The sequence below is a fragment of the Parasteatoda tepidariorum genome, chromosome 9, assembly GCF_982258835.1.
Source record: "Parasteatoda tepidariorum strain Cologne lab strain chromosome 9, Ptep-v5.0, whole genome shotgun sequence".
NCBI lineage: Eukaryota > Metazoa > Arthropoda > Arachnida > Araneae > Theridiidae > Parasteatoda > Parasteatoda tepidariorum.
In genome coordinates this window covers 83,530,453-83,602,541 of record NC_141763.1, presented here as the reverse complement: position 1 = coordinate 83,602,541, position 72,089 = coordinate 83,530,453, and the positions used below count along the sequence as shown (strand labels likewise).

The window sequence follows — 72,089 nt, the reverse complement described above, 5'->3', positions numbered from 1 at the left end:
TTTCATTTTTTTATCATGGCTAAAATAAATTTTCATAAATTTAATACAGAAAATGAGATTTGTTAAATATTTAGTTAATTTTTTACTCATGAAAAATATATATATATATAATTTTTATTTTATTTGCATGTATAGAATTGGCCTTTTATGTATAATCTGCACTAAGGCTCTTTCTCATACTGTTTAGCAGTTTTGGAATTTTGACATTTTTTTCAAAAAAATTATTGAATATAGCTTTTTTTATTTTATTTATTTTTGTCATTTCTTAGATGACCCTTTGACTGTCCTTGGGCTGCAACCCGCAAACAGTTAGCCTATACTTATCCCCATGATTCATGCATAGAATAAAAAGGCATACCCCATTAATTTAACAGTACTTTTTATTATTTATTTTTAATTGTTTATTTGTAAAATCGCTGTTTGAACTCTAATGCACCATTGAAAAAGATTTTCCTTAGAGCATGAGTGGTGAGTTTTCATTGCTTATTACTAAGGAAAATAGTGAGGTTAACTGGTAATCAATAAATAATGTTTCAATTTTGATTTGCTACGTTTTATATATGGATTAATTGTATTTGAAGAGAAGTGTGCTTAGGATAAAGCTCAAACTGGACTGACTCTTTCTAGATGAAATTTCAGTTATAGTTTAATGACAGCATTACCAGAATCGACTACACTGTTCCAAACATCAATGATATTAAAGAAAGCTCATCAATATTTGCAACATGCCTGATAAACCTAGTATGAAACACAAGGATAAAAGCAGCAGAATTTTATTTATTTACTTTTTTTTTCCAGAGTGCCTTCGACATTCTAAATGCTCCTCAATATCGTTTGAACACTAAGTTGTTCTTTTTTTCGTAAAATCTATGCAACTTTTTACAATAGCTCATTCTAAAGAGCGGTCGAAAATATGAGCACAAATGCTATGGCAATTCGCATTTCCGTCGTATCTATGAAGTTAAATTCAAGAATTTAAAAATATTTTCACATTACAGTAAAATTTATTTGTCCAAAACTAATGTTGAAGTTCCTTTAAGAATTAAATATTATTTGTATTTTATTCATTAATGATTATAAAAAGAAGTGTATTTTAAAAGGTATGAAACATTTTATATCATTCTTAACATCATAATTTTTCAACATAATTTTGAAGAGACGTAGTAATTACAAGAAGTTAAAAAATGATATTTTTAAATTTTAGGTATTAGAAAAGCTATTTATCTTATTAAAATTTAAATTTGATTGTGAAAATTACCTAATTAATAATCACGTAAAATACTGTATATCATACAGGGGGTTCTGTAATTACATCTAACACGTTGTGAAATCTGCAAATTGATATTTCATAGAGGAGAAAAAATGACAACTTCATCGTATCAGTTAAATTAATTGGTAAATAGGCGGTATGAAAAATAGAAAACCAGTTTGAATGGCCGATGACACACGAACGTGTTAGTTTTAATCGCCTTTCTAAGTTTTGTTTTCTCTAGTAATCACAAGTTTTTAGTCAATCCCACCTTCATCAGTCGTGATTCATTAAATTTTGATTTTTTTTCCTTGCCTAAATATTAATTTATGACCCTTAATGTGTGTACTCGTTTTTTTACTTAAATTTCATCAAGGATTTTAAAAATATACATTAAGGTTGAACTTTATGAAATGTCCTGTTTAAGTTGAAACCTTTTATTGTTTTTAAATGAAATTATTACGACAACCAGTTTCGACAACAATGATTGTAATAGGATGATTTGAATGCAGTCATCCAACTCCATCCAAACTCAAATATGTTATGCAGTTTAAGTAATGATATTTAAGAGCTTTAAATCTGACTCTCTGAAAAAAAATCGGGATATTACTGAAAAATATTGTGATTGGAGCGCGTGGTTTTTATTTTATTTCATAATCGTTCAACAGCCGACCCAATTTTGGGTTTACTGTTACCAATGTTCAACAACGTCGCCTTGTAATTTTGTACCCAATCCAGAAGACAAGGGAACTCTTGGATCAAGTGTTGGGAAATTTTTTTTTATTGAAACTAACCCGCGTTTGCGTTACACGAAGAAAAAAACCACGAAATCCTATAATCCGTCTACCGTGGAGGATATTTTGCATCAGTACTGTAGTAGGTGCAAGCCGGGTGCGGAATTCGTATCGACCAGCCATTATTGGGATTCGAATCTGGTTCACCTCATTCGGAGGCGAATACTCTTTCCCTTGGTTCCATCTTCACTGAGTATTAACTCTACAGGATGTTCCAATTTTATTGATTGGTACCAATTTTATTGTTTTGTCTAAATTTAGTCATCTTCAAAATGTAAATAGCAATTCGATCGCAATTTAAGGAAATAAACGATTTTTTTCTCTTAATCCGCAATGATTAATGAGAAGCAACCATGAGGGTTGATCAGCAACGTAAACAAGGGGCGGAACTTTCCAGTTTTTAATTATAAAATAACAAAACTACGGAGTTGAACATTAGTGGTCGTAAACCCAAAAATTGGATCAGCTGTTCTACGACGGATATAAAATAAAATAAAATCTATCTATTATAGGCCTGGATAGTAGGGCACTGAACCCATGCCCAAGAGTTCGTGGGTTCATCCACAGCCGGCCGAAGACTGCCCGTGTAGTAAATGGTGACTGATGCAAGTTAAATCTATCGAGTTGCAAAGTCCTCCATGTTCCTATAACAAATCAAAACCTCTGAGGGTACTGAAACAAAAATTTCCTTGTCTTCTGAATTTGTTCAAAATTACAAGGTTACAGAGTTGAACATTAGGAGTCGTAAACCTAAAATTGGGTCGGCTGTTCAACGATGGTTATAAAACAAAATCTATATTTTAAATAAGGCGAGTGAAAAAGTCTTTCTCACAGTTCAAATAAGGGGAAAAATCAAAACTGTTACTCGAGTAACCAAAAGTAGATTACAAGACAGGATGTGAATATTAAAGTGCAAGAGCGTTTAGTTTAGAATAGTAAATTAAGAAAAAGACTTCGACAAAGGAATAACATAAAAAGATTAGTTGAAGCGCTTTATGTTACACACACACATATATATATAGGGAGGGGGGAGAGACTCCCCCCACTCTATAGGTACTGCCGCGGTCATAATTTTACTTCTTATAATCTTAGCTTAACTAAATTACGCCGAAGGAAAAAAATGTAGCTTTAACTTAAACTAAACTCAGTGGCGCGACAGCCCCTAGGGGGCCAAGGCCTACTGGGCCCATCTCAGTTTTCTTGACATTGGGCTCTGGGGGACAGGAGCAGATGTTCCAGTTAGGTGGTCAGCCGAACGCGGAACCCCAAGTGTTTAGTTCCCAAGCATGCTTGGTACTCATTTGTCTACCCACTTAAGGGATGAAAGGCTGAGTCAACCTTGCCCGGCCTGAGGATCGAACCCAGGACCGGTGGCACGGGAGCGCAAAGCACTACCACTCAGCCACCGGGCGTCTAGCTTTAACTTAAGATAATTTAAAATCTGTTCTCCTATTTATATCCAATTTTGTTAGAGGCTATGTGTCCTTTTCGCTCGCACTCACTTGTTTTTTCCTATATTTTAAAAACATGAATGTAATTATAAATGGATGCAGAATTTAACAGAGTATTTATAGTTTGTCTAAGCTAAGAACTCCCCCCGCCACATGGTCTGAGGCCGTCTGCTGCTATGGATACAAGAATAGCGTATTCCAGGGAAGGTAGCTAGCCGACCGGCCTGTGGAGGGGTTAGGGAACTGCATTTGCACCAGAAAGGTTCTGGGATCGAATCCCGGGTAAGGCATGGATGTTCTTTTCTTCTCTGTACTATCTGTCCTTACTGTGGGAGCAACGTAGGCTCACCTAATATGGTGCCCTTGTAAGAGAGGCCAACAAATCTGCCCTGTTAATGTCCGAATTGACGAACAATGTTAACACAGGAGGGCATTGGGGGGGAGGGAAGGTAGCTTCTCTTCACTCTAGGGCTAACACAATAGACTGGAAAAAAAGTCCTCTTACTCTCGCTGAATCTTAGCCAAAATCTGTCCTAAGCAATGACCCCACATCCCTTGAAATAGTTAGACCTCGTTATCATAGTCACCGCCAAGGGTCTTGACAAATGGCTAGGCGAGTTTTTACTTTAGACAAACTATACATTAACTAGTTCATTAAACATTTTTTTAGAAAAAATTGCACGTTGAGACATAAAGGTTTGCCACCCCTGGACTAAACCATCCGACAGAGAGCAATGAAATTTGGCATACTAATAGTTCGTCGCACGAAGGTTACTGTTCACATTAAAACATTATATTACAAACCGTTCGAGCGAAAAACGGATTGGAACTTTCTTGCGTCATGTCCACTTAATTACATGTCGGATAATCGAATAACAAGCTTACACGAATGGAACCAAATCATTTTGTATGCAACTAATGTTAAACTTCCCCGTTTAAACTGACATTCTTTGTTTTTTGTCCCCGCCTAATTGCATGAAGAAGGTACTGAAATGAAAAAAATTTGTTTATTTTGGAGAAATGCTTCACTAACTAAAATGAAATTTTCGTTTTTCAGTTAAGATAAGGATACAATAGGTGGTCACTTCAAGAGGGTCCTGTTCATTAGTTGGTCTAAACAGGTGTTTGGGGTAAAATTGAAAAAAAAAAATCTAATCTTGCTGCTAGTTATACATTGAAGTGAGCGACGAGTGTTTTACCCCTCTTTGAATTATAGTTTGTTTACGGTAAGAACTCCCCCCCGCCACTAAATCTGAGGCCGTCTGCTGCTAAGGAAACAAGAATAGCGAATTTCAGGGAGGGTAGCTTCTCTTTACTTTAGGGCAGTGTTTCCCAAACTTATGACTTTTGTGTACCCTTTCTAAATTTTTCGTAATGCTGTGTACCACTAATAAAAAAATGAGTGTATTTTTTACTATAAAAAAATTGCACAAAAGTTAAAAATCACTACTGGCTGTTGACACCACTAATTATTAACTGCAAACTCCGCAAAAAATAGCAAATAGAAAAATACGTAATCGTAAATTTTCATGGCTAGCTTTGTTTTTAAATAAGTTTGTTTGAAATTTTCGTTTATTGCAAGATATTTCGCATAAGGACGCGTACCCTCGCTAAACTGTTCCCGTACCCCTGGGGGTACGCGTACCACACTTTGGGAAACACTGCTTTAGGGCAATATGAAGAAAAATGATTCCCTTTCTCTCCCCCACCCGAGACAAAATATATTCTAAATAGTGACCCACACCCCTATTTGAAATAGTTATACCTTGTTACCATAGTCACCCCCACAGGTCCAGACGAATAGGGGAGTTCTTACTTTAGACAAATTGTACTTACTTACACATCATTTAGAATTTTAAAAAGGTACAGAGTGATTTGTTTTGTAGTCAAGATTTGTGGTCCCCTCCTGGTGCGCTATTAGCTTTCATAAGAAAAAATTTCAAAAACGTAACAAATCAGTATACAGTGTGTCTTTCTCTTAAGTAAGAATAATTATTGCTTAATCCAGAGAATAACTCTGAGAATGATTGCAAGTTCAGCGAGAAAAGGATGGATTTGAATTAATAGAGGGGGGGGGGCAATGAATCTGGGAAACGATATATTAAAAAAAATTCCAAACTAAAACAGCTCATTAATTTGGAAATTCTCAAGACGAGGTTAGAAAAAAAAATTTAAAATAAATAATCTGACTATACGTTTGAGAGGAATACGCAATTATTCATGAAAGTCTTAATAGAAACTGAAAGGGAAAATCTAATTTTGATAAATTGACGAATTAAACGGGTATAAAAATAGTCTTCAATTATAGATTTTTTCGGAAGGGATCAAATAATATTTTAGTACCTATATATTATACTATTCACTAATATTGATTTATTTTTATATAACTTTAAATGACATTTATATTTTATGATACTAACACAGATACTATTAATCAAAATTGTTTATTGATCATAAAACTAAGTTTATTTAATTAAAACACTATAATTTGCATTAAATACCATTAAAAATAAAATTTCGCAGAAATTTAGGATAGAATATTGCACTATCCTTTTAATCGAATAACCCGCTCAATTGCATAGATTTGGCTGGAACTGATGATATTCCTTTAAGCGGGGTTGACTGGTTAAACGTTAGCCGTTGTTTCCTCAAAAATCTTAAAGATAACATCATTGATACTTTATAGCTCTATTTAATAACAATAAAAAAGAGTTATTGCTTGTACTTTATTTAGTTTTTTTTTCTCGCTACGTCATAATTTCAATCAACAACAGTTCCGCAATTGACTGATTGTTGACACGTTCTCAGCAGATCACCGAAGTCGAGCATAACTGGCTGCTGTCAGCGTGCGGGTGAAAAACTACTTGGATCAATCTGTGAAGGGACCGAGGGTGTGAGGTATTGGTTCTCGTTAAAATGTTATACGTAAGTACTTGACTTCACGCGCATGTCGTCGGTCTATCGAAGAGAAGGGAGCCTCACCTCGGCAGAGTTCAAAATTGTGATGGCATGTCTTCAGATGATTGTCAGGAATGTTTACCAGACCGTTACCAATAGCCCATTGAGCAGCTTTAGTGCGACGTAAACAACAACAATGAAAAAAAAAATTTACGTGGTGGCACTATGTCACCAAATTATCTCTGAAGTTATCTGAAATCACGTATTTAATTTGTCACGTCTGTCAAAATGTGTTTCGGTATAAGTAAATAATTTAAAAACAGCGGTAATTAAAATTAAAAAAAAATTCTTTTGCAATGAAAGGCAAAATTAATGGGAAAGTGGTACTAATTTGCTTAGGAAAAACGTAGAAAATTACTTCAGTTTTATTAACAGCTGTCCCTCTTTTCTTTTTCTCTGGCCTTTTAATTCCTAGTAAGAATATATATATTTTTTTGGTATTCTCTCTTTAAAAATAAAAAGTCAAACAGCTGATAAAAAATATTTGTTAGATTACGGAATTATATATTTTACTGAAATATAAAATTCAAAATAATTAGTTTGGAAAAATCTTTTTTTGATTCATATTCAAAAATGTATTAATGATTTTGTAAATTAAAGAAGTTTCAATTATAAATAACTGTTTCGCTAAGATTTAAATTACTGCATATTAGTTAAATTGTTTGGAAGTGAACCGCGTTTGAAATATTTGACTTTTTATGCAGGAAAAGACACGGTGTTTCACGTTATATTTCATCTCACCAAATATTATTAAACTTCTAAATTTATTTCTCACCTATCCTGACATGAATAAATACAAAGAAATAATGAAAAAAAATATATTTAATGAAAATTCTGAGTCAAAGTGTTAATGCTGACGCTCAGTTCATTTAAGTAATGTAATAGATGCATATTGAAATACTAAAAAGTAAGCCATTATGTTACAAAAAGCAACATTTATGGAGTTCAGGTACTTATTCGTATAGATTAATCGTAAACAAGCGCCATACTATTATTGTCGCCAATGATGCTTAATTAATATGGGTAATTCCTATTATATAAATTAAAAAAATTACTTATTTACAAAAATTCCAAGTTAATGGTTAATTTCGATATTATGCCTAGTAATGTTGAATACAGTTAATCTCAATTTTAATGGGCTGAACAACAAAAAACAGGTTTTGTTATGTTTTTGCTTATTAATTTTGTCAGTATATACCGTTCAGTTTTGTCCACGATTTCATTGGGTTGTTCAGTACCGAGTTATTGTTTTTTTTGATTTTATTAATCCTGTTCGAAGAGTGGATATTTAGCTAGTTGAAAATAAAAAAAAGTTGAATTACAGTTCGTTAAAAATAAGTTAACTAACGCTTTTCGTTTCCCGAAACTCTTGTTTTTTTCTCAGGTCAAGAGCTAGCCCTTGTACAATACTTATCAATATTTTAGTCAAATAACTTCTAAACGTACTATTGGACGTATTTTCAAAATTTTAATTGAATATAGTAGCATTAAATTCTAACTTGAGATTCATTTAAACTGAAATAGTTGCAGTGTTATAGTAGTAGCACCTTGGATACATATGTACTATAAAATAGTATCTTTCTCTTGATAAAATAGTATCTTTCTCTTGTTAGTATCTTCAAGAAAGAATAAATAAATGAGATAAATTTTCTTTTGAATATATTTATTTTTAGTGGTAAGAGTACAGCATATGTAAAAAGTATAAAAAAGGAAGAAAAAAAAATTATTCAATTTGAAATTTCAATCTGAGAATTTGAAGCACATATATTTGTTTTTGTTCTTACACAATAGACAGAGTATGGTAGCTAGTTTGACTCTATGAAGGTGCTTGCAGATGCAATCATATAAGGTCTATGACCACTATCAGTGGCATCATCCTGAGAAAAAGAGCAGCTAAGTCTTTCTTTATAACTATTGCATAGCTGCCAACCTTATGAATCAAAAATGAGGAACACTATATGCGACAAAATTATACGCACTAATTACGAGAGTAAGATAAAAATTTAATTATTAAATCATAACATTAATAGACATACATTTAAATATGTAAATTAGTAAAACAAAACTATAAACACTATCTTTTGTGGGAAACTTATAATATTAATGTTTTATAATTAAGAATACCGGTATAATATATTAAAAACAAACATTACCTATTAATATATAATTATTTATCTCCAAATTATAAAACACTGGTAAATAATAATCTACATCATAAACAAATATTTCTGATGCAAGTGTTTAAATACTACAAAAAAAAAATTTCCAAAAATAATAATTTAGTGAAATAATCAGCAACAGACAGCTATTGGAATAATATTTTCCAATGAAAAGCTACTAAAAATTACTTTAGCACAATAATCACAGGATGCATGCTTGTGGCGATCAGAAAAAAGGATTGGTTTAAAATCAAAAATTTTATGAAAATTCAGAATTTTTATAAAAATATCAGATTGGATTTAAAAATTAGGAACAAATCCGAAAAATTCTGAACAGTTGGCAGCTATGCTATTGTCTGCTTAGTCATCTGTAAAATAAAAGCATTTTTCTAGATAAAAAAATAGAAATCATGTTACTTTAAAATTCTACAGTGGATCAGAATCCAATCAAAGACTTCAGTTATATTAATAACTGACAACCGTGCCGGAAAATAAAGAGCTTAATTATTTTTATGAATTAAAAAAAATATACAATTATATTTAATACATATAGCAAAATCAATGACTGAAATGTTATCTTGTTACGGTACAGAGATATTCTTCAAACTAAATGAGACTCTGCATAAACCATTGTAGAAAATCAAGTCCTGGTAAATATATCTCACAGAAAAGCTTTAAGCAGACAATGCTGTGAGACCATTCCCCGGGACAAACATGAATCATCAGCAGAATCCAGGCAAAAGCTAGAAGAGAACAAGTTGCTTCAAATTAATATTGTAATCAAGATACCTTGTTAAGATTTCAACCAATGGTTAAGTATATAGATAAAAGCACAACTCTTCAAATTGTGAATCTAATAAAGGATTGCATACATTAGTTTGAATCAATTTGAATTACAGAGTGAAAGAACTTATAGCACAGAAGTATAAGTTTTAAGCACAGATTAACAGAATTTTTTTTATTATTATTAAATCTGGCATATCCATCTTTTTCCACGCATATGGCATACTTGCGACACTTTCAGAGTGGTCTCACAACTCTTTTGGGAGGAAGCATCACTCAAACTCATACTCGGGGATTTGACACATCTGTCACTTTAAAATCAAGACATAAAAAAGGAGTGTAAATTATTGCAACATTAGCTTTGTTGCTCGATTTTTTCTTTTTGCAGATCCCCAATTTAGTCAGGTTACTTACATCTGAAAGAGAGGGAAAGTGTCTGATTAATATTATTTAATATTTCTATTGCAGCATCAATCAGGGTTTACATATAAAGACTAATGGCTTTAAGAACAAGACAATCACAGGACATTACATCACAGCATTTAATAGTTAGTCACAGCACAGATTTTATTATATTTTCTTTACACAACATAAATGACCCCACAGCCAATTGTTCAGTTGGTGTGTGCACTGTTGAGTCACCGTTTACCCTAGAGACAGCCACGTAGGCTTCTTAAAGGCACGAGTCCATGATGGATCATGGAATGTGCATGTTGTGTTATCCCCACGCTGACTTTTAATGATGAGCCAGTACATGTTGATGTGTTTGTCCATTGTTCAGGTTTGATTGCACTGTTCCCAGTTTTTTAGTATCTAATCATCTAAATTCTGTCGACATCACCAGTTCCTTAATGAATATTATTTTCTAAACCTTTTACAAGAATAAAAAATAAAATCATAAAATAATTTTCTAAACTTATTAGTATCTAGATCAAACATTAAATTAGTTTTTATTTAGAATGCAATAAATGCCACTGATAAAAACAAAAGTAATAAATATTTTTGAAATAATCAAAGTAAAAGAATATATATTATTAATAAAAGAGGAATATACTAACTGGTAGGGCACTGTCTTTTCCTTAACCACGGTGTGATTAAAGACAAATACTGATAAACATTAAAAGATCATTTAATTCATTCTGACTTTAATTATTTTATTAATACTGTAATAATTTATAAACAGTGCTGTACTAACAGTAAACAATCCATACTATAACAATACAGTTGGGGAAAAAAAACTCACAACGATCAAGGTATAATGCCACTGTTAAAAATATACAATTCTCCGAATAATCAAAACATTATAGTAATAAAAGAGAAAGATACTGAGACACTCATATTAGCTTCTGTTAAGTCTAGATCTCATTTAAGCTAACAAAGAATAGAATTAGATCAATCTCCGTGCAATCTAAAATTTTTTATAATCTCTTTTAGTGTTGAACATATACCCATTGCTATTTAGAAATAGCAATTGGCATTATTCATTAGCGTTATTAGCATTATTCATTTAGTATATTTTACCAAAGGCATTTAAAGTGGAAGAGTATTTATAATTCAGGTACAATAATCAGGTTCTCTAAACAATCTTCCCTCTGTCCTTTAAGGGTAGAACCAGAATCATTGAGAGAGAGAACTAGTCATAAAATATTCTATTGCATCTAAAAAATTTTCTGCATTGTGTAAAGTAGCACAGATAAGAATATTAGAAAAAAACACTCTCTACTGAATATTTTTCTTTACAGCATAGTACTAAATCTGTTCAAGTACTGTCAGGGATCTGTCCAGGCATTCTGTAAAAGGTCCGTATTTGTAAAATTGGAAAAAAATTACTTGTAATTTGTGAATATAAAATAAACGTTAAGTCACATTCTTTCAACCAGGGTCCTGCTTTTGTGAATTTGTGCAAATAGGGTCTGTTATTGCAAAAAAAAAAAAAAAAAAAAAAAACTTTTTCAAGGAGTTTTTAAATTGTAAAGACTTACAAGATTATGTCCAACACTGTAAAATTATAATTACAAGGTATTTTGCCTATACTGCTGAACGCAGAATATTCATTTCGAACGAATAAAGGAAGAAGTGTCTGCTGAAGACAAAATTTATTTAGATTACATCTGTCGTTCCCTCCCCCTCCCCGGGAAGGGCTTATTCGATTAACAAAACAATAATGAAGATAAACGAATTTGTGAAGGGTCTGAGTAAAGGATAAATTATTTTGTGAAATGTCCGTTTTTATGAAAAGATATTTTGTGAATAGTTCGTTAACGGACCCAAATCTCTTCTAAACAGATATCTGACTGTGACTACTCTTTCTTATTTGTATGGGATGAGTTCTGGTTATCTGGCTAAATGTCAAGACAAGATTACAATATTTTCATATAATTAGTATATAAAGTTGTGTATAAATACACTTCTTTTTTTAGCAACTTTGCTATGCATTCTTCAAAGATGTTTGCCAGTTGAATATGGCCCTGGCAGTTTAAATGTATGTGATCTTAACCAATACATTCATCCACAGATAAAGCTGATTCACAGAACATTAGCCCAAGTAAAATTCACCAAGTTTTAATTACTTCATTGAATCGCTTTATAGTGACATTTTCAAGATTAACAAAATGTTGATGCATACGCTGATCTTTCAGTAAGAGAAATTTCTAAACTCTTCGTTCGAGAAAAACAACTCAGAAATATTTCTGTATTGTGATCTGCCGTGCCAACTACAATCGCCAAGGTGCTAAACAGATTGTAAACTTGCAAATTTAATAACAAAAAAAAAAAAAAAAAACACATGTAGATAGTTGTCCGAGGGTGGTTACGAGTTATACCTTCTGAGTTCCCTTCTCTTTTTATTAGTTCCTGGCGGCTGGCTACCCAGGATTATTCTTCCACAGATAACCAAACAAAATCTCCCCAATAACCCCACAAATTTTATTAACCACACAAGCCAGTTTTTTAAAGTTGGGCATTGTACCCAATTGCACATCATTAGTTCCTTTATTTTTAAGAAAAGCAAAATAAATTATTATTATATAGCACAACCATAAGTAATATTAATAAAAAAATAAATAAGTATCTGAATTAGAATAGTTACACAAGATACTAACAATGCCAACAAATGGTTTAGATACATAATCATTAAATATGTAAATAAATTACATTTCAACTTACCAACATGAATTAAGACAAAAACACAATCGTCCCTTCACAACTGCACACTTAATTTGTCCACACCGATTCCAGGGTGTGCAAACATCGATATCCCATTTTCATTCAGCATTTAAGTAATTAGCCAAATACTTCTCCAAGGAATCACCTAGTAAAAAAGTATTTTATGAAGAGAAAGAAGAAATATGAAAAGTTTGCTTTACATTGTCCACGTAAACTGTCAAAAATCTTAGGGTAATGAAAAAAATACAATTATAGATATAGTTTGAGAAGTTAAATAATTGAAAAAATTCAATTTCATATTATTATCCAATAAAGATAACTTAAATTTAAGATAACTTGCTAATCTGAATTATGTTCTAATTTATTATAGTATTTGTATTATGTATTTTAAATAAAACAAATTATTGAGTACAAATTGTTTTGCACATAATTGTGATACACCTATAGAATAAAAATTTTTTTTGAAAGTATGCATGCTCATAATTTATTCAATAGTTAAGACAACCTAAAAGAATAATAATGAATGCAGTAACTGTGAATGAAAATGATAAATATTATCTAAATTTGTTCCATTTCTCTCAGAATTTTTTTTTAGATTAGTTTACAATAAAATTGAAACAAATTATTTTAGACATGATCAAAACCCTCTTCACTATTTTTAAGAAAATTCAATATTAATCTTTCTATATATAATAAATTTTAATTAGCAATATATTTCATAGAAAAAAAAGATACCTCTGTATAATAAACATAAATCAAGTAATTCAACTAAATGAAATTTCATTACTAAACTGCTTCACACAATTTCGGCAGATCAAACAAAGGATTTCTAAGGAAGCAGAGAAAAACTTTGATAAATGAATTTTTATAACGATTTTCTTAAAATACATACATTTTACAAACTATTTACTTTAAAATCTAACGCGTGGTATTCACAGATATTTAATAAAATTCATTAATCTTTTTAAAAATTTCATGCAATTTTTTTATATACTGCTATGAAACGTACACTAATATTATAAATCTTTAATTAATAAGAATTACCTGTAATTAAAACTTTCACGATGATAAAATATGAAATCCCGCGCAGCCAAATACAGAAAATGGCTTCCTCTAACAATAGCTTTTGTTTAAACAACGCCAATTGCTTTGGCGAAAAAGTTTGGTCACACAATCAATATATGGTTATAAGAAGATTGATGGATAAAAGCTAGCGTCAAGCTCACTCCGCCCAGTTACCAATTCCTAAATTGACCAAATATCACTAAAGCCATCTGGATATTTAGGCATCGCACTAAAAGCCATTCAAAATTAATTCGGCAAATAATTCAACACTCATATCCCGCAAAGTCATAATTTTATTTTAATAACAAGAATATTATAGGTATTCTTGATCTTGAGAACATTGTAGATATTTTTGTCGATCTTTTTTTTTCCAAGAAAATATACATTTCTTCGTTATTTCGCTTCATCACTCCAGCTCAAACTTTTCCACCATTTCCGCTCAATATTCCGTCACCGATAAAATTTCGTTGGCGATAAAATTGGTATAATTAATAATTTCAGTGGACAGCTGAAGTATTCTTGATCGCAACGCTTGAATACGCCATCTGGGGAGAAGACTGGTTCTATGTCTTTACTTTCCCCCCTTCTCTCTCCTCTTCTAAGTTGCAAGGAATGTGCAATGATATTTCCCCCATTCTTAATATTTTTTTTCGTCCCGCAGTGGACTGATCGTTAAGACACGGTTCTCATTAGATCACCGAAGTCAAGCATCACTGACTGCGGTCAGTGTGCGGGTGGGTGACCCACTTGGATGAGTCTGCGTAGGGACCGAGGGTGTGCGGTATTGGTCCTCGTTAAACTGTGCTACCGTAAAGTGCTCGACTTCGCTCGCAGGTCGTCGGGCTACCGAAGCGGGGGTGCCATCCCCTCCGCAGAGGATCAAAATTGTGATGGCATGTCTTCGGATCATCCTCCGGGATGTTTCCCAGACCGTCGCCAATAGCCCATTGTGCAGCTCTAGTGCGACGTAAATTAACAACAACTTAATATTTTTCCGATTTAACTGTCAAAAATATTTTCTAAAATTTTCACTGCACTTTCTTTTGGAGCTATGTTCAATGCGGTTCTCAGTACCATGTAGTTTCCTAACTTAAAAGTTTTTCATCTATTTGATAATCAAACTAATGTACTTCCTTCTCCTATGACTCTCCACACGCTACGGGAGAAAACATGTGAAGTGTTGTTATAGGTAGAGAGTTCTGCTGTACGCCACCTGTAGACCATTTCGATCGCCAATAGGGTTGGTAAGAGTCCGGCATTCGAGACAGCGCATTCTTATAGAATCGCAATAATTTAATTTACAAAAAATTAGAAGCTTACTACAACTCAACGAATATTTCACATTGTATTATCGTTTAAAGAAAGTAATAAGCTTACTGGGATTTGAAGTTTGATTGGCTCTTCAAAAACTTCCTCCGAAGTAAGTAGAAATTCATGCTTTTGAATACAACATACTTTTTGTATGATTTAAAACAAAACGACTATTCAAAATATACTTACTTATAAGATACCTTCATTTTGTATCAGCAACGAAAAAAAAAAAGTTACATTTTTAGCATTAAAACTGTGTGTAATTTTAACTAAGTGGATAATACGACAACCAATCATCGATCTCATATTTATTTGATCTGAGCTGGCTTTAGATTGCTGATCTTTCTCTAACCGCACCGGAAAAACTGAAGTAGCAGAATACATCCATAAGAATATTTACTTTATTTTATATTTCTCAGGTAAAGTAAAGTTTTAAGCATTACTATTATAATTGTATCTTATTAAACATACCGTAAATACAAGCATTTTTTCTATTTCTCGTGTTAAGTCAATAATGCGATCTTTACGAGGGTAAAGCAAATGGCTCTTTTTGTGCATTTTATATCAAGCCTTATATTTAATATATTATGCTTCTTCATTTAACAAGTACTAGTAAATTATGAATTAGTTACATATATCTAAAAAGGGGATCGAAATAAATCATCGTGGTGTTAATCTTGAAAACTAACAAAAAATAACAATTGTTATGGGTAGGACCTAAGAAGGCTCTAATAATGTAGTAAAATAAATAGTTGCAAGATCTCGTAAGGTCCTTTTTTATCGTTTATTTAGTAATTTTTTGCGATCAATATTTTGTAAACCCTGTTTTCAGCCTCTCAAAATGTGCTTAAATAGTATAATATTGTTGCTGCAATGATATAGAAAATTATAGCTTGAATTTTGCATTGAAATTATGCTTGTATATTAAATTAGAGATGATGTAGATTCGTGAAATGTTTTCAGTGCTTCTTTTTAACTGTATTCTGTAAATAAATTTTTAATGAAAATGTTACCTGATTTATTGAACTTAGTTATTCCCTTCATTGTTATTGATTGTGTGTTATAATTTCCAATATTGCCCTTAATAGTAAGTTATTTCTTTTGGACAAACAGAATGTGGATTTTCTAGCTAACCTTACTTTATTTTATTTATTATTATGTGACCTTGAATAAAAGCTTTAATAATTTTCAATATAGTTCTTGCGATAAATAAAAACTTGGAGCAAGATTTCTGTATCAATACGCAGGTCATAATAGTTAAGTTATGGTTATTTCAGGGTAGTGGCCCTTGTGAAACTAAAAAAATAGATGGTAGGTCGTATTTTGCGGCTTTCAGGAGAAATTTTGTCATCAGATTCACAGATAAGTCTCGATTAAGGGTGAGGGTAGTGATTTTGCTAGAATTTTAAAATTATTGGTCCCTAAGTCCCAGGCAGAGAAAGTTTTCGATGTGCAAGGTAGTTTTTACTGTCAGGTTAAAATTTCAAATCTTTGGTACTTTGTATTTTTATTTTATTTATAGGAAGCGAGTTAAAATAAAAAAAAATGTATCTTAAAACATTAAAATGTAAACAACAAAGTAATTAAAGATATTTGACAAACATGATTCAAGATTATTGATGAAATGTTATGTATTTTTACAGCTAGGTAACAAAACATGTGCATAATTAATCCTTTGATATTGCATGCCTTGATAAAATGACTAATTAAACGCCATTTTGTATGCAATTGTGGTATGCATTGATGGAAATTTTCATTTAAATCAAAGTTTTAAAATAGGATAAAGTAGCAGAGGTTCTTCAGTTTGTTAGCTCCTTTGTTACAAATATCTTGTTTTGATTGAATACAGTGGCGTAAACAACACCCCACAGTGCTGGGCAGAGCATGTGATTTAAAGGCGCATGCTAAGAAACAATATCACCATATGGATTATAATATTTTTTTTCATTTTGTAAATAATAGTAACCCTTTACTTTGTTAACTTTAAATAAAATATTGTAAAATAATTAGTTATTTTCTTGTATTATTACTATAAAATTCATTTCAATATGAAGTAAGTGATACAATGTTTTCAATTTAGTACCTTTTCGAAATTCCTTCTTTCCATTGCAATATTAATTCATTATTAATCGAAATTAAATTAATTTAGATTTAAAATAAATTAAATTTAAATATTTTTTGTTTCATGTTATAATTTTAAAATTTTGTTAAGTTAAGATACGGTGCATTTATAAACCTTGCAGGGAGGCACACCTAAGTCAATATATGCCACAGGGTGAATATTTCAAGATTATATACCACCTATATCAAAAGATATAGCTGCTGTAATATGTGAAACATTTTAGTATACTGTCGCAAATCAATACACTGTTATGTCTCACAACTTTTAATAATTTCTATTTGATTGTATATTAAAATAATTGCATACATTTTATTCATAATAGGAAAAAAGTAATTGTTAATTGTCTTTCAGGCCATAACATAAGGTAAAAAGTAAATTAACAAAGTTTTTACCACTCAAAACACAGTTTTTTTCTCCGTCATTTTGAAAACCCAACCCTAAACAACCCCAACCTTTTTTTTTTTTTACTAAAAATCAGTTTTTATTTGAAATAATATAAATAATTTAAAATATTCTAAATTTCCAATAATTATAAAATTCTTCGTGAATTATAAGATTTGTACTTTCAAATACTGCTTCAACAATATTTGGAAAAAAACGATTGATGTTAATATTTGAAATAAAAGTTTTTAATTATAACTAATTTAGCACTTACTGAAGAAAAAAATCAACAATGTAGTTTGATACTCAGAATTATTTCATTTTCTTTTGCTATTAATATACATCATTTTTTTAGTTTTACAGTTTGATTTCATTCTGCCTGCATAAATCTGATGTTCAATTACTTTAAAATCTGATCACCAAAGTTGTGTGGGTTGTTAATAATCAAGTGTGTAAAATGTGATTCTTCAAATTAATAATTTGAAGTTCATCAAATGAAATAAAATCTTGTTTGAACATCAATGAGTTTGGAAAATTTGGAACTACCAAAAAAATGATAGTCAAAACTTCTGAGATTCAATATGTAATAACCACTACTCGAGTGGGTCAAAAAACGATTATACAAATGCATAAATTAGGAATTAGCAGTATGTTATGCTACATTATTAGTTTAATTTACTACCAAAACTGTTATTGACAGTAAAAAAAATTGATAAAATGTAGTATTTATTAGAAAGTCAGTGAAAGTTGACAGTTACTCAATACCTTCAAAGTTTACTTCGCTCATGTTAAGTTTTATCAGTATGTTTAATACATTTACAGCCAATTACAGGTATTGATGCTGGCTGTATCTATCATTAAAAGTGGTAATTGATAAAGTCAAGTTTTCTTATTTACCAACCGTTTTAGTTTTTACGTATCACAATAAGTTTATATGAAATCTAATAAAAATATCCTATTTTCTGAAAAGATAATATAAATCTTACTACCACTTGATCTGTTTTATTGACACAAACTGTCGAGAATTTCGTCTCATATTAGTGTAGGATCATCAGCAAAAGTTAAATTTCACAAATTAAAAAAATAATTAAATTTTAAATAAAATTTATTTTAAAATACTTAAAGTTTCATGAATTACTTTTTGCTTCTTGCATAATATATTCTCAAATGGATGTTTAACGTAAAAATCATAAATTTGTATTTAAATTTTTTTTCTTCAGCTTTTTTTTTAAAACTGTGTGTTCTCATGTCTGTTTAAATCAACAATTATTATTTAAAAGATAAAGAATACTACTTGTGGTCAACTTTTCCCAGTTTCTTGAAAACCAGTGCATGTGATATGTTTACTTTTATTGTTTGATAATTCTTCTTTATTTGATTGGTAATCAAATTAAAAAATAGGAAAAAAAGAAGAAAAAAAACCGTGAGAGTCTTGTTTGTTTTTACTTTGGTAGCAAAGACTAACATAAAACTGTACTTTTTTTTTAGGAACCTAACATACTGTAATGGGCGAAGACAAAGGTAAATCTTTAGCATTTTATTTTATTGTAATTCTAATTTCATTTTGCTATTAACATAGCATATTAAATATGTTCCCTCATTTCAGATAAGGATTGGGACCGTGATAGGAGGCGTGGGGGTGATAGACGAAGATCTCGATCTGGCTCTCCCCGTGGTAGAGCTGCACGAAGAAGGTCAAGATCTCGTTCTAAAGAACGTAGGCGTTCAGTTTCCAGAGAAAGAAGAGGACCACTACCAGGAAGGTACTGTAGTTATTTTAGATTTAAATAAAAATTTTATTTATGTTTTGTGAAAAGTTATTTAATTCCCCAATTTTTATTTATATTTCAGCTCCAAAACTCTGTTTTTAAAAACTGGTTTCAATGATTTGACTCAATGAAATCTTTTGTTATTCCTATTAAAATTTTCAATGTTTACACTTAGCAAAGATAATTATTTAAAAGATTAAGCAGGGTTGCCACAGGCGACAAAAATGCGACTATTTGCTACTATTTTCAGCCTTAGGTGACTATGGCGACTTTTTTGGCCTGAAGAGGGTAAAAAAGCAACTATTTTCAGGAATAGGCGACAATTAGGAGACTTTTTTACTCTTAGCGAAGTTTTTTCGCATAAATGAACGTTACTTTTCAGAACGTTAATAAAAGAAAGCTAACTTTTCTACAATTATTATGTCCAAAAATTTAAATTTCCATTAGATTTAATAAAGTATACTTGTTATTTTTTCTCTCCGAGGGGCAGTTTTTTTTTTCATTGTTTTTTTCCTTCTATTAACCTTCATATTTTATTGTAATTCGACTCTTATTTAGGTACCTATTTTCTAAGATGTATACCTTTTTATATTTGTACAAAACTTTTTTGTACAAATATAAAAAGGTATACATTTAGAATTGGAGCATAGATAGGACTGGGCGATAAATCGATGTATCGCGAAATATCGATTTAACGCATATATCGGTAGGCCGATGTAGTGATTTTCGTTTTAATCGATGCATAAGAAATTTGATTTAAACAGCCGGAATAAGGCTACAATTGCAGTTTAACTATTTAATATGCAAGAATCCTTGACTAGGCTAGCGTTGTTACCGCAACGACAAAGACGATTTTAATTTCATCTTGCTGCAGAGATGTAGATAACGTTTTGCTATAAAGATGATGTTAGTTTCGTGATGTTGAATTGAATTGCTGTGTTAGACATTATTAATGCAAAATATAAAATAAGCATCTGAGAGCACACAAAAAGAAATATTTTTCTTTTATTCAGTGATCTATTTGAGCTGATTGTGTTTAAACATTATATTTCACATGTGAAACACTATATTCTACTTTTGGTACTTAGTATTGTACTATTGTTATTGGTGAAACTTTGAATAAGGAATAAAAATTTATAATGTGTAAAATCCTTTATATTTTAATTTATTTTTTCTCAAATTTTTTAGTGAATTTTTTAGATTTATAAGAATTTGTGTTGGCTTATATGATTTTGTATTATGACTAGTTATAAGGTAAAAAATTTTTTTCCTTCAACTTTTAAGTACATCTTTAAGTTTTTTTTTTACCCTGTGTATTATGCTTGTCTTAAAGACTTCTTGAGGCAATAAACTTGAATAATAAAATAAATATCCAAACCGTATCTTGTCCACTTATTGAATTAAAGCTGATACTAAAGCATGTTTTTCATGCCTGCCAATTCTTGGTAGCCAAATTTATGTATTCTTGTTAGAATAAATATGGTATAGAATGATTTTGACAATCAATAATCTATGCATTTCAATATTTTAAACATATATATGTTATGCTTATTGGCTTTCTTAAAATGCTTACAAGTGTGGGGTAATTTTATTGAACCCAGCTTATAATCTCGGATGGAATATGCATTTCCCTACCACGGAAAAAAAAAACATTTGAAAAGCGTAAAAGTTGGCCAGTGTAGCTTTTATGTGCTTGCTTTCTTAATCAGGGATCTGTTTAGAAGAAATTTGGATCTGTTAACAGATCCTTCACAAAATATCTTTTCATGAAAACAGACCCTTCACAAAATATTGTAACTTAAAAACGGACCCTTCACAAAATTATTTTTCTTTTAATCAAACCATTCACAAATTTGTTTATCTTCATTATTGTTCTGTTAATTGAATAAACCCTTCCCAGGGCAGAAAACAAGAAAGATGGATGTAAACGAATTAAGTTTTGTCTTAGGCAGACGATTCTTCCATTATTCGGCCGAAATGAATATTCTGCGTTCAGCAGTATAGACTAAATACCAAATATTTGTATGTTGCATTTCTAATTTAGAAGCAGCAATTGCTGCTTATTTTTAAATTTTTTTTTTAATTATAATTTTACAGTGCCGAGCATAATCTTGTATCTATTTACAATTCAATTTAAAAACTCCTTGAAAAAGTTTTTTGCTATAATCGGACCCTATTTGCACAAATTCATAAAAGCATGACCCTGGTTGAAAGAATGTGAGTAATTTTTTCACAAAATGTCTGGACAGATCTCTGTTAATTGTCAATAATGAAAGAAAGTGACGAAATTAAAAGTTTTAGTGTTAAAAGCTTTTGGAAAGTAGTAATGGCCTGATGCATTACATTTACGTTTCAAACTTATTTTAAATTTTTAATAATTTATTAATTAAATGTCCTTAACACTTCAGTACTTTCTTATAATGAAGACAAGTCCTGTAACCCTAATTTATCTCACTGATTGTCTAATCTGTTTTGTTTGTTTCCTAATTTTTGTGCCAAATTTGGATTGATTTCAGACTATTTAAACTCTTTATCCTAATTATCTACCATTCGAATTTTGTGGAATATTTGAATTTGATATCCTTTTTTTCCATTAAATTGTATATTCAATCAATCATTGATTAATGTGCATATTTCCTATTTAATTAATTTAAGATTTGTTTAATTTTAGCCGCAATGAACGCGTTCCTCGAAGAAGAAAGAAGTCTTTATATTGGGATGTTCCTGCACCTGGTTTTGAACACATATCTACTCAACAATATAAAGATATGCAGAGTATGTTTCTTTCTTGTATTTTTTTTATATATATATATGAATAATTCTCAGCATAATTTTTTTTTTAATATCGTGGTTAAATAAGTTTTTCTCTCTCATCAGTTTTACAAACTTTGTATTAATGGTTTATTTGATCAGTAATCTGATGTATCCTAAAACAATCAGATTTCTTTGTTTAGAGTACAATCAGTGTGTGTTTTGTAAATGTTTGCATTCTAAAAATGCCATTTCACTTTCAATTCATAACTGTTCTAAAACTTTAAAAAAAAAAAAAATCTAGACTTGTGTTTATACAATTGTGGGAACTTTTCATAGTCATATTGCTCGTAAACTACTTGATTATATGTGATAAAAGACTGATGTCTAGATTTTGTCAGACTGTAAAGAAAATGAGTTATTGTAATTAAAGACCTTATTGGGACACAATAAGTGGCTTAAAAGAGGGTTTTAAATTCAGAAGACAAATTATAAAATAAGAGATAATGTTTTATATTTAACGCTAAATAGCTAAACATAGATCAGTGTTATTCTAATTACTCGTTCAAGTCGTAGGTTACGAATAAAAGAGTGATTATTTTTAAATTTCTCTAATTTTTTTGTTAAATAAGTAATGAAACTTAATAATAAGTAATAATCTTTGAATAATTAAATCTATTAATATTTGAATTTGGTAAGTAATAATCTTTGAAGATGTTAAAAGGTGAAGTAAAATCTGTGCTTCACAATTGTGACCTAAGTAGTGAGCCCATTAAGCAAATCTGCCGAAAATTCAACCCTGATGTAAGACTTTTATTTGGAAAATGTATAGATTGCTAGATATTATATTTTACTCATTACTCTATTGATTTTACGTACGCATCTCTCAATACGTGAATTCAGTGCTCTGTTTTCATGTCGCAATGGTGTAAGATGATATATCAAGCAATGAATAAATACCATAGTCTTATACATGGTTTTCAACATTTCTTGATACAAATTTTTTTTTCTCCATAAATTTTAGTTTTTTTTTGAAGTTAATGCTTTCCAAAAAATGTTTTATACTGATGATTCATATTCTCAAGTTTCTTTTTACTCCCTGTGTAAAAAATGTAATGAAAAAATTCACAATTTAAAAGTTGATAAGTTCTGTATTACGTACTTCCATTGAACATTAATGATGTCCAACTGTAAGTATACTTTGAAAAATTGTTTCTTTTTCGCAAATCTACGTTTAAATTTTTTTTTAAATATAAAAAGTAAATAAAACTTTAATATTGCTCTTGCCATAGCCTTGTATATATATATATTTTTCTTTATACTTACTCATTTGATCAACACTGTGTTAGATTACATTTCAAAATTTTTTGCTTTATGTCAAATACAATTTCAAAATTTTTTGCATAATGTAGATAATTTTTATTTTCAAATATTTTCATTTCAAATTTTAAATAGTTTTTGATTTTGGTTCTTCAAACTCTTTTCTTAAAAGAAATTATCTTAAAAAGTTATTGCATATGAATTATTGTTTAGTTTTTAAAGTCAAGTACAAAACATGTGCCATACTTTCACATTTATTTTTTACTCCTCTACATGTGTATTCCATTCATTGAGCATAGGAAATACTCCTACATAAATTAATCAGGCATATTTTCACTCTTAGTATTTTTAATAAAAATTAACAAAAAAATCATACCTCTAGAATTAACACAATTTCATTTTCGCTGCCCGAAACGCCATCCAAATCGATGCATCTCTTTTACATCAAAGTCCATTATAGAAATATACTTGTCAGCAATATAGATATATGAAACAGGAGTTTCAATTCTAAACCAAAGAAAAAAAGTGGTTAGTGAAATTGACTGAAAGACAATTAGAAATATTAACTTGAATGTCGAAGCAAAGACTTTAATTCAAGAATTGAATATTGTTTTTAATTTCTTATTAGTTTATTCTGTATCATTATATGAAGTGAAAAAAGTATATGCTATTGAAATTTTAAGGTAAATAAAGTGTTTTGTTTAAATTTTTTTTTTTTAATTCAAAATATCTTGTGCCAAATATGAACAAAAAAAAATAGTCTATCAGTAATCATCTGTTTGTCATCTTCAATTTCATGCAAAAAGGTAACTTTGTTTTCTTCCTGAAATTGGTCTCTGCAATTTATGTTGTAATTGTTTTTACTATCCTGAATTGTTATTATTTTTACTGTAATTGTAATTGCTTTTTTTCTGTAATTATAATTGTTTTTTTTTTATTGTAATTGTTTTTACTTCCAAAAAAAGTCAAGGAAAATTTTCACCACTTGAAAATAATCCAAGCAATATCTCTGCCTGTTATAATATCACTTTTTGACATGATGTATACTACATTTTATGTTATTCTTAAAAGAACACTTAGGTAAGTCTTCGTTTTCCCCCTCTCTCCAAGGCATATTGTATAAATATGCATATTCATTTGATTTACAAATTACATTCTTGGGTAATTGCTTTTCCTTGCAATTGTATTTACAATTTTAATTTATTATAGATCTCGATTATATAATTTTCATATGTGTAATCAAGATCTATTACCAATTTATGTTAACCATCATTTATGTATTATTTTTTTTCGATTGTCTAAATGTTCAATCTGGCAAGAGCTTTCTCATTTATTTTTATAAAACACACACAAGTAGTATCCTATCCATTTAAGCAGAACTCAAATTATTACCATTCTACTATAACTGAATCACTTTTAAAAAATGTTAACTAAAAATGTATTAAGTTTTTTCCATTTGAAACTTAAATTTGAATTAATAATTAAAAAGAAAAACAAAACAGCCATATGTAGAAAATTTTTTTGGGTGGATCTTTTAATTAATGTTCAAATGAATTTTTTTTATGTGCATGTTTGCAATTCTTGATTACTTAAAAGATATCTCTGTTAAATAATAATCAGTATTATTGTCTTATATATGCTTGTTGAGGTTTAAAAATTTGCTACCACTAAAAAATTTATTGATTACATTAAATGGATTTAATCATTAGTTAATGTCTGATGTGTCTTCAATGAAAAATTATTATCTTATGTGCCAATTGAATTTTTTTATTGAACTCGCTTTTAATTTTTTTGTTGTACAATTAACATCTAGAATTTCAATTGGTTTTTTTTTGTAGATTAAAAAATTTATTTCTTTTTCTTAATTTTAGGTTCTGGTCAAATTCCTCCTAGCATTTACACAACTCAGGGTCCGGTTGTTGGTACTGTACCTGTTGTTGGTAGTACTGTTACTCGGCAAGCAAGAAGGCTTTATGTTGGGAACATTCCATTTGGATGCTCTGAAGTAACTTTAGTTTTCACACATTAGTTTTAAAGAAAATGATTAATAGTTTTTGTTTAAATAACATGAATTCTAAAATTTCCCTTTTCTTAAAGGATGAAATGATGGACTTCTTTAATGCTCAGATGCATGTGTGTGGATTTTCACAAGCTCAGGGCAATCCTATTTTAGCTTGTCAGATAAATTTGGACAAAAATTTTGCCTTTCTGGAAGTAAGTTATTTTTAGAAAATGCTATAACGAAACTTAGATTTTATTATAGATTTTTTATCATAGATTTTATTTTTGATTCAAAACATTAATTTATCTCTTATCATATTTTATTTTAGGATAATTAAAATTAAAGATTCACAGTTGCCTCAGGATCACAGTTAATTCAGTTGCATTTATTTTCACGAAACCACCGTTAGATAAGAAAATTTAATAAGCATTTCCAGCTTTTGATTTAAAACATAGATTTCACAGGAAAACATTTTTAACCCAGTATCTTCTCTGCAACAGCAAAACATAATTTCATATTTGAAACTTCAACAATTTATTTGATAGAAAAATAATTATAAATTTTAAACACTATTTATTTAGATTTAAAAAACACACACTAATTGAATTTTTATTTTTGTGCCACTTATGTCCTAATAACAATGGAATTCTCTTTAGGACATCAAAATTCATGCTCTCTCATTGATACATCTAATAATTCAGTTTTTATTGATAAGTAAACAAATGTTGGGAATGCTGAAGTTTTTTTTACCATCCAGAGTTGCCACATCTCGTACTATGTATTTGTGTTATGCAGTGTAGCATATTGAATCTTTTTATCATTTTAGTTTAGGTCTATAGATGAAACAACTCAAGCTATGGCTTTTGATGGTATCAACTTCAAGGGGCAAAGTCTTAAAATCCGTCGACCACATGATTATCAGCCTGTTCCTGGAATGTCAGAAATTCCAAATTCAGCTGTTCCAGGTATTCATATATAAGAATCAGTTATCCATATATCGAACTTATTCATATTATCCATAAACCAGAACTTATTAATGTATTTTATATAGTAGATGCTTAATTTATCCAAAAAGTAATGTCACCCAATTCTTATGCTTTTCACTATCTTCTTTTTTTTAATAATTTAAAACTTGCTCATTTAAAAGAAGAATGATTGCTCAGTTTTCTTATACTTTTAAAATATCGAGGCAAGACTCACTATTATTTTTTCTTAACCTTTTGCTCAAAACTGGTACTGGCTAGAAATAACACTGTATCAAAGTAAAATTTTGCTATACATGATTATCCAAAAAGTTGATCATCTATAAGAAATATTTTTTAACATAATTTTTGCATTAAATAAACTCATATTCTTCTGGTAATTCTCATTAAAGCATCAATCTAATATGAAGTCAACAATAACCAATTAGGAAGCTTTATCTCCCTGGCCCACAATGGGTTGTAGCTGTAATACTTTTTAGACCATATAAACTCAAGTCTCTTTCTCTATCTTTAGGTGTTATTTCTACAGTTGTTCAGGACTCACCAAACAAAGTTTTCATTGGTGGATTACCAAACTTCTTAAATGAAGATCAGGTCAGTTCATCGAAATTTTTTACAATTATTATTAAGTAACTTTCATATTTTAAATTGTGTTTCTTAATGATTATTGTATTAATATATTCAAATATAATTGCTATTTTAATTGTTTTTAATTTTGTTATAATTTTTTAAGAGTTTAATATTTTATTTTTGATGCATTAATTAATGGTGTTATTGTGATACTTCAGGGGTCGAAATGACTCGCACGGCTGCAAATATTATTTGCTGGAACCAAATGCTGTGACAACCTGTAATCATTTAACCATTTAAGCTCAGCTTAATTATTTATTTAGCTTGACTAACTTAAGTTGCTACATTGTTTTGTTATGAACAAAAAAAGGGGGGCGTATAGAACGACATAGCTAATAGGCCTGTGTACCCTGCTTTTTATCTTTTTACACTAAACAGTTTTACTATTTTTCACATAGTTATTTAATATAAGCTCAAAAAATGTTTTAAAAAATATAATATTTGTTTGAATGTAGGTAAATGTGGAAGAGGATTATTTTTAATTAATTTTGATTGTTAAATTTTGAAAAGAAATAATCTTGCAATGAATTAAACCATGTTTATTATGTTTGAGTTATAATATTGTTAATCAGAACAAAGAAAATATCTTCCAAATTTTTTAGTGTTTGTTTGTAAAAATGTTATGAAATAGTAAAAAGCTGTCTTTCTTTATTTTTTATATTATTCCATTTCATTTCTCCAAGAGTAGAAATTAATTATAGATGGGGATAATCAATAACTAAAGGAAAATTATCAACCATTTGAAGGAATTTTTAATATATATTGAATTTATATGAATACAGTTTTCGTATTTTTTTTCTAAAAAATATGTTAAATACTTCTGTTTTTTAGAACTATCTTTTTTTTTAAAATTTAGCATTTGAAGTAGGTTTCATTATTAATCTACATTTTTTTATTGCCATATGCATTAAAAAATTTCCAGCATAAACTATATCTGCTGTAAGCTTTAAGACTCATTTCGAGCCCTGAATATTACATTGATGAGCCGCTATTGAAAACAAAATTAAATTTCCCTTTAAACTCATATTTTTAATGCATCAAAATCTATTATTGTTACTGATTATGTTGTAAAAAAATAAAAAAAAGAATTGAAAAAATGTATTGTGCATGGTTTGTATCACGGTAACTAATTTTCTTAGAGGTTAATTAAACCAAAACAATTGTATTTTATTTCTTGATTAAATTTGAGATCAAACTTACTGATTTTTACTCTTCTTCCCCATCTAATTCGTAGCGTAGGTTACGAGCTTGGTAACCCCGTACCTAGTTGCTAAACCAAAACATGAAACTTCACAACTCTGTGACATTTTGTGGGCAAAAACAGGCAAGTTTTATATAATTTACACTATCAAAATTCTGCCTTGCAGGCTTTTTAGGACAGCATCAATCATCTAGCACTTTATGTGCGTCAAGATATAGAATAGTTACTTGTGCTGTTAGTAACTTGAGATCTGTACTACAGCACATGCTTCAAATCTTGTTTTGTAAAGAAAAAATGTCAAGTTATTAGTGGTTCTTAGTTATTTTACTTTTAAATGATTGTTATTTTTTATATAGTGTTATCTCATTTGTGTTTATTGAAAGTTTTAATATGTTTTGCACTATCTTACTGTACAAAAGCTTCTATAAAATAATAGTAGGTTTTTTATTCTTATTTCTTGAATATATTAAACCAAATTAAATCCGATGTTCGACAGTTAGAAAGATTTCATGATTTTTAAAAATAAAATAAACTAAAATTATTTAAATCGATTTTGTTTTATAATTAAACAAACTTAAAAAAAATTTTTTGACCTCTTTATTATAACTGTATATAAAGCTAATCCTGACAATAAAATTTTTGCAGTATTGACCATTGATTCGACAATTTTAGCTGCTAAATTTGATTGTACTAGTCACAATAGTTTTCAAGTATTGGCACTTCACACACCTAATTTTGTATCGTTATAACTACTCTGTATTTTAATAAAAATTAGGCCTTATTAAAGTTAGATATTGTTGCAATTAATTTTTTGTACATATGTTTATAAGTCTCTTTGTATCTGAAGATTGCATTACACATTTTAAATATATTGATTTCATTTTAAAAGAAATGTCATTGAATTGTTTTTTTTCTCATATTTTATCAGACATGCTTAAATTTAGTTTTGTTTCATATTTACCTACTTTAATGTTTGAAAAATATAAAATTTTTTTAATGTCTATTTGAATTCGATAGTGGACATTTTTGATGAATTAAATTTTTAAAAAATCAATCTTGTTTCTAATTTTATGTATGTTATGTGTTTTTCGTAATTTAATTTTCCATTCAAAATCAATTGAATTGCTCGATTTTTAAAACAAAAAATATTTGAATAATCTAAATTATTTTTTTAAAGAAACAAGTCTTGTCTCTTTCTAATCTATGTTTTGTGGTTTTTGTCCTTTTAGGTAAAGGATTTCCTCTTATCATTTGGCCAATTAAAAGCCTTTAATTTGGTTAAAGATACTGCAACAGGCTTATCTAAAGGATATGCATTTTGTGAATATGTCGACACAATCAGTACTGATCAGGTAATTTGTTATCCTCATTTACAACATTTTATATATGATAACATTTAATGTAAAATTTTTTTTATACTAACAGTATTGCCTTCGGTTCATAATTTAAATTTTAAAAGGTATTTGTTAGTTAAATCTTCTCTATTTTGCTAAAAAATTATAGCACTTCTAAAACCTCTTATAAATGATTAAAAATAATGATAAATATTTTTTTGTATTCTGAAGCTGAAAAGGAAAGTGGTTGTTTTTTCACCAGTTGTAGTTATTGAAACCAGTTTCAAACCAAATGTAAATGAATGATTTCTTTGTTATCAGAGATCTCTTTAGATTTACGACTATAACAAATCGTTAACAAAATATTTATTTGTAAAAACTTCCCTTTACAAATATTATTTATCATTATTTTTCTATATATTCTAAAAAGCTGGAGATTTGATGCTAATTTTAAATTCTTAAAATTATCACAAAAAATCTTAGCTGATGACTGGTTATGTTTAAAAAATAGCACAGGAATATTATCTATAAGAAATTATGCTAAGTTGCTGGAGAATTTTCAATTTTTTTGGACGTTTTCAGACTCCAAATGCTTAAGATTCTCTGTGATTTCTATGCATTTTCACCTGTTATACCGATTACGGAATATAACCAATCTTAAATTTTTCAGTTTCCTGTATTTAAGCAATTCTCCAAGGTTTATCAAATTCCGATTTATTTAACACAGTGCACATTTTTCAGTCATAAGTAGTCTCTTTGATGCGAAGATTCCAGCCAAAGTCTACATTGTTTTCTGATCATTCTTTGATCCATTTCCGCATTTTTTTAAAACTCCTTTATTAATAATCTGATTATATTTTTACACATGAATTTTAAATTTGACCTAATGCTTTTTTGTGTGTCAAATACAGGACGGTTCCTTTATAAATCCAAACCATTTTTTTTTTTTTGGAAAATATTAGTTTTTTTTTCCTTTAACCATTTCCACATCTTTCCAATTCTGATATTTTTTTTATACAATATTATTGCAACATAAGAATTTCAAACATGTTTGATTATGAATCCATATCTTTTTCTGATCATTTTTCAGCAGTTGTTTGTTTCTTAGGGCAGTTATTACAATTATTTCATATTGTATTAAAATTGTCAAAACACATTTTGTTGTAAAACTACTGAATGGGCTTGAAAACTATTGAAAATTTTCATTTTTATTACTGAAAACTCGGACTAGAGATTAGAGTCAGCATTTTAAGAATGTCACAAATTTTAAGTTTTGGTTTTGTTGATTATGGAATCATTTAGCATCTTTAAGGTTTAAGTGAGAGCATAAATACACTCAATTTCTTTGGATTTTTCTTAAAAACATAACCTTATTTGAATGCAATCAACCAAAATATTTTTTATTAGCGTCTTCTCATGACTCAAGTACATTATTTGAAATTACTTGTAGAAGTCTTCCAGCTGTTTTTCTAAGAAAATTTCATACAATTTCAATAGCTTTTTTCTCTATAAGAAAAAGAAATATATTTAAATGGTGATAAGTTGAATTCTATTTTTTTATAATAATGCTTTATTTACCGTAAAATACCATTTAAGCGCCCACTTTAAATTTTGACGTAAACCATGCATTTTTGTTTGGGTCAGTTAAATTATACCGATTGTAAATTACAGGGATGAAAGACTTCCTCGAAAAAGCGGATATCTGCTTTTTTCTCCCAATTTTTAAACTTTCCGACCATGTTCCAAAAACTAAAATTTTTGGGGAGTCCAATTAGAGAAACCCAAGCCGGTAATCCGACTACCTGAACGGTAGTCAGATTACCGGGACTTCCTCCGTAGAGTGGAAAGGAGTCTAAGCGTTTCGTTTCGACCGCCAATACTTAAATTTTTTTGTTTGGCTAAGTTTTAGAATTTTAAATATTAGGAACTGCTCCGGAGTCTGCTAAAATCGCGATTCTTAATCAGACTATTTTAATATCAATTGTCTATTTTTGTATTTAACTGATTTAAAACTTACATGTTGCGATTTTTTTTATGCGATTTAAAAAGCATACTAGCAATTCTCATTCACTCAATTTAAAAATTCAACATTGCAATTTGTGTTTAAGCGTTTTTAAAACCCAATAAAGCGATTTGTATTCTAGCAAGTTTAAAATCCAACGTCGCGATTCGCATTCACGCATTATTAAATCCAATATTGCGACTCGTTATCGCGCAGTTGCAATATCAGATATCGTTTTTTGTATTTGTACGCTATTTCAAAATTACTCATTCCGATTCATATTCACTTGATCTGAAAATTACGCATCATGATTCTTATTTACTCAATTTAAAAATTCAATATCGCAATTTGTATTTTCGTGTTTTTAAAATCCAACAGCGTGATTCATATTCACGCGATTTTAAAATCCAACCGCACGATTCATATTCACGCAATTTTAAAATCCAAAATCGCGATTCATATTCACACGATTTTAAAATCCAATATAGTGATTTGTATTTTCATGTTTTTAAAATCTAACAGCGCGATTTATATTCACTCGATTTTAAAATCCAATGTCGCGATTCTTGAAAGAAGTAGAAGTGAGTTTTCTTGATTTAGTTACTATAAAGATGTGATATATTTTTCATTAGTAAGTAATTTAACAGTCGTGCTTTCCTATAATTGTTTAATTTTCTTTAATATAGTATTGGTCAAAATTTTAAAATTATATTTAAGAAAAATTTAAAGTTAACTGTCTAAATGCTCCTGCCACTTGAATGTTAAATAAAGTTCTCCCAGCATAGTTAAAAGTTGCTTTTATATATCTCAGTATCATATAGAAGCCAGCGTTGTAAAAGTTCAGCTTTTTTTGTTTTTGTCCACTTTCATGCCTGAAATTAACAACTATAATCGATAAAATTGCATTTCTGATATGATGTTTGTCGAAAACTTTATGAATTGTAATAATTGGAAATATAAGTAGCAGGGTTGGCAGGTTTTTGACATGTGACAGTTTTTGACAGTTTAAACCATGGTTTAAACCGTCACGTCAAAAACCTCACTGTCAAAAATGTCGAAAATGTCAAAAACCTATTTTCATATGTGAAATTTAATTAATACATAAAATTTATATATTTTTTAAAGGATAGTGTTTCTAAATATGTTCTAGAAAAAATAAATTTAAAATTTTGAAAAAACACTTATATTTTGAATAGTAACCAAAATCTTGTACTTTTGAACCCAGAAGCAGAAAGTGCCTAAAACTGTGATGTACGTCGCAGAACAAAGGAAGTCCTGCAGAACAATTTGTATCTTGAATAAGTGACAGCGTTTTCCAGCGATAATAATTTATTAATAAGTCATCGTCATTAACAAAACTTTACACCTCAAAAGTGATTGAAAACGTAACAAATCAAGAATGTTGCCTTGATTTAAAAATAATGTTGAGTATCTGCGTATGATCCTGTATTTTAATAAATGAAAATATGGTATTTTAAGGTAAAGCTGATTTTTTTTTCACTGTGAAATGCTTGCAGAACAATTGCATAAATAAGTCCTGTTGCAGAACATTTGAAAATACTCTGCTTCTGGGCTTTTGAAAACTCACATCTTTTGTAATATTATGTATTCATTTTCATGTGTTATTAAAACTCACATCTTTTGTAATATTATGTATTCATTTTCATGTGTTATTGAAAATCTGCAGTGATTTAATTAAGAAATTTATTTATAACCAAATTTAGTGTATAGTATAGATTATACTAAAAATTAGACATTTTTAAAGATAAACATTAGCAGTTTTGTACATTAGACATCTTCTTTTAAAGAAAAATCTTTTTAATATTCTTTTAAATCTTCTTAATAATCTTTTTAACATAAGACAATACAAATTTAAGTGCTTTCTGTTAAATACAGAGAGTAGTTAGTGTCGATTTACAGTATATTCAGCCTATTCATTTACTATGCTGAAAATTTAGTTTATCCAAGTACTTGTGAATTTCATTTTGCTGAATACGATATAGTTTTGTTGAATATCTAAATATTCAGCTGTTGAATAATTACTTCTTGCTTTCAAGATATGCATTATTTGTATTCTTAATACAAGTGGAGAAAAAAAAAATTAAGAGATAAAAATTGTTTTAAAATGATAAGTGTAATAATTATAAATAAATATAATAAACAATATGAATTATATTTATCATTATTCATAAATATAACTACTTTTAAATTCAAATTAACATACTGGATAATAAAGATATTCGGTATAACATTAAAATTTTTTTTTTATACACTTGTATCTTATATCAAGTTTGTATTTATACAACATAACTTGTAAATTCCTTATAAATATTAGTTATATGTTCCTTATATGTCAAAAATGCATAGTAATAAACTTTTAATTTTCTTAAGTATCAAAAAGAAAAAGAAATTTTTTTTTAATATAAATATTTAAACAATTTTTGTGCAAAATTTTTCTGCACATGCATTTGAATATAAATTTCTGAGATTTTAAATCTGTTATTTTACCTTAATTTTAATTAAAAAATATTTTAAAACCTGCTGATTACCTATAGTATAATTAAATTTCAATATAGTGCATGGCAACTGTTGGTAGTTTTGAAGTTTATATATTTTCTTGGCAAACTTCAGTTTTTGACATTTTTGACATTTTGAATTAGATTATAAATGTAATTAGAAAATTTGGATTTCTAAAATATGTATTATCTCTCTCTTTCAAAGTTCCTTTTCTCTTTTCTATTGTTTTTTCCTCCATCTGTTTTTTCCCCCTCTTCTGTTATTAGTTATAAACTGAAACAAGCTATCATTGCTTCCTAAACAAAAGAGAGCAAAAATATGCACCCTCAGGAAACTGTTTTTTCTTCCTTGTTCGCTTGAGCGAAGCTCTTTCTCTGCTTTCTATTATTAATTCTCTTGCCTTCTTTCCTCCCATTTATTCTTATCAGTTTCGTCTTTATTATCCTATGAGCAGGGATGAGATTCTTCCGCGGATTCGCGGATTTCCGCTTTTTTTCAGATTTTTCCATTTTTCCCGCTGATTTCCGCTGAAATTTTTTTTTTGCACAAGTTAAAATATTTTATGAGGAATTTAATTTTCCACGGAGCGAAATTACTGAAGTCTTTATTCCACCCTCTGAAGTTTCTCTAAAAATCATTTCCTTGGGATAAAACTGGTTGATCTTTATACAGGGATGAGATTCTTTTTGTCTCTCGAATTTCAACCTTTTTATCAAAAACTCCGATTCTCTAAAAGTTTCGTTTTTTTAATAAATATCTTGCTTTTTTTTAAAAATTTAGTCATTGAAGTAAAATGATTATATTTATTTACGATTTTCAAAGATAAACTGAAAATTCAAACTACGTCCTAGCTGCTAACCCTTCCGCATTTTTACTTACATTTGCTGTTTTCTCCGATTTCACGCACAGAAAATAAGATTTTCCGTATTTTTTATCCGTCGGCGGGATAGCTCGTATTTTCGTAATTCAGACGTCGCTGCTTCTTGTATTCTGGCGTGAAAACAAACAAAAAAATAGAAAAAAATATATAGGTGGATTTGCGGTGAAAATATTTATTTGCTCATTCAATTAATCTTGCAAATTTTTATTTATTATGTCTAAACAAAAGCAATACAAACAAGCCTTTTAGAAATTTCAAGTCCAGACTCTGCAAATAACTCGATTTTTATTCACGCGATTTTAATATCAATCATCGATTTTCGTATTTACCTGATTTAAAAGTTGCGCATTGCGATTCTTATTTGCGCTATTTAAATATCGTACATTATGATTCTTATTTACGAGATTTAAAAATCCAATATCGTGTTTTGTATTTATGTATTTTTAAAATTGCGATTTTATTATCAAACATCGATTTTCGTATTTACCTGATTTAAAAGTTGCGATTAACGTTGCGATTCTTATTCAGGCTATTTAAATATTGTACATTGCGATTCTTATTTACGAGATTAAAAAAACCAATATCGCGATTTGTATTTACGATCTTTTAAAACCCTACGCGAAATTAAAATCCAATGTCGTGATTCGTTTTTGCGGTTGTAATATCGCTCGATTTAAAAATTATGCATCGTGATCTAAAAAATACTCATCATGATTTGTATTTTGCGCAATTTTTAAATTCGATGTAGAGTTTCAAATTCACGTGATTTAAAAGCCTCATATCGGGATTTATTATCACATGGTTGACAAGTTTAAAAATCGCACTTTTTTTGTCAAATTTTTTGCTTATATATATATATATATATATATATATATATATATATTTTTTTTTAAATTTTTTTTTCTTGGATTTCCTCTTTTTTACTTTCTGACTACTCTCATCCCTGTATGAGGCAACATTTCAAGTTCAGCTCGACACAATTATGATTAAAAAATATCTGCATAACAAAACTGCGAGTGCAAGTTGCAAACAGCAGCCACAGTTATATAGCCGAGTTTCTAAGACAACTTTATAAAGCTCTAGCTGATAGAGTTAACTAAGCTTTATGAAATTAAATTTTTTACATTTTAGTTTAATCCATCCCGAGAATAATTCCTTAGTTAGCATCTTCTCATGACTTGAGCGTATTATTGTGTGCTCAAGTTAAAGTGATGCTAAATTAAAGTGTAAAGTTGCTCGTAGAAGTCAGTGATACAGCTGGATTTCTAAGACAGCTTTATACAGATATTACTAATTAATTAATGAAGCTTAACAATGTAGAAAGTGAACAGCCATCCATTTAAATTTGATACATTTGAGAAAGCTTATTCTTTATTTGTGAATTGAGTTCATGTTTTCCCTTCTGTTTATGTTGCATTGAACCTCGTTTATTTTTAAAAATGCTCTTACTTTGTTGATAACTTAAACTTGACTTCATTTGTACTTAAAGATCAAATACGAAAAAAATATTTGTTTTTAAATAAATTGGCTAGTCTTAGTTATTTTTTAGGAGTTCCAGTGATAAAACTAGCTAATAAAACTTTGACTGGATTGAAATTCTTTACATTCTGGATTTTTATATTGTGCTAATATTTTGATTAAGTTATCGTATTTTTTTATATTAAGATATTTTTGTGCAATTTCATGTATCCTTCTAAAAATAGTTAGCGGTTTTGTAATATATTCCACTAAATGTGCAAAAAAAAAAAAAAAAAAAAAAAAAAAAAAAAAAAATTGAAGTCAAATGAAAAATTTGTTTTAATGAATACCCTATTGAATTTTTTTGATGTATCAAATTTTAATGTTTTGGCATGCATTTTTCCTATAAAAAATTTAAAAAAGAAATTGCTTATTTAACAGTTGGAGCTGCTATAAAATAGTTTTCTACACTTTACGCTTAATTGTTATATTTTCCTTGTTTTCTCTAAGCATTTTTTAAAAGGGCCATGCTTGCTCCATTCCCTTACATCCATTCCCCTTTCCCTTTTAGTAAAAATAAACAGTCATCCCTTAAAACTACTGTCTTTTTACTCATTCCATTTTAAAAAAAATAGCTCAATGTTTAAAGAATAATTAGCACGGCTGAGATTTTTCTGCATTTTAGCTGATTTCCGCTTTTTTTGTCTCTTAAATTTCAGCCTTTTTCTTTCTTTCTTTCTTTCTTTTTTTTTTTTTTTTTTTTTGTCTGTCCAAAGCTCTGATTCTCTAAAAGTTTTTTTTTAAAAATGAATATTCCTCTTTTTTGAAAATTCAGCCATTGAATTATATAATCCGATTTACAAAGATAAATAGAAAATTCAAACTACGTCGTAGCTGTTAACCCTTTCGTATTTGTAATTATTTTAGCTATTTTCTCCTTTTTTGCGCGCAGAAAATAAGATTTTCTGTATTTTTACCTGCCCGCCAGATTGCTCGTGTTTTTGTAATTCAAAAGTCGCTGATCCCTTTTTTACTGGCGCGAAAGCAAGCGAAATAATAAAAAAATAACGATGGATTTACTGTGAAAATATTTATTTGCTCCTTCAATTAATTTGTACATTTTTATTTATTATGGATAAGCAAAAACAACACTAACAAGCCTGTTAAAAATCCCATGTCCAGAATCCGCTTTTTCTCGATTCTTATTCACGTGATTTGAATATCAAACAGAGATTTTCGTATTTACCAGATTTGAAATATGCGCATTGTGAATCTTATTCACATGATTTAAAAATCCAATATTGCAATTTGTGTTTACCCGTTTTTCAAATCGCGATTTTATTGTCTTAACATCGATTTTCAAGTTATGTATCGATCATTTTTTTTTAGTTCGCTTTAGTTTCGATTTTTTTTCTTGTTTTGATAATGTGTGACATATACTTTTTGAAATCTATACATTATATACGTTAAGAGGGTAATTTAAAAATTATTGAGGATCAAATTCAGTTGTTATGTAACATTATACAGATAAATTTTTACAGCGTTAAGTGAGTGCCTTTTTAAAATTCACAGTGATCTTCTCTGTGATGAAGCGCTGTCTGTGCCTTGTTTTATTCCTAGAGATATCTCTGATATTTTATTATAAAATGTATTTATTTTTAAGGCTATTCAAGGTCTTAATGGTATGCAGCTAAGTGACAAGCGTCTTATCGTTCAGCGTGCTAGTGTTGGAGCGAAGAATGTTCAAACAAACGTAAGACTGATTGAATAAGTTAGCTATTTACGTATACTTTTGATTATAGTTACATAATTAATTTTGGTATGCTTATTTTTTTCTTCTTTAGGTACCAGTTCAAGTACAAGTTCCTGGTTTACAGGTTACTCAAGGACCAGGTCCTGCAACAGAAATTTTATGCTTAATGAACATGGTTGTTCCAGAAGAGCTTGTTGATGAAGAAGAATATGAAGGTAAACTTAAGGTTCAATAAATTATATGAAATGGACTCAGTAATTCAAATACGAAGTTCAAATTAACAAAAATATGCATCAGTTAAAAATAACAGTATATTTTATTATACAGGACACAAATAAAGTAAACAAGATATTTAATAAGAAATGCATTTAAGTTAAAATTAACTTAATTTTAATTAAAACCTACAATTTGAATAATATTAAGATACATTAGGAAGTCACTGCATACCGGGCATAAAATAAAAGGAGCACCTTAATAATTTTAAATCTGATGATCAGATTGCTACGTACTATGATGCTATTTTAAAGGTTAGAAGGGTTAACCTTAAATATGTAGATTTTTTTTTTCAGACAACATTTTAAGTTTTAAAATCAAATGCCAAAATGTACTTTCTCTGAATAAATATGTCTTTATTTTTGTCTGATTTAGTTTTTTGACACTTAAAATGTGGGAAGTAGACTCAAACTAAAAAATAGTCTTATTAATTAAATCAGAAGGGTGGTCAAAGGTTTGAACCTCTTAATGTTAATTTTACTTTTTATGTTATATAGAGAAGAAAACTCTCTTTGGGTGTACGAAAACGCTAAAAAAGTTGCTGCCATCTTTAATCCCATATAATGTATGTGCCATACAGAAAAAAATTGTTATACCTACTAAATGATACAGAAGGAACCTACTAATTGAAGCAGCCCTCATACACAAAATTATTTATTAAGAATTTCATATAACATAAATATACTTTTTGTTTCCCCATATATAAGTAACCATCTAAGAGAGAAGTTTGTCAGAATGAATCAAGACCAATAAATGCTTAAAGATGGTATCCAACATATTATCTCTTAAATTGAAACTGGTGTAGACTATTTTTTTTTTTACTTCCCAACTTGTCAAGAGAAATAAAATATGGGTCTCTGAAGAATGTGGTGAAAAGACAGTGTTACTTTGAGAACTGGTTAAAACCATTATGCTGGTAGGAGAAAGTCACAGCTAACTGGATTTACTCAAGCGAGCAGTAAAATATTTGTTTCATTTCATCATGGACCAAAAAGGGTTGGTAATTTGGAGATTTGGTCTATTTTCTACTTGTATAAAATTGTGGTTGATTAGTTTGCTTCTGATCAATCACATAATCTCTAGAATGAAAAATATTTTGACCCTAAATCTACTTAATTATAAATATTATATATTTATAATGCATTATAAAGTAATTCTAGTGCAAATATTAATCTGTGGATTGGCGGCTGAGAACCAATGTGTTAGAGGACATGCGCTCCAGCATGATCATGAAATTTCTCATTGAGCTTCTTGAGCAGAATCTCATTAAAATTATAAAACAGCATCCGATTCACCTTATCTAACTTAGTTCAGGGTTCCCGCGGCCTTTAAAAAACCTTGAAAAGTACTTGAATTTCATTTTGATTTTCAAGGGCCCCTAGAAGTACTTGAAAATGATATTAAATCCTTGAAAATTCAAAATGACCTTGAAAAGTATCGAAAACTCAGGAAAACAGCCCTATTTTCAGCATTTCTGTGTTTAACTTTTTGACGCACGTAAATGTGAGAGAATAACTTTCCCGCCTTTCAGATGATGACACGTACTGTTTGATTTTAGGATATTATGTATGTTTGGCTGATTTTAGGAATTTTAAATATTGGGAACTGCACCAGATTTTGACAAAATCTCGATTCTTATTCAGGCAATTTTAATATCAATCATCGATCTTCGTATTAAACTGATTTAAAAGCTATGTATTGCGATTCGTTTTCGCGTGATTCAAAATTTGTACTTAAGCATTTTTAAACCCCAAAATCGCGATTAGTTTTTCCGCAAGTTTAAAATCCAATGTCGCTATTTGTATTCACGCATTTTGCAATATCAAACATTGATTTTGCAATATCAAACATCGATGTTGTAATATCAAACATCGATTTTCGTATTTATACTCTATTTGAAGACTACTCGTTACGATTCGTGTTCATGTGACCATGTCGAGTGCGTGTGATCGATGCTACTGAAAAAAAAAATTAATTCAAGTATGAGTGGTTAATTAAAACAGTCAAAGTGACCAAAATTGTTAGTAAGAATCTATCAGAAGATATTGAGGTGAAAGTTGGCAACTGATTCAATTTAAAATGGTTGACCCATAATAAATTTAAAATGATAATTAAGCCGCAACATCCAATAATTGATTAATTTTCTTTAATAGAAAAGTGGTCAAAATTTCAAAATTATATTTAAGAACAATTTAAATTTCACTGTCTAAATGCTTCTGCCACTTTAAATATTAAATAAAAATCTCCCGGCAGAGTTGTTTTTAAATATCTAATTGATATCGTAGTATTATATAGAACATCCCCCCCCATCCTGCCCGAATTTTTGCTTATTCAGAGGTTGTATACCTAGCTTAAAATAGGCCTTGTGCAAAATTCAAATCTGACGTTTTTATGAATCATGAATTTTATTCTCGACTTGATGCCAATCACCCTTGCTTTTTTTATACTTAGATCACTTTCCGAAATCAAGAGAGCAATGGAAGTCTTATTTTTCAGTGCTGCTATTATCGTCTAACATTTATCGTCAATTAACTAGTATCGTCAAAACATTTTAGTTTAAAATGTAAAATTTTAGTCTATCTTTTTCTAAAATTTAAGTCCTTGAGAATTTTATAATAAGTCTTAAAAAGTTCTTGAAAAGTACTTGAATTTTATTTCTAAAGTAGAGCATGAACCCTGTAGTATGACTTAGGGCTATACTTAAAAATAAAAATTTTAAAAAAATTCAGCATTCTTATTCAAAAGATAAGATTGATTATAAGATTTACACTTTCTTAATTCATAGTAAGAAATTAATTGCGTGGCGTATTTAATCTTTCGAGAATTTGTCTTTTATTGTATATAAAATCATCCATTATCCTATTATTTTTATCTTGAATTTCTTATTATTATTTGAAAATATCACTTATAAGTCATTTTTGCAGAAATTGCCAAAATAAGAAGGGTTGATGGATTACAAATTTTGTATCATTTTAGGTTATGTTGGACATGTCAATGAATAATAACAAAACATTTCCCTTTTTCACACTGAAATTTGCAGTGAAGTTTTGGTAACTGTTTTACAAAAATTGTACACACCATTCGCATAGTTAAGCTTTAAAAATCAAAAGATTAGCAAACCAGACACCTATGCCAGACTTAGCAAACCAGACCTAAAACAGAAACTAGAGTTTTCCAACCAAACACATGGTTACTTATATAACAATCTTTTCATATTCAGAACTTAGTGCATCATATTTCACATATCAAATATATAAAAAAAATGAGAACGAACTTGAAACATTTTAACTTAATATCCTGAAATAAAAATTGGAGACTATCAATTTAAACCCATGGTACCACCCAAGGGAGAATATTGATAAGGAAACAAAATGGAATCGGTCACTTAAAGCTATTACAACAGTGTCAGAAATAAAGGAAGAAGATCCTTTTACATTCTTACTTTCAGAATTTTTCAATGTAATAATAGACAAACCTACATTTTGACTATGTCCTTCTTTACTACTTTTTAAATAGTTTTTAGAATAATGAAGGGAAATTTAAAAAAGCTTAACCTCCCTAAGTTGCTGGCTCCCTTCTTACACTTGTGTTAGTTGAGAATCTTTTTCGCATTTAAAGGTTTTATAGGGTGTAAATGCCCCCCCCCCTTAAAAATCGACTTATTGAAAAAAATTTGACTAATTGAAATTTTAGCAGTTGAAAATGAATTCATTGTTATAATTTAAATTTTTGCCACAGTTTTGAAATAATTTCAAACTATCCAATCATCTAGTTATAGAAGTTTGACTGTATTTCATTTCTTCTTATCTCATTGTTTGTATTAAGTTTCTTATATCATTGTTTATAATTATAATACACTAGTTACTTGCTTTAAACAAAATTTTTTCTCTTTGCAGATATTTTAGAGGATATTAGAGAAGAATGTACAAAATATGGTACTGTTAAGAGTATTGAAATTCCACGACCAATTGAAGGTGTAGATGTCCCTGGATGTGGAAAAGTAAGAATTTCAAACTTATCTTCACATTATTTTCTGAAATTAAATGCTAGTTTAATCTTATATGGTGGAAAAAAAACCTACCATGATTAGATTACACAGTTGCTTCCTGTATGCAACTAAAAATGACTGTTTTTCAAATCACAGAGTTCTGTGAAAACCGAGATTCAGCATTGTTTACTTGACTACTGTTGCCATTTATCAGAAATTTTTTTAAACTATAGTCAAACTTGTTTATATGCAAACACTAAGGGGCTGCAATTTTTGCTCATTACAATCGAGTGCTCTGAAAAAAGTTAGTTAAAAAAAAGTAAAAATTCAATCATAGTAAATAGTACTACTAAAATAGTAATATATTTTTTATTTCTGTGCAGTACGAAAGAAGCTAATTTGCATTGAACTGATTTATTTTCTCTTTGCTGTGTTATGGTTCGACTAAAGCTAATGGTCTGTTATACGTCTTTGACATCAATAAGTCTATTGTTGATCCAAAAAACAATAATGAGTATTTCCTAGAAAGTATGAAAAGGTGAAATTAGTTAAACAATTTTATGAATAAAAAAATATTGCTCGCTAAAGCCAGGGTTTGCTTGTTAAAAATGAGACATGCTCCATTAAGACTTAACGTTGTACCAACCTAATATTTTCGATTTCGTCATTAAATCGAAGCTTGTTATAAGCGAGTTTGACTGTTGTTGGTATTAAAGATAGTGTTAGGTATTTTTCATTAATAGGATGCATGCCGTTTTTAAAAATTGCTTAAAAGTGCTTATTTTTTTTATTTAAATTTTTTAAAAGCCCTTAAAGGTGCTTTTTTTTATTCAGAGTTTATGAAAAGTGCTTAATTTTCTATATTTTAGAAATATATTTTTTCTTTGCCGTGGCGATTGTCGCTCTAAATTTTAAAAAAAATGCTTGATTTTCACAATTTTCTCTACAATATTTATCAGAAACTAGTTATTTTATCATGATTATGTGAAGCTTGTGAAAATGTTTTTGATTTTTATTGATTTTATGTCATAAATTAAGAACTTTAACTGTACAGATCCTAATTATGATTTTTTTGGAAAGTGATTAAAAGTATTTTTTGAGTGCTTAAAAAGTACTTACAAAGTACTTATTTTTTGTTGAAAAATCTGGCTACATACCCTGAAAGTCAAAGGGGGGGGGGAATCATTTTTCTTTTTGAAAACTTTCCTTGCATAATTTTTTAACATAGAAATTTTCTTATTTTTCGTTTTGCAATGATGATTAAAGTAGATTTTTCACCTAATATCTCAAAACTGTTGGAAACGTGCTTAGGCTTTATTCTGTCTCTTACGCATTAAAAATTTTAAATAAAAAAATTTTAAAAAATTTGTATCTTGTTTTTGTATTATTTTTATAGTGTGACTTTAGTTTTTATTTTCATAAATTTAATAGATGCAGATACATTTATAGGCATTTTGTATTGTTAAAAAATAAAGAAATAATTTTTTATTTTTTTGAAAGAACAAATTTTGTCAATATAGTGAGATATGTTTTTCATTGTGTTTATTAAATAGCAATAAAATCTATTTCTACCCTATTCATTGTATTGATAAAAAATAGCTTTTAAAATATTAGTAAAATTGCTGGTTATTGCTGCAGTTCATTGAAAAATATTTACTTTTTTTTTAGGTCTTTGTTGAATTTAACTCTATTATTGACTGTCAAAAAGCTCAACAATCATTGACTGGTAGAAAATTTGCCAACAGAGTTGTGGTCACTTCATATTTCGACCCTGATCGTTATCATCGAAGAGATTTTGGAATGTCCGTGTGTTGATGAACATAGATCAAAAGTTTCAGCATTTCGGCATCATTGCTTTCACTAGCCATTAATAAATTTCTCATGCTCATTTGCTTTAAATTTTTAATTGACAAGATTTTATGTTATTTGCAGTCAACATTCTCTAAGTTTTTGTGTTGTGAACTGCAGATTTATCTAATGTAATTAAAGTAACATCTCTTTTTTTTATTGAAATAAATAAGTTCTTCTTCAATAGAGACTGAAAAATCTATACATTGCTAATTATTTTTTTTCTTCATATTTGTACTATGTTATGCCTCTTTTTTTTTCCTTAGAAAAAAATATTCATTGTATGTATGTGTCTGTGGATTTTCATTTGTAATCTGGGTATTATTGTAAGCTTCAGAAAAATAAAAACTGTAAATTAAAAGATGGTTAACCTGTTATTTATTAATATATTTAATGTATGTACTTATTCCTAAAGCTTTTATATTACATTCTGTGAATCCCACTTCAAATCAACACTTTTTTTAGGTCAATAATTTAGGTTGCTATGAAATTTGGTTCATTTATTAAGCCAGCTTCTAAAAATAAAACATTTCATAATTTTGAGTTGAGCATTTTTAAATTCTGAAAATTCACTTGTAACTGAAAACTATTCAATTTAGAATAACTAAATTGTGTATTGTTTTGCTCTATGTTTAATGACAATTTATGAAAATAGTGATAAATTATAATTTTTTTTTTTTTTTTTTTCAATTTAAATTTTTTTTCTTAAAAGCTTGTAAAAAAAGAGAGAAATGTGCGTCTCATAATTTTCAAAATTTTTTTTAATTAAAAAGAATAATAGTAATTAAAATAATATGTAATGATAATAAACTAAACTATATACAGTATGCATAAAAAAATTTTTGGTTTTTAAAAACTCTTAAAGATGCTTATTTTTCATTAAGTTTGTAAAAAGTGCTTAATTTTCTAAAATATATTCTATAAATTTTTTCTTATGGCAATTATTGTGAATTTTGCAAAAAGAGTGATTTTCACTACAGTGTCAATTGAACTGTTTTAGCGTAGCGACATCCATGTTGTATTTAGTCATGTTGTACTATGTCGCATGTTAGATCAACTACTAGTTAGCGTGCACGGAACTAGATGATTAGGATTCCTGCCTTCATTTATGCAACTCACTGAATTTTTCCCGAAAATTACTTTTTGCCTTCATCACGAGTTTTGGAAGTTATCCAGTATTTTATTTAAATACTTCATTACTCTGCTCAGGACAAGTTTTTCTCCTTTCTGTGTTTCGCCTAAAGTAATTTTTTTTAAATCTATAATAATTATTAAATTAAAAGAAATTTTTTATAATAAAATATTAGATATATAAATTTTTTTAAACATTTATAACAGATTATTATTATTTTTATACAATTAAAATTAAATGATGCGAAAAAAGTGGTGGGGAAAATTTTAACATAATTAGGATAACCTTAAAGAACTTTCATCCATAACTTTGCTAGACTCTCTGAGATTATAATTGAATTTCAGTGTATAAATTACTTTCTAAAAATACATGAAATACGATCAGAATTTATAGATTCAATGTAAGCTATTGTTCGTGTTTTCCAGTTTTTTTATTCTTACTCGGTTTGGAAAGTGAAACCGGTATTCTATTTCAGTTCCTATTTTGAACTCCAAAATTGTTTTTTATGCACAGTGAAAACTGAATATAAAAAGTACGGCATCTAAGATCCGGGATAGCTTGGTTTGGAGGGTATTGAACCCTACCTATCATGTGCAAGAGGTCGTGTGTTCGATCCCGGCCGGCACCGAATTCCCTGTTTAGCAAATGGTGACTGGTGCACATTAAATATGTCAGGGTCACAAAGTCCTCCAAGTTCTCGTAACAAATCAGTACCTCTTGGTGTACTGAATTGATCGTTCTCTGGTTCAGGTCAAAATTGCAATCTGGGAGATGAATAAATTAATGTATGAATGGATCCTTCTATAAAACGAACATCATTTCACTTTATTTGCTTATCTTAAATTCAAATGTTTATAGAGCAGACCACATTGAAATAAAAAAAACTTCCGCTGTTTGTAGGAAATCATGCTGCCTGCTACGAAAGAATGTACCTTTTGTTAACCACATGTACCTATTTATTATTTCACCTCCTTACATTTAAAAGCAGCTTACAATTGAAATGAGTTATCACATCAAAAACACCTTTTGCGCTTCATTTTTTTCTCTTGTATTTTGCAAAATCTTATTACGTTTTGGAATTGTTGGTTACTAAAACTAGTTTGAGTTCTTATCTTAGTTAAATTAGTCAACTAATTCCGTCACGAAATTAGTGTGTGTATGAGAATACAGTACTAAAGAAAGGTATTTGCATTTTAAAATTAAATATGTGCATTTGATTATAGCCAGCTCACTATAACGACAACCTTTCGCTATTGTGAATTATCTCAATAACGGACTTTTGCTGTATTTTTTCTTTATTGTCTAAATATGTTTTTTTATGTTAAAAAAAACTTTTCAGAAATATAGCATTGAAAACTGGCAGCATTGTGATGTAGATGTATAAAAAGTAAAAATGATTCGCGAATGATTTGATTTATTTTTTAATATCTCCTCTTCCAATATTGACATTTAAAATTGTATAGTTTGACACAATCTAAATATTATATATAATTGAAATTTTTCCATTCATTATTAAATTTTAAAAAAAAATAATAATTATTAAATTAAGAAAAATTCCCTTTGTTCCCCTTTTTCTCAATTTTGACATTTAAAATTAAGGAGCTGAACAAGATTTGAAAATTAAAGTACATTGTTAGTAAATTTTTTACATTTATTATTAAATTAAATATAAAATAGTCATTAAATTAAAAAAAAGTTTTTTCGTTCACCCCCCTTCCCTATTTCGGTATTTAAATTTAGGTAATTTAACAGTTATAATTTATAATACATTATAATTCAAATTTTTCCATTCATTATTAAAAATGAATAATAATGTGAAATAAATAGTTTTTTGCGCGATATTACTTTTAGATAATTAAGTTTTCCAGTGGTGACATTAATGCTTTGCATAAAATATTGTTAAGTAACTCTCATATATGCTTTATCATGATTAGAAAATGATTATTATTTTTTTTCTCCTGACATTTTTATCCTTTTTTTTAACTTACAAGGGAAACTAGGGAAGTGTGACTCGCCAATTTTGAAATAAACTAGTGGGATGTATGCCTTATGAGGAATAATTTTAGGGGGTAACATTCGTTTCGGCCCATAGAAGTTCCTGTGAGAGATAAAAAATAATTCAATATACAGAAAAATCGGTATTTTATTACTTCAATGCAGACTATTAGTTATTGTAATTGTTTCATACTCCAATTAATTATTAATTAATTGGTTAATTAATTGATTTGCTTATTAACAAATTAATTAGCAAATTAATTATTTAATCATTAATTGATTAATTATTAATTAATTGATTTGTAATTACATACTCCAATTAATTTGGAAAATTTTTTGTAGAAAAAAAATTTTATTTAAATTTTTTTTTAAAAATTAACCTAATAAGTTTTTCTGAAAAACTACAGATGTATAAAATTTTAGAAATCCATTTTGACAATAAATATGCATTACATAGTACGTGAAAGTACCACAAAATTAATTGGAGTATGAGATAATTACAATAACTAATAGTCTGCATTGAAGTAATAAAATACCGATTTTTCTATATCTTGAATCATTTTGTATCTCTCACAGGACCTTCTATGGGCCGAAACGACTGTTACCCCCTAAAATTATTCCTCATAAGGCATACATCCCACTAGTTTATTTCAAAATTGGCGAGTCACACTTCACTAGTTTCCCTTGTTAGATAGTTTTTTGAGAAAAATACTGTTAAAAAGGTTTTTTTTCTTTCTTTCTCTGCTCTTTACCTACAGATAAAGCAAGAAAATGATTTTCGCGTTTCAGCTTTATCTAAAAGAATCCTCGTGCTTATTTCCTTCTTAAGGCTGCTTTTCAAAGGGTCTGTAGTAGCATGAAATGATGCTTTTTCTTCTTCAAATAATGTGCTATTTTTATAACTGCTGTAAGTTTGTGGCAGTTACACATGACTCTTTGATTCAGTTTAGCCTACCTTCTGAAAGCACCTATTCTATATTTATTCAAAACGTCATTATGGAGAAAAGCCACAGCTTTACGAAAATGAAAAATGTTTGCGTTTTAATTTTCTGTATCTAAAAACCTTACTCCAATGCTGCATTATTTGAGATCATAAAAATTTGCAAAAAGTGAGAATAAGGCATAGATTCTGAAAATTTTCATCTAGGTTTAAAAATGTCGCCAAATTGGTGATTTTTTAAAAAGTTTAATAACTTTTAAAATATTTTTGTTACTTTTTCCGTTCTAGAGCCCAGACAATTCTTTACGGCAAGATGGTATATATAGTGTAAAATTGTAGCCTTGCTTCAAGTGTAAAGGACTTTAACTGTGGCTTTTTTATTTTCTTCAGTGAAAGAGCTTCAAAAAACCATTTTAAGAGGACGCTTTATAGTTTGTCTAAGCCAAGAACTCCTCCTGGCACAAAGTCTGAGGCCGTCTGGTGCTACAGGAATGGCGCATTTTTGCTTTCTAATTTTTTGTATTTAAGAACTTTACTCCAATGCTGTATTATTTGAGATCATAAAAAATTTCAAAAAACGAGAATAGGGCACAGATTTTGAAAATTTACATCTAAGTGGGAAAATATCCCCAAATTGGCGATTTTTAGAAAAGTTTAATAACTTTTGAAATATATATATATAATTTTTTTTCTCGTTCTAAAGCCCCGACAATTCTGTACGGTAAGATGGCATGGATAGTGTAAAATTATAGGCTTGCTTCAAGTGTAAGGCACTTAAACTGTGGCTTTTTTATTATTTTATTTTAGCGAAAGAACTTCGAAAAACCATCTTAAGAGGACGCTTTACTTATACTCCAGGAGAAACTCTTCATGGTAAATTCTACTTCACCTCCATTGGTGTTTTAAAGTTAAAGAAAAAATGAGTTCAGGTAAACCTTTAAAAAAAAAAAAAGAAAAGTTTCATATTTTTTTTTCAAAATGAAAATAAATTATTTCAGGATTATTTATTGGGAAATAAACTTGCAATAATTTGTTTGCATTTTGATGTTTTGAAAACATTTTTCCAGCAGTTGAAACTTCATGGATTTCAACTGCTGAATCCATGAACTGCTGAACAACTCTAGATTTATCTCAACTCTCTTTTTTTCTTTAAACTTCAAAATCTCTATGCCGGTGAAACAGAATTTAATATGAAAAGTTTCTTCCGAGGTATAGCGTCCTTTAAAACAGTGTTTTCAACCTTTTTATCACCGCGGACCTGTCAACGTTTGATAATTTTAGCGTGGCCTACTGGGGGTGGGGGGGGGGGGTGCGTAGATTATTTATATTTCAGATTATTTTGATTTATTAATTTTTAATTCAATTGTGTTTAGACATGCCTTCAAAATAAAATACAGTTACACCAAAAAATAAATATAAAGTGATTTAAAATTTTAACTTACTATAACGTTAAATCAATGAGAACCCTGAGCTTGTTTCTTTGCAATGAGACGGTTCGATCTGGGGGTAATCGGAAACAATGACACCCGAAGTGTGTTGCTTATGTCCAGTTTATTCCGTTGCATTGTTGTGGTTGCTGTCACTGCAGAAAATCCGGCTTCACAGCAATAGGTTGTCGGAAAATTTTAATGGAACACAGATATTTTTAATTTGGGGTATAAACTTAGGAATTTAAATTCAGTTTCAAAATGAAATGGGCATTTGATCCGGGGATTGGGGAACACTGCTCTAAAGCCCTAGTTTTCAATTTTTTTAATAATATATTTATTTTTTTGAAAGCACTGAATATTTATTTAAAACAATATTTCAATTATTTATAATTTAAATCGGCAAATGGCAAAAAGCTTTGAGAGAGAAACTTTATTTAATGTTTATAAAGATTTTCATACATAAGTTTCTGTTGTATTTATGTATACGGAAAAATATCGTTTTCTAACAATTTTAAATGCGATCTTTAAATAACATAATTTTTGATTTTTTATTATCTATGTAAAATTTCGAAATTGATATTTGCTTAGATATTGGAGTAACTACATACTAAAGAATTTGTGTAAACAAAAGATAACTATAAATAAAATAACATTATATATTAAAAAGTAAAAAAAAGAAGAAAAAAGAACATGTAATTTTAGAATAAAAATGTGTTGTTCGACTGCTTTCCTAACTTTTGTTTCAAAACTTATTTTTTAATAATATACAACTCAATAATTCTTTTCGGAGTATTTTATGTTTGTAAAAAATACTTTTCTTTAAAATTCTATTTTTTAAATGTTTTTTGCAAAAAATTTTAATGCAGACTAATTTTTTACATTAAAATTTAAATTTGCATTAAAATTGAAGCGATGGCAACGTAAAAAATGAATAAAAAAAAAGCTAAAGTTGACTTGCACTTCAAGAAGATTATTGATACCTATGCATGTGACCTACGACGTCAGTGCCAGCTGATCGTCTATAAGCAAAATAGCATGTTAAAGTTGAGCTAAGTTTTTCCACATAACTTAGAATGCTTATTAACGTGAAGTTAATTATATACAACGCCGTATTGAACATCGAATTTGTTGAAATATAATTCTTCTTCGTCTAAGTCTTTAACTTAACTTAGATTGATTATTTGTTTATGTATTTCATTGTAACCATGATATATTTTTGTTTCGTGTGCCTAGCGACTTTGTTACATAATTAGTTTGTTTTTGTTCTACATGGCTTTATACCTGTCTTTGTGTTAAGTAAGAAATATATCGTGAAAGAATTGAAATCTTTGTGAAATAATCTTTGTGTAAGAATATAGAATGTGTCCATTAAAAGAATTGATACTTGACTGGGTTGGCTTACTCGAAAAGGAATAGAAAGAACAGTTGTTAACTTAAACTAATGCTACGTTTCAACAACCAATCAGGATCGAGATTCCCACACTACGTCACTTGCAGGTATACCATTTTAAACGCAGACGATTTTTATTCCAAACATGATTTATTCCCTTTATTCAGTTAATACTGTTGCAAAAAATCATCGCAGTTAAATATTTCTTCGAAATCGTTAGTTCATCTAAATTCTAATAGTTTGCTTTACTTGACATTTTTACTTTCAAATTTAAAAGTAAAGCAAAAAATATTTTCAACTAAGGTACGAGTTAAAGAAGAGATTTATGGAAAAGAACATTCTAAGCTAACTGATGATATACATCAGAAAATCTAGAACAATTATGCATATGTGATTTTGATGCAGTAATCAAAGAGGTAGGTTACTTAATTCAATATTCTTGTAATTTTATCTAAGCATTTAAATAACCTTTATATCTTGCTACATTTGTATATAATGTAGATTCTAAGTATAAGTATGAAGTGTTAAATATATATTTTTCTAAAAAGTGTTTGTGTTGTTAGTGCTTATTGTTAAAGAAAATCCACTTCAACTGGTATTACAAAGATCTGTAGCATTGATATAAAAAACTTTTTATTATGTATTAACTCTCAATTATCGTAATGTGGGATTTTTTTCCACACATAATTGAATTTCAATCAATACTTATATTTTTGAAAGATAATTATATTAAAATGGCATTAGAATTTAGTTATCTATAGCAATATCAAAAACAAAATCTGTAATTTTAATTAATCGTGCTTAGTTATAAAAGTAACATTGTTCTTTACGTAACCTTTTGTCATAAGAGATATTCCATTGTAATAGATAAATAGTTAAAGATGAAAAAATTCTGAACTTCGTTAAAAATCTATGCAAAAATTAATTCAATCATGGTTACATTTAACATCTGTCAATAGAAACCATTTATCTGTATTTAAAATTAATAAAATAAATTTTTTAAATAGTTATGATCAAAATATGTTGTTGTGGCAGACAAATTAAAATGATCGTGTTTTTCAAATGCAGTTATAAAAATATGTTATTAGATAATGCGTATATTATAATAAAATTAATATATTTCATTTAATAGGAATTTCGAAGTATTACTTTGATAAAATTTAAATGCTTCTAAGATTTAAATAAAATAAAAGATAATTTTTACCTATAACAGGCCAACAGCAGAAAACATATTTATGTTTTCTCAGATATATATTGAAAAGTTTATAAATTTTTACCAGATTTATTATTTAAATAATACAATTAATGTAATGCCAGTTATTATAGTTACTTGCACTGTAAAATCTGACATTTGGGAGAAATTATGTGAAATAAAAAAAGTGCGACTTTCTTAAATTAAGATTTCTCAGGACCTATATCATAGGCTTCGCTCTAAATTGGTATTTTGCTATGTAAAATTACTTTTTTTTTTAAGGAAAGTAATTCTCTCAAATAACGCAATGTTTTTCCTCTCATATAACGCAAATGCGGGTCAGTTCCATCCGAAAGCCCTCTACGAAGGCAAATTTCGCCCAATGCTTGATCCAGAAGTTCCCTTGTCTTCTGGATTGGGTTCAGAATTACAAGACTACGGCGTTGAACATTGGTAATCGTAAATCCGAAATTGGGTCAGCTATTCAAAGTAGGTTATGAAATAAAAATGTCTGACTAGTGTGGCCATCCTCTCCATACGCACTGCAAATTTTATGAGCAGCTTAAAACTTTGATTGAAAGTGAAAGGAGGAGATTTCAGAGTGTTCATTTTTTTTAAAAAATAGACATTCTATTTTCATGAGTGATCTAAAATTTAACTCGGGAAAAAAAAAAGATTCCCACCGGAACAAAATATTTTTTTTCTCGAATGATTAAAAAAAAATATTATGCCAAAAACATTTAATGAGACACGAAATATTAATTAAAAAAAATAAATAAATTTTGTACTAATTTTTGACAATTAAAAAAAAGCCCGGATGGAACTTAATCTGACAGCTCAATAGATTGCAGTTTAAAGTTAGTTTGACAGCTCAATAGATTGCAGTTTAAAGTTAGTTTGACAACTCAATGGATTGCAGTTTAAAGTTAGTTTGACAGCTCAATAGATTGCAGTTTAAAGTTTAAGTTATAACCTGTATAATAGTTTCATCCTAATACGTCATATTTTGTGAAATAATACGAGCACCAAGAGTGATGATAAACATATTTAATGGAAAGCATGACAAAATATCTACATATTAAGATGTGCAGTTTAATTTAAAAATTGAAGTGCTGTGAAGAAAACACAATAAATCACACAAGAGTCGAACAGACGATTCAAAACACTCTGAATTTATAATAGGTGGTCATAGTCTTTGATGAGATGAAAGAAATTTTAAATATTCTTCAAATCCCAGGTACAAAGATTTATGCATCATGAAAAATGAATGCATCATCAAATATTTATAATCAGTGGGTAATGTTCAGTAGTTGAGCTGGCTTGCGTGTACTATATAATATTTACTATTAATTTTAAGATTTTTTTTTCTAAAAATCTCAAACGCAATCTCAATTTTTTTTTTGTTAACAATTATTAAATTCTCAAAATCGCTGATGATAATACTGCATGGTAATGAAACAATCACCGATACCTACTCAAAATAGACTTTCTATGGACACCATCCATAAAATAAACAAAACAGAACAAAAACTTATGAACACGTTTTGGTTTGGTTCTTTAATTTTTTTCCTACATTAAGGCACTTTATACGAAGCACCGAATATTAGGACAGAAAAAATTGTACTATTTTTAAATTTAAAAATTTTGATTGAATTTTTTCTTGGTCTAAGAATTGAAAAATAAATCATAATTTTTTTTTAAATTTCCATCTCTAGAAATACTGAATGTCATAATACAATTTATCGTTTACCCGCATAAATTTCCCCCATCTTTTCTCATTCTTTAGCGAAAACACTGAATTCCGGATTATCATAAACCAGGAATCCATTGTTTCTATAATGAGAAACACAATCACGGCTGTTGTTGAAGTAGTTAGAGAGGAACATCCAACCCAACTACTGATCATTATAATTCGCGGGTAGCACATCGCGTGAAGATCGTACAGTTTATTTGAAACCCGAATGATTGCAGTATGACAGCAACTGGCTGAAACTGCAAGATTTTCTGCAGCATTCATCCGCAACTCCTCTGGTGCTTCTGGGTTGTCCGAGAAAATCCAAAGCAGTTTGTGGATCGACGAATCCTTCGAATTCTGTTAGAGATCCATCACCATAACCAGGATAGTTTTCTGCAGTAAAGAAAAAATAAAACAAAATGTAATAAGAATACGGTCAAATTATTTTTTTATTTTTTATGAAGGTAATTGGTAATTTGCATGTCAAATCATGTCATTTCGTAATGTTCTACAGTTATTGTAAAATTCTTAACTGATACTTGAACAATTCATAAATTAAACTCAACCTGGCCGGATTATCGCGTTTGCAAATCTAAACCACTGTTTTAAACGGATAACAAAACTCCACATTGTTATTCACTTGATTTAGTAATCAGAATTATTTTAAGTGATAAGAAAATAAGTCTAAGCTATCACTTTAAAAGTATGGATATAGGATTTAATAGCTCGTTGTCAAAATAATAAGGTAAAGACAAGAAAGCCTTAAAATTGAGCTTAAAAGTAAGTCTAAGTTCTTAACATAAAATTTATATTTTATCTCAAAATCTGCACCCAACACTCTGGATCCAAGTTATATAATCGGACACTTACTAACAATCATTATAACTTTCACAAATTATAAGAAATCAATCAGAATTTGTTGTTTAACTATTTTTTTTGTTGCCGTGATTACTTTTAAAAATGATAGGTATGCCGAAGTATCAACGTTATACTATGTTATAATGTTAAATTTTTGGATTTATTTTAAAAATAAAATGTGGAAAACAAGTTACTTTTTTCAAAAATCCAATGACGATTTTCACATTGCAATAATTTACGTGTGACTCTCTTTGATTTCCATTATAACATTAAAAAAACAAAATTTTCGTTTTGCGGGCCATTTTAACAAAATATATGTTTTCTTGATAAAAGCCATTAAAATTTTTCTACAAATATTGTGATGTAGAAATTTCATAGAGAATTTTAAAAATTCGCTGATATGTATCTAGGAAAAGCCAATTAGGAAATAATGACAAGCCACAAATATAAGAAAAAGTTATTTATTAGTTAGTTAGAGTTAGTTTATTAGAGTTAGTTATTTCCCAATTAGCTAACCACAAGAAAATTTTGAAATTGGTGATTCAAATGAAAATAATATTATATTGGTCGGTGCACACCCTTGGTGTTAGGTATTTTTGAAGATGTTTTTGGAGTTATATTCATTAAAAAAATACGAATAAAAAAATTATAAACACATAAAAAATCGTCTTATATATTTTTTAAAGGTATGGCTTTTTATTTCTCCACAATCAGCTCTTTGAACCTAAGCGAAGTGTTAAAGTTATTAATATCCCTTTCCTTATTTAATAAGTAATAATGTGTTTTATATCAAGACATTTTTTGTAGTGTAGTAATTCACATCTTTCAAACTGAATAAAATCTTTTAAAATGAAATTACAATTTCTTTTTCTTTTGTTCAAATTGGAGAAAAGAAAAAACGTTTTGAAATCGATCCCGTTAATTTTTGTAGTTTTTTGGATTTAAGAGTTTTGGATTATCGATATTTTATTGTATTTTTCTAAGCATTGGTTAATACACAGACAACATTAAATGACCTACCTGCTACGTATGCATAATTTCTTTTCTTTGTGAGCAATTGCCTGCCTGCTGGATCATAGTATTCATTTTGGCAAACTGTTGCAAGGGCATCAACAAGCATGCTACCACATAGCTTTATACTTCGCTTTTGAATATTGTGATGCCTTGGTATTGCGTTTACAAATACAATGCTGCAGACTATTGCCACACCCAGACATAAACTCTAAAAAAATAATAGAAAAAATTATTCTTAATATAACTAGAATTTTTATAAAGTTATCATCAAAAACATTGCTACTGATAAATAGATACTACATTAGCTGAAAATTTATTTAAAACTAATAATCTTTAAATATTTTCACATAATTGAATAACATAATGAATGATATTCTTTATAAATGCTTTAGAAATTCTTTTTAGCTTATAGCTTACATAAAATGTCCTTAAGTGTTCTTATGTTCCGAATCCCCGTTTCAAATCTTAGAAAAGAAGCGTAATATTTTTACATTTCTCTAACTAGTTTCCGTCCCAAAATCAAATTTTTTATGCATTAAAATTAAAAATATTCACAAAAATTAACAAATAAAATTAAAATTTATTCCTAATTGCAAGTTAAATATGGATTGTATTACAGGATTATATCGCTTTGTACATTGAGTCAGAAATAATATAAAAGGTTACAAATAGTACGTTATTTATTTTTAGGAGCATTTAGTTGATAGAAAACCATCAAATCATCTTTTTGGTGATGTCTAAAATTTTATTTTAAAAAGATTACTTAAGAAAAGGATAGAAAGATAGCTCCTTTAAAATATTTGAAACTTGTTTTTTTACTAACGTCAATAAAGGTAATTGTTTTTAGTAAGTAATTTAATGGGAAAAATCCGTTACTTTATAATATCAAAAATGAATGCGCGTTCTCAGAAAATTTATATTAAGAATAAAATATTTTACAGTATAATCTTTAAATTTGAAATTTTGAACGGCTATAATGTATTATTTTTGTACATAGCTCTTAATTTAAAGGAGTCTTGTAATTTTATCGAAAACTTAGGCAATAAATGTTATTGGCATACCAGTTGTAGCTATTCTCTTGTTTATATGTTTCCTTGTTTAAATAGCCTTGTTTCTTGTTTATATAGCTTAAATGTTTTTCTAAAATCCCCCCCCCCCCAAAAAAAAAAGTAGCTTAACTTTACTTTCACAACTTCTTCAAGTCATCATTCCAGCTTTTGAAAAAAAAAAATTTTTCAGCAAAAATTTCCCTTTTTTTGTAAGTTTTTTTGTAATTTGAAAAGATATACTTTAGTTTTTTTTTTTTTTTGAATTAAAAAGTAAAATGTTTTGATCTTTTAGTTTTCAAAACACATTAAAACTTTACGGTTCGTTCGCTTAGACATATTTACTAGGAAATTGCGAAATAGTTAATAGCAGAAACACTGATAGTTCACAGATATATTTACTCATTAACTGAAAGTGAAGAACAAAAACCTCCTTCATCACGTCTATTTGAACCCTAATTCTAAATTCAATTTTCCCTTTCTAGGTTAGGTTCAAGATTACGAGCTAAAAGCAGTAATCACGTGATCTCGTGAAGTACGAACCGTTTAAAAAAGAATACGTTTTTAAAAGTTGCTATCGGGTTACTTTAAATGTCATGTTTTTCTTTCGCAATGTTTTCCATAGTTGAGCCGCGGAATCGTTTATCGGAACTTGACGAAAAGTTTGCTTATCGAGATGATAGTGCGATGATGCCGCGAGCTGAAACGTAAATATCCGTGGGAAAAATTGAGTAATTCATTTGTTATTCACTGGAAAGAACAGAGAGAGAGGAAGGAATAAGAAAAATTTTTGGCTAAAAATTTCTCCGGGTTAAAGAAAACTGTTGACAAGATTTGACTACAAACATAGCTCAAGCTGTTGAGAGGCTGATGATAAGTTGTTGACTCCTTGTATCTGTTGCCTTTATTTACGATTAAAGTAGTTTTCACGCTTTTTGCTCGTTACTAAGGGCATGCGACTGAATAGAATATAGCGTAAGCCATGTATATCATCGTATTTACACAGCTTTGGATATTTATTACGAAATACGTATTTTTGTTTTTAAGGATCACTGATCAATCAACACATTTATTTCTCTTACGTGGCACAAAAAAACGCGGGGATTTCTCTCTCTAAATTGGCAACACTATAGTCATCTACAACAATTCGTTTTGTTAGGTTGTCTTAAGTAATAATTTAAAGTCGTGTCAAATAATTAGTTATAAGTTAAGTAGTTGATTGGATTAACTTTGTTAGGTTAAGTGTTTGTTTCGATTCATTTTGTTAGGTTGGTTATCGTTTTATGGACATAGAAAATAAATCAATATAAATCAATAAGACACTATGTAGGACCGAAGGTCCTTTACATTGCTTCAGCTATTTCATATCCATATCCATAAAAAGGGGTATAAAGCTCATAGAAATAGCAAAATTCACGGACTTTCAGAGTGTGCTTAAGTTAAAGAAGTAGAGGGTGGAAGAAATTCTTGCACAGCAAGTTGGGGATGAGTTAGTTCCTTAAAATGAGAAACTATTTGTTTTACATCAAAGTTTCAATCCTCAAAATGATAGAATATGGTCAATTTTTATTGATAACGTCCCTGAGAGCCAGTATTATGTCCTGCCTTATCAAAACGCTTCGTCTGTGATTGTTTAGAGGCTAAGTCTCGTTAGTTTTCATTGAAAATGAAGTAAGATCAATGCCCTACCGAGGTTTTAAAAAAAGTGAGAACTTATTGGTCACCGTGTAGAGAACTTAGATAATATTAGACAATATATCACTTGAAAACAGTTAAAATTTAAATCAAAGTACTTCTGCACAGGCAAATTTGGATATTTGACCCTCAAGTTATGGGAGGGGGGGTAGCAGGAATCTGGAAAATATGGTGATGTTATTAATAGCATAAAGAAAAAAAGTCCCAATTATGAAAAGGGTTTATTCATCGGCGGGTTAATTTCCCTTTTCGCGTATTTCTCCTTATCACTGAAACTGATTAATATATCAAATAATTTTATCACATAATTATAAAACTTGTTTTTGTATCACAACTGTCAAATTATTTTATTTTAAAACCATCGGTCATGAACAGCCGATTCTATTTTGAGTTGAAGACTACCAATGTTCAACTCCATAGCCTTGCAATTTTGAACCCAATCCAGAAGACAAGCGAAATACAGGATCAAGTATTGAGAAAAAATTTGCCTTCGTGATGGACTTTTTGAGGGAACTAAACCGCATTTGCGTTACACGGAAAGGAAAACCACATAATCCTCCCACGCTTAGTCTGACGGCAAGGGGACTCTTAACCCATGATCCGTCGATCACTGAGGATATTTTACGTAAGCACTGTGGTTGTGAACCATATGCCGAATTTGTAATGACCAGCCATGGCTGTAATTCGAAGCCGGATCACCTCATTGGGAGGCAAGCGCTCTATCCCTTGAGCCACCGCTGCTCAAATATCAAATTATGTAAAAAACGAATTCTTAAAATTACTTACTAACCTTTATTTTTTATCTTAAAAAATAGCCAAAAAGTCCTTGAAGTATACGGTATGCAAATTTTTACATCTTTTAAAGTATGCAGTGAAATAAATTGAAAAAGTGATTGGAAAAAATAGCGATACTGAAGTATTTTTAAAAAAATACGTTTCTCACCAGCCGAAATTCCTAGAATAGAAACTACTAAATTGTTACTCTCATTTATTTTTAACCTATTCTCCATAAATTGAAAAAGAGATTGGAAAAAATAGCGATACTGAAGTATTTTTTAAAAAATACGTTTCTCTCCAGCCGAAATTCCTAGAATAGAAACTACTAAATTGTTACTCTCATTTATTTTTAGCCTATTCTCCATAAATTGAAAAAGTGATTGGAAAAAATAGCGATACTGAAGTATTTTTTAAAAAATACGTTTCTCTCCAGCCGAAATTCCTAGAATAGAAACTACTAAATTGTTACTCTCATTTATTTTTAACCTATTCTCCATAAATTGAAAAAGTGATTGGAAAAAATAGCGATACTGAAGTATTTTTTAAAAAATACGTTTCTCTCCAGCCGAAATTCCTAGAATAGAAACTACTAAATTGTTACTCTCATTTATTTTTAACCTATTCTCCATAAATTGAAAAAGTGATTGGAAAAAATAGCGATACTGAAGTATTTTTTAAAAAATACGTGTCTCTCCAGCCGAAATTCCTAGAATAGAAACTACTAAATTGTTACTCTCATTTATTTTCAACCTATTCTCCATAAATTGAAAAAGTGATTGGAAAAAATAGCGATACTGAAGTATTTTTTAAAAAATACGTTTCTCTCCAGCCGAAATTCCTAGAATAGAAACTACTAAATTGTTACTCTCATTTATTTTTAACCTATTCTCCATAAATTGAAAAAGTGATTGGAAAAAATAGCGATACTGAAGTATTTTTTAAAAAATACGTTTCTCTCCAGCCGAAATTCCTAGAATAGAAACTACTAAATTGTTACTCTCATTTATTTTTAACCTATTCTCCATAAATTGAAAAAGTGATTGGAAAAAATAGCGATACTGAAGTATTTTTTAAAAAATACGTTTCTCTCCAGCCGAAATTCCTAGAATAGAAACTACTAAATTGTTACTCTAATTTATTTTTAACCTATTCTCCATAAATTGAAAAAGTGATTGGAAAAAATAGCGATACTGAAGTATTTTTTAAAAAATACGTTTCTCTCCAACCGAAATTCCTAGAATAGAAACTACTAAATTGTTACTCTCATTTATTTTTAACCTATTCTCAATAAATTGAAAAAGTGATTGGAAAAAATAGCGATATTGAAGTATTTTTTAAAAGTACTCAAACAACAGAAATTAATTTTTACTTATCTTTTACGTGTGTGGGAGGAATACTTTCTTGTCTGCCAAAGTTTTGCTTAGGTATCATACTGCATCGCGATTGCAAATAAGAAGAAAAAAATTTTTGTTGAATACATATTTAATTTTTCTTAAAGTCTTTGTTTCATAAAATTTAAACTAATGAGTTTTCACTAATGAAATTCGTAAGATAATTTAAGTTTATTTAAATTTTGTGAAGTGGATAAATACACAATTTAAACAGCTCAATATTTTCACGTTGCTTTTGTAACCTTTAGTCTCTCATTGTGAAAGATGGAGAATGACCGTGAATTGAAGATAAGTAATTAAGAAAAAACAACGCCCTTAATGGAGATAGATGATGTGTTTACATAATTAAACGAAGGACATCAAAGCTCAAATTTGTAAAGCTTAATGTTTAAGATTTATCTGATAAATTTATGAAAACATCACCGAACATTAGATATGCATCTTTTTTCATCATTGCGTCACAGTATTTTTTTTTTACTTGTATTTTCTCACGAAAATTTTTAATAATGACATTTTTAACAGATATTGTGAAGAGAAAATAATTTTGGGGTACTGTACAAAGGGCAAAACGCTACAGGACGACTAAATAAAGCAAATGGAGATTCAAAAACTGTTTGCCAGTCGTCACCCGATCCCCACTTTTTTCGTCAATGGCTATCCCCTTTTCCTCACCATGTAACGCAAATGATGGTTAGTTCCATCAAACGGTTACAAAATGGCTATCCCCTGAGCCGTGGTGACAGAGAGTTCGTCTTCCAATGAGGTGAACCGGGTTCGAATCCCACAGATGGCTGATCGATACGAATTCCACATATGGCTTGCACCAACCACAACGCTGATATGAAATATCCTCTGTGATAGACGGATCATGGGTTAGAGTCCTCTAATAGTCAGTTTAACCGTGGGAGGTGTTCATGCTTTTCCTCTTCATGGAACGCAAATGTGGGTTAGTTCCTTCAAAAAGTGCTCCGCGACTGCAAATTTCACCCAATACTTGATTTACGAGTTCCCTTGTCTTCCGGATTGGGTTCAATATTACAAGGCTACTGAGTTGAACATTAGTAGTCGTAACCCCAAAATTGGGTCGGCAGTTCAACGACAGTTATAATTATTCTCACCATGTGTATTTTGTTGCTATTTAAGTAATTATGGAAATATTAAGACTATTTCCAAAATGTTCTGAAAATTACTTTATTTCATGTTTGCTTTCAAAAGTTTTTCTTAATTTTACAAGTGACCACTATTAACAATGCTACAACTGACCAATGGCCAGTTTTGCCCTATAGCATTGCTTCTTTTCGTACTATTTTTGATATTACTTGAACTCGCTTAGAAGCTCTTCAATTAGAATAAATTGATGTGTTGCAATAAATGTTAATAATCTTCGGCGAGTATGAACGTGCATATAGATATCCGAAAATGTCTGAACTCGTATTAATTCCCTTGATATTAATAATATGATACTAGATAAGATGTTAGGAAACTAGAATATATTTGGAAACACATTGCTGTAAGGAATATCGGGTAAGTATATACTGAAAAATGACTCTCTCTCTCTCTCTCTATATATATATATATATATATATATATATATATATATATATGAAATATATAGAGAATATATATATATAGAGAGAGAAAGAAGCCATTTTTATGGTATAGTGCCATTGCCCGATACACAACAAATATGTAAATTTTAACATTTTCGAGATTGTCTACGTTCATTAATTTCTCCTTTTCACAGATTGCCTTATAAAAACAGTTAAAAGAATTCATTTATTTCAGTCCTTTAAAACGTTCTACGATTCAAATTGTTACAAACTAAAGGTTACAGCAACGTTTTTTTTAAAAGAATAATTGATTGTTTACTTATTTTTTTTTAATTAATGCGACTGAATATGAATTTGGATTTAATATTTATTGATTTATACTTTGCTTAGCGTGAACCTGAAAACAAGGAAAAATTGAACAAGTCTATAGAAAACAGATAAAGAGAAACAAAAATCTAAATATCCATGACACATTGTCCTTATTTGTTATTTCCGTTTATTCCGTATTTCAAAGAATAAAATTATCTAGCGTGTTTGCGAGATCTGCGAGAAATAGGCGTGTGTTTTAAAACTATAATTCATACTACTTGCTTTTCTATGTATCGAACTACATAACACTAAAATATTTGTAACTCTTTTGAAAAAGTAAATCAGCCAAACAAAACATCAAAAAAATTTTTTTCCCAACACAATAACAAAATATTTGCAGATAATACCGGTAGAATCAATATTCAAAAGTAGATTAAATTCCTATTAGATACAAAAATGAAAATGAAAATTATTAAGCTGAAACCACAATATTTCTTCCATTCCACCAGACAAACAAATTAAGCCTTACTCTACGTTTCATTTAACAGCCACAACCTATATGTCCATTACCCAAGGAAGAGCATAACATAACCTAACTCCTATGTTAAATTAAATTAAATTTTTAAAGTTTTGAAACTATGCTAGTTGTAAATGGTTACATAGCCATATAGTTTCATATTCACGGTTCTTTAGCGATATTAGCTGTAAAACGGTTTCAAAACCGTAAAAGTAAGGAAATGTTCCTAACCATAACCGTTTGGCAATTAAGATGGACAGACTACAGCCGCTTATTTTACCATAATTTTGAACTGAAAATTTTAGGAGTGTAGGTTCATACTTCATTTTGCTTATGAAAGACATAGGACTTTAATAATCACCATGCATAATTAATAATATCTTGACAAACCAGGGTAATAAATTAACAGAGATGAGTGGAACGTTGCCCGATATTTCCCACACTGATGTATTGAATATTCAAATATTATTATTAACTACAAGAGCAGGCTAGAACAAATTTTGTGTTTCACAAAAGTATTGATTTATTCAATAAGGAAAATGTTATTTTTCTTTGTTCCTCAACTTAGATACTAAGAAATAAAATGAAAAAAGTAAATAAAATAAATAAAATAGCGATAAAAAAAATTACAATTAGCTGTTTCTTTCTCTGTGATTCTCAACTTTCATTCAGCCTTTCAGCGATTTAGTCTTTTCATTTTTTTTTCATTGTATATAACGGTTAGGTAATGTATATAATATTTCTCATTTTTCATAGTCAGCAAAAAACCACTTGTATTACAATACTGGCATTTCCTACATTGCCAGTAGCATATACACTGCATCTTTGCTCTTTATATCAATTTCAATTCATACATTTATGAAGAAGCTATTTAATATTCATACAAGTGAACAAAGGAGATGATGAGTTAAGCTTTATCTATGCATTTTATTTCAAAAATCCTTATTTAAATTCCTTCCGAAACCAAAATCCTAACAATAAATTTTGAAAAATATTTTAGAATTATTTTTATAACCAACAGCATACCATACGAATAGAAATTCAAAGAAAGTCATAATTTTTTTTACGAGAGTTGCTCTCTTAAACTGTTGTCCCATCCCAATTGTTTTAGTGAAGTAAGGCTTAAGTCATTTAAGACTTTTTCGTTCGAGGAAAGAATGTGGGAATAAAAAAAAGAAAATTTAGAAAGAAAGAACGAGCATATTTTAAAACAAAGAGTTCAAACAAACCTGGAAAGAAGATATTATACAACATATTTTATAGTTTACAATGATATGATTTAAATATATGTAACTAACAGTTTAAAGTAGTTTTTATCATTTGAGCAATTATTTGTATCTTATTTAATTTAATTCCTAAAGATAAAGTGAAAAATATTATTTCTCCTTACTTTCATTATAAATTTATTAGAATAACAAAGCATTAGATATTATTTTCACTAATTGGTTGTATTTGAAACATAAAAATTTAGAAAGAAGGAACGAACTAAAGATATTTTGAAACAAAGAGAGCAAAAAAAAAATAATCTGAAAATGACATATTAACATTTGTTTACAATGATGTGGTTTAAATGTATGTAACTAACATACTTTTTTATCATTTGAGCAATTATTTTTATCCTATTTAATTTAATTATGAAAGATAAAGTGAAAATATATTATTTCACTTTATTTTCATTATAGGTAAGATATTTCTCAACTGCGAGGCACATTTTTTTAATTGATTTCACTTCACAAGTTAATACATTAATGTGATGCCATAGGCATTACACGTTTTCTATACTTTAAATTTTTTTTAATTTCTTAAATTTAATTTTTTTAATCATTCTTAATTTAATTTTAATTAAATTATACCAATTATTTAATTTTTTATTGCATTTTATAAAAAGTAAATATAAATATTTTATTCTCTTTTTAACTCTCAATGAACTCTTAAATCAAATAAGATACAAATGTAAAACTCATTAATTCACTGTCGGGACTAAATCTAACATCAAAATCTATTTTTAACTCTTTATTCCTTAATTTATTTTATTTCTCTTACCACAAAAATGTTTCAGTTACTGGATTATATTAAATTTCATAGTCTTTTTGGCGATAAAGCTATAACCAAATTATTTCGAATTTAATATAAATTACGGGGGTTGTGCTTTGTTTTTGGTGAATTTAACTGTCGTTAAATTGTCAACTATGGATTTCTTCTCATGCTCCTAACTATCTATTGGGAACAATTCAATTACTTTTAATTTTGAATTCTTGGCGTTAGGATTGGGGTTACAACCCATTGGTCAGACCGTTAATAAAACATCTCTACGTCACATTAAGGGAGTATTTTCTTATGATTTTGATATCTTAATGGCCATAATGTGTCTTATAATATCTCTAAAAATTGAAGCAAGAATTCTTTTTATTGAAGTAATTTTGTTCAATTCTCTGCAATAGATCCTTATGTCGTAGGAAGCGCAATGTGTCAAAAATCATGACTCATAAATACCTCGCAGTGAATTTACCTCCATCATATAAATGAGAACAACACAGGCATCACAATCAAGAAAATACAAAAATCGCAATTGCTTCTCTAGCGATTTTGTAGCTACATAAGCAAACGTTTACCATTTTAGAGGAAATGATGTAAACATTATAGAAAAATAAATAAATTTTTTAAAGGTGACTTTAATTTTGGTATCTCCCTTGCACCATTCTTATTCATTTTAAAATAGGCATTTAAAATAAACTTCCTTACAATAGATTAGTTAAGAAACGGGCGCTAAGAGGATCTATTAACTTCCATCATCATTATCACAATTGGACAGACTGACCAATGTGGGCTGATGCCTTCCTCTGAAAATTTCTCCATAGCGACTTCCGATTTATCTTCGATCTTCAATTATTTTCATTAATTGCAAGAAAATCAGACCCGACTCAGGCCATCTCTATCGCGGCTTCTCCGTTTTCTTGTTCCAGTGGGTCTAAAAAGCAATATCTTCTTTATTATATTGTCATCACTCATTCGAATCACGTGGGCCATCCGATTCATTCTATTTGTTTTTATGCATTTAATAATATCGGATTGTTTATAAATCTTGCACAGTTCAAAGTTAAATCTCCTTCTGCAGTTATTGCTTACAATTACACCACCAAGTACAATCCGCAAAATCTTTCTCTCAAATATTGCTACACAATTTTACTCCAGTTTTGTTATTGTCCAAGCTTCAGAAGCATATAGCTTCCATAAATACAAAATTTAAAAAATAGGTATAATTTATTTGTCATAATAAAAATTTCAAATAAATATAGTTTTTTTCCAGCAGGTTTCAGAGTATGTTGCTTTTATTATATACTTAGGGATCCCGCCTCCTGCTCTCTGCGATCGCTAGATTTCGCAGATTGTTTTGCTTACTGATTGGTCGTTTATATATTTTAGCCTAGCTTTGCATGTATGATAGCATTCTTTTTAAAAGGAAATTTTTAAAATATGCAACTTATCCTAAGAAACTCTAGGTTTATAAACATTTCATTCAAATTATATACATTACGATTTTATTTAATTTAATTATGAGGCATCACTAAAACTATAAATATATCATTATAATCCTCAAAGCTCTAAATCATTATGTTATCTGTTTAAATTTTAAACGTAGTTAAAACAAAAATATAAGACAATTAATTTTTTTTATAAAGAGTACGCTTTTAGCATTTCATTAATGCAAAACTCAGTTTATTTCAGCTTTTCGTTGCCAACGTCAGATTGAGTCTATGACATTATACCTATTACCTATAAGTGTTTCATTTAACAGAAATTGATTTTATTATCAATTGTTTGATCAAACAAACTATGGCAAACAAAAAAGAAAAAGATAACACAATTTCTATTTCTAACAATTACCTTTAGAGTAACTTCTAATATATTTGAATCTATTTAAAGAGTTAGTAAAATTACTCATGATATGATATGAAGGAAAATGAAACCTTCAGAAAGTAATGGCCTTGATTTTATTCTAATAAATATATGAAAAAAACAAGAAATTTAAATCTAAAATACTGATGATTTAACCTTAATGCTATTAATAACTTAATTTTATTAACAAATGACGCTAATGGAAATTCTATTAAACAATAAGATATTTTAAGTTATTCCTCTCAAAAAATGCTACTCACGCAATTGTAAAGGCTATACTTTTACCAAATTATTGTCAATTACCTTTTATAAGAATATAGTATATCAAGACCCCAGGCACGTAAATGCAGCTCAATAAGAATTAAATGTTGTTGTTATTGTCCATATTATGAATATGATATAAAACACTTATTGCTTATTTAAAATGTTACTAAAAAACTTTCTTTTTTTTTAGTATGATAGTTAATTTTTGTTAAAATTCTGAGTTAAAGCAAATCCCGAAATGTTTTTAAGTAAAATGTTATAATTAAAAATAAATTTTTTTAGAGTCATAGCAAAATATTTATTTCAAAAGAAAAGTCTTTTTGTTGAAAAAAAAACTTAATTTTTTTTCTGACTTAACCTCTTTTTTTAAATGTTGTATAATTGTCATAAACTGTCAATTTTGAACAATATTTTATGAATCGGTGTTATGTTGTTGCGAAATCAACTACTATAGAGTTATGAGACATATAAAAATTTTCTGACTCAGCCTCTTTTTCTAAATGTTGCTTAATTATCATGAACTGTCAATTTTGAATAATATTTCATAAACCAGCGTTGTGTTGCTACAAAATCAACTTGAAAATTATTATAATACCACTTGTAATTTTTCTTTTAAATCGAATTATATTAAAAATTTACTGATTTAATGCAAAATATCGAGAAAAAAAGTATGAAAACCTGAAATTATGTGAAATTATAATAAGAAAAAATATTCTTAAAACTATTTTTATTAAAACATTATATTTCTGAATTGAAATTATTTTGTTAATTAATCTAATTACTCGTAATTAATATAATTTAAATAACACTCTTCTTCTAGATATTGAATAAAGGCATGAGATGAGATTTCAAGTTAATGTTATTAATATTAAACTCGATATGTTATCCTATTGGGTAAAACTGAAAACAAATGAATACTTAAATCTCGCAACATAATGTCGCATTTATATCGAGAAAGTAATTCCCGTGATCTAAAAGAATATTTTTTTAAAACATCTCTAAAAATTAATACTAGATATTAATGGGCTAATGTAACCGAATTTCGTTCACCATCATATTTTTTATTGAAGTTATACTTCTTATGCGACTTCCAACAAGGTTGCGTTAAACGTTTAACTCTACATTTTTATTGGCCGGGAAATCACGTGGTAGGATCCAGTTTCCCCACTCCCACAACCGTGATCCTAATACGGCTCTCGCGACCAGCACTCAAAGTCGGGTGATCTTAATGCAGCTCTCTCGGCGTCTAGCAAAGCAGCACTGAATCAATAAGTGATATCCATTCTATTACTTACTAATAAAGTTCTGGAGAGGGAGTCATATAGCTTAGCTACTATTACTACAATTAAATTCCAATTCACTAGTCTATAAGACATGTTAGCTCGCTTCTATCTTGAGCTACCCTTTGAGAGATAATGGTTGACATTGTTGGCAGCCGAGGGCCACAAAAGCTTACCGAGATATAAAGAAACTTTTGGAAAACTACACATGCTACTACATCTTAGCTGCCCCATACATTCAGGAACGTTCGGGATTATTTTTACAGTGTAATAATACTATCTAAACTAATGGTTCCCAAAAGTTGTCACGTGCAACCCTAGGGTTCCGTGTGAGTATCTCAGGGGTTCCGAGAGTGAGGACTGTTAACTAGTAACAATATTATATCCAATCTATAATCCGTAATTTCTTTAATATTTCAGGTATGAAATTAGGTAACTAAAATGCCTAGGAAAAAAGCAAAAGTAGCAAAATAAAAATAAAAAGTTTTTTTCAATAATATATTGAATAAATTATGAAAAGAATATGCCTTAAAAAATTCCAAAAATATTTCTTATCGAGGTTTTCAATTCAAAATAAAATAATCAAATTCAAGAATAAAGAATTATGCTCTTATTGCTATTTTTATACTTCTTTTAGGAAACCATAATTCCGCTTACATCATTCATTTTCAGCATATGCTCATCACATTTAATATTTACCAAGTAATTTATTTGTTTATTGATTAGTAAATTCACAGCAACTAATAAGCCCTTTTTTTTATAAACATAAAGTCGATGTTCTGTCAAAAGAATAAAATTATTTAATGTTCCGAAGCCGAAAATAATTGTTAAACACTGATCTAAACCATAGATTCTTAAAATAGGCTATACAGCTTCCCAGCGGGGAATGGTGACTCAAGTTAGGATTATCTAGGGAACGGTAACAACTTACAGAGAGGACTGATCTATATTATATAAAACACTAATGCGTATTTTGCTTGAAAGCTTATGAAATTTCTTTTCTCGCTTTGGCAACGAAGAGCTGAAATAAACTAAGTGGTAAGTTGACCAGAATTTAAAGTTTAAGAGCAAAACGGTCATGCAAACAAACAGTTCTATATTTCAGTTTTGATGCTTAATAATTATGGCTTAGTAATAATGTTAACGATGCTTAATTTTAATTATACAGAGATTCGTTTTATCAAAGGAAATCAGGGACAAATAACGTTGCTCATAAAGCCTAGTTTTTTTTTAATTTTTAACTTTGGTATACTACCTTTATAAACTACCTCTTTTTTTTAATAAATTACCCACGATCAGAGGTGCAACACCCTTATCTTCAAAATATGGGGGGTTGCAGCAATCTGAAATGTATAGTCTAGGAACAGTGCGGTCGAAAGCTCAGGTCACTAAATATTAAAGTGTGTTCTCCTTTTTTACACCGAATAGTAACCAAAAAGTCATATGTTCAAATTTTCATTCCTCAGAAACTATTTCAGTGATTAGCTCCTTCGTTAAAAATTGCATAATGAAAAGTAATTTAAAAATTTTTATATCTGAAATTAAAAAATTTAACTAAAAACTATGACCATAATAAAAATAAATTTTAAAGTATAATAAGAATAAAATATGATAAAAAATAAAATATAACAAATGATTATGAAAACTTATTTTTTCGCAGATTTTCGATAGATTTTGAAAATTGTGCGACAAAGTTATTTGTTTCTTTAACATTTCCGGAGACATGGTGAAATACACAAAATGTAACATAGCCATTAAGCAGGCCAAACTAAAGACCGTTTTTCTACTTAACCTATTGAAACCATATTTTCCAAATATCGGCTACTTCGAATATTTTGAGGGTCAAGAATCCAATCGAAAAAAAGGCATATTTATTTCGCGAAAGTACGTTTTATCTATTATTTCCTAACTTAAAGTTCACGTATTCAGGCATATTTGAGTTTAGTCCTTTGATTGAAGTCATCCTAAGAAGATTACGAAAATCCGATAATTAGATCAAAAGTTATTAAGATGTTAGCTTTATTTATTTCGTATACATTATTAATTTCATTTATTAATACATATTTTAATCGAGTGGTGCTTATTAAAGAAACGTCAAACAAACAAAAGTTTTTAGCTAAAAATTGCTTTCATGCACTTAATTTGCTTTTGTTGATTTTCGTTCTTACATTTTTTTAATAAAATGTATGTTACAATGAATTTTCAATTTTATTTATGTGCATTTGATTTAAATATAATTCTTTTTTTGTACTTTTACTTGCTACTTTTCAAACTTCGTAATTCCTACTTCTTAATTATAACTTTCCCTTTGAGTAGGGGAGAGTGGGGTCAATTGTAACATTTTTTACTTAACTATTTTTAACTAACAAAAAATCGAATATATTATTAGTACTAATTGACAGACGAGTAAAGTAGACTATCCTCTACTAGAAAAAAAATAAATACCTTATTTTAAATATTATTATATTAGTTATTAACAATTTTTGACTGTCGTGCACTTGTTACAATTGTCCCCACTTAGGGGGTCAATTGAACAGTTCATAATGGGGTGAACAGTTCATAAATTCAGCTAAAACATAGTTAATTATACATATTATCATAGTTGTGATATATTTTTTTATTGATCAAAATAGTAGTGATATTTTAGGAGTAAAAATATTAATGAGTAGAGACCTAAAGGGTTAAAGTTTTAACTTTAAGGGGTTAAAAATTTTAATTTATGCTGTGAAAGGTGACAAATAAAATAATGCACATGCAACATAATATAAATGATATAGGAAACTATTGGTGGTTCTTAAAGAGTCAAGTAATGGTTTGTAAACATAAGATTATTTATTTTCAGCTGTTACAATCGTCCCTTTACTTATTGTTACAATCGTCCCCAAGACGCCATTTCAGCTACATTTGTTAAAAACAATGCTAGTTAATTAACAAAACTAATCTTTTTTTTTTGTTGAAATGTTAATTAACGTGTCCACTTACATATTCGGTTAATAATTTTTATTTATTTAAGCAAAATTACTTTGTTACAATATAATATTCTAATACCGAAAAAAATACTTACGTAGCGTGAAAATATCTTTTGTGACATAACTCTTTCAAAAGTACATAAAAATGGTTGCCAGCAGGGGTGTACATGTAGATTTATTAAATACACCTTGTGCGCCACCTAGGAACCAAATCTAGAACCCGACACTCGAAATTTTTGCTCTGTTACAATCGTACCCTGTTACAATTGACCCCACTCTCCCCTACTCATTATTTTTTAAGATTTACGTTCGCTTGTATGCTTTGATATCCTAACTATTATCTTGATTTTAAAACTTTTCTGTTTTAATTCTCAACGACATATCATCCCCAAACCTTAACGACGAATAACTTTATTTTATCTCAGAGAAAATGAATACAAATAGTGCAAAAATATTAACATGATCGACATCTATCCTAATCCTACTGAGACATAAGTCATGAATTATAGTCTCATTCGTGTAGGTTTTATCATGAGAGGTTTTCGATGTTTTTTTTCGATG

The 72,089-nt window shown here is 28.9% G+C and overlaps 2 protein-coding genes and 1 long non-coding RNA gene across 4 annotated transcripts in view; 1 reads left to right on the top strand and 2 right to left on the bottom strand.

The window, feature by feature from the left end:
* Nucleotides 1–8,098: 8,098 nt before the first annotated feature.
* Nucleotides 8,099–13,749, bottom strand: LOC147804290 (uncharacterized). The gene is made up of 3 exons (XR_015429377.1): nt 13,604–13,749; nt 12,560–12,704; nt 8,099–9,810 (listed from the first exon to the last, which is right to left on the bottom strand). It is a non-coding gene; the product is annotated as an uncharacterized LOC147804290 (long non-coding RNA).
* Nucleotides 13,750–14,846: 1,097 nt separating this feature from the next.
* U2af50 (U2 small nuclear riboprotein auxiliary factor 50) lies at nt 14,847–44,508 on the top strand. Of its 2 annotated transcripts, none has more exons than XM_016064349.4 (13): nt 14,847–15,044; nt 18,927–18,959; nt 19,045–19,201; nt 21,879–21,982; nt 25,150–25,283; nt 25,376–25,492; nt 26,107–26,245; nt 26,778–26,857; nt 29,324–29,446; nt 37,949–38,038; nt 38,130–38,253; nt 42,208–42,311; nt 43,968–44,508. In XM_016064349.4, exons 2-13 carry the CDS (start codon nt 18,944–18,946, stop codon nt 44,112–44,114), a joined length of 1,335 nt encoding a protein of 444 aa, XP_015919835.1. In that variant the 5' UTR covers nt 14,847–15,044; nt 18,927–18,943; the 3' UTR covers nt 44,115–44,508. The 2 variants fall into 2 exon arrangements, with proteins under 2 accessions (XP_015919835.1, XP_015919834.1); XM_016064348.4 differs by having other exon boundaries at nt 14,975–15,354.
* An 8,750-nt stretch (nt 44,509–53,258) lies between these two features.
* The window catches only part of LOC107448973 (bombyxin A-1 homolog), a 22,745-nt gene continuing 3,914 nt past the window's right edge, over nt 53,259–72,089 (bottom strand). The window contains exons 2-3 of the mRNA XM_016064355.5: nt 55,840–56,041; nt 53,259–54,354 (exon numbers count right to left, since the gene is read on the bottom strand). Of these exons, the coding sequence (XP_015919841.2) occupies nt 54,173–54,354; nt 55,840–56,041 (384 nt within the window). The 3' untranslated portion in view covers nt 53,259–54,172. The remainder of the gene's footprint in view (nt 54,355–55,839; nt 56,042–72,089) is intronic.

Excerpts from the sequence above, each read along its gene's own strand:
- U2af50 (XM_016064349.4), top strand. Across the intron at positions 25,493-26,106 it reads AAAATTTTGCCTTTCTGGAA|TTTAGGTCTATAGATGAAAC; the intron begins GTAAGTTATTTT and ends TTATCATTTTAG. Across the intron at positions 38,039-38,129 it reads CGAAGAATGTTCAAACAAAC|GTACCAGTTCAAGTACAAGT; the intron begins GTAAGACTGATT and ends TTTCTTCTTTAG.